The 56,759-nt window shown below is 44.6% G+C and overlaps 4 protein-coding genes across 5 annotated transcripts in view; 2 read left to right on the top strand and 2 right to left on the bottom strand.

Moving 5' to 3' along the window:
* Nucleotides 1-1,949, top strand: part of SETD8 (SET domain containing (lysine methyltransferase) 8) — a 14,642-nt gene extending 12,693 nt beyond the window's left edge. The window contains exon 6 of one of the 2 annotated variants that reach the window (XM_008591398.1): nucleotides 72-1,949. In XM_008591398.1, the coding sequence (XP_008589620.1) occupies nucleotides 72-282 (211 nt within the window). In that variant the 3' untranslated portion in view covers nucleotides 283-1,949. The remainder of the gene's footprint in view (nucleotides 1-71) is intronic. The other variant, XM_008591408.1, reaches the window with a different exon arrangement.
* Nucleotides 1,950-6,139: 4,190 nt separating this feature from the next.
* RILPL2 (Rab interacting lysosomal protein-like 2) lies at nucleotides 6,140-27,331 on the bottom strand. The gene is made up of 4 exons (XM_008591389.1): nucleotides 26,815-27,331; nucleotides 19,538-19,689; nucleotides 15,330-15,443; nucleotides 6,140-6,576 (listed from the first exon to the last, which is right to left on the bottom strand). Exons 1-4 carry the CDS (start codon nucleotides 27,151-27,153, stop codon nucleotides 6,546-6,548), a joined length of 636 nt encoding a protein of 211 aa, XP_008589611.1. The 5' UTR covers nucleotides 27,154-27,331; the 3' UTR covers nucleotides 6,140-6,545.
* Nucleotides 27,332-40,172: 12,841 nt separating this feature from the next.
* On the top strand, nucleotides 40,173-45,748 carry SNRNP35 (small nuclear ribonucleoprotein 35kDa (U11/U12)). Its single transcript, XM_008591379.1, has 2 exons — nucleotides 40,173-40,280; nucleotides 44,894-45,748. Exon 2 carries the CDS (start codon nucleotides 44,897-44,899, stop codon nucleotides 45,629-45,631), a length of 735 nt encoding a protein of 244 aa, XP_008589601.1. The 5' UTR covers nucleotides 40,173-40,280; nucleotides 44,894-44,896; the 3' UTR covers nucleotides 45,632-45,748.
* Nucleotides 45,749-48,785: 3,037 nt separating this feature from the next.
* The window catches only part of RILPL1 (Rab interacting lysosomal protein-like 1), a 48,988-nt gene continuing 41,014 nt past the window's right edge, over nucleotides 48,786-56,759 (bottom strand). The window contains exon 7 of the mRNA XM_008591370.1: nucleotides 48,786-49,631. Within this exon, the coding sequence (XP_008589592.1) occupies nucleotides 49,487-49,631 (145 nt within the window). The 3' untranslated portion in view covers nucleotides 48,786-49,486. The remainder of the gene's footprint in view (nucleotides 49,632-56,759) is intronic.

The raw sequence follows: 56,759 nt of genomic DNA, 5'->3' as shown, positions 1-56,759 counted from the left end.
TTTAAAAAAAAAAAAAAAAAAAAAAAAGAATGTCTTTCAATTAAATCCTCCGTTGCCCTCCCTCCCCCCAGCGTGGATGCAACTAGAGAGACGAACCGCCTTGGGAGACTGATCAATCACAGCAAATGTGGGAACTGCCAAACCAAACTTCACGACATCGATGGCGTACCTCACCTCATCCTCATCGCCTCCCGAGACATCGAGGCCGGGGAGGAGCTCTTGTATGACTATGGGGACCGCAGCAAGGCCTCCATTGAAGCCTACCCATGGCTGAAGCATTAACCGGCTGGCCTGCCGCCCTCCCCACCCCACCTTCCCTTCTGCAAAGGACAAAGTGCCCTCAAAGGGAATTGATTTTTTTTTTTTTTTTTTTTTTTTACACACTTAATCTTAGCGGATTACTTCAGATGTTTTTAAAAAGTATATTAAGATGCCTTTTCACTGTAGTATTTAAATATCTGTTACAGGTTTCCAAGGTGGACTTGAACAGATGGCCTTATATTACCAAAACTTTTATATTCTAGTTGTTTTTGTACCTTTTTTGCATACAAGTCGAACGTTTGTGCTTCCGTGCATGCAGTCAAAGACTCAGCACAGGTTTTAGAGGAAAGAATCAAACATGAACTAGGAAGCCGGGCGGGTCTCCTGCCTCTAGTTGAACAGCCAGGACTTTCCCCCACACCTGCCGTCTGCCTGAGGGCAGGAGGGTGTGGGAAGACGCTGCCTCCCAGCGGCCTGGACGGGATGTTTCCAAGCTCTTGTTCTCCCAACGTCTCGACAGGCGCACATTGAAGTGTATGACTATTTTTTAAACAAGGTTTCGCAGTAAGCTAGTCTTCCCCTCTGCTTTCTCGAAAGCTTACTGACCCCATGGCCCGTGAGCACGGGCCGGGCGTAGATTTACTCTTCCACGGGCTGCCGCTTTTTTGGGCACCTCGAAGCATCAGGGCCGGTAATCAAACTAGTCGTGGGCAGGGAAAAGCATTGCTTCCCTTCCCCTGCCAGGGCAGGGTTTCCTGAAACTGGGTTAATTCTTTATAGAAATGTGAACACTGAATTTATTTTAAAAAAAAAAATAATAAAAATCCAAAAAACAAAAAAAATAATAAAAAAAAAAAACCACAGAAAACAACTTACATGTATATAGGTCTTGAAGTGAGTGAAGTGGCTGCGTTTTTTTTTTTTTTTGTAGAAGAGATTTGAGATGGTACTCTATTCTAATCAAAAATAAAGTTTTGTAGTGGGACCAGAAATTACTTACCCGATACCCCTCATCCCATCCCCCATACCTCAATTCTGCTGGGTTGAAAGTTCCAGACCTGCCAGTCAGGGCCTTCTTATCAGACCACCTGGTGTCCTTCCTGTGAAGATGCAGCCATGAACTGAAGCGTGAGCCTGCAAGCCCAGGACCCCCCCACCCCAGTCACTGCCACCAGTCTCAAAGAAGGGCCCCCAGGTGTGCAGAGGAGCGGGCAGGGCCCAGTGGCCTAGGGATCAAGGATAAGGCTAAAGTTTTCAACTTGACCATAATGGCAGAAGAAATAGGTGGCTTCCTCCTCCCTCCCTAAGGAGGACCAATTCCTACCCACTGCTCACCTGCAGGGGGCCAGGGCTCAGGAGCCATGAACTGGGGTCTCCTGCGTACCCTAGTCCCAGGTAAATGTGAATGGAGACAGGTATGAGAGCCTATCCTTGTCCTTGATTCTCCCACCCCCGGCCTCGCGACGGTGCTACCTAAGAAAGTCTTCCCCTCACCCCACGCTAGCCTGGTCAGTGGTCAGTGAATTCGAGGAGGATCCGACAGGAGTGTATAAATGTGAGATCAAATGTCTTGGTTGTACCTGTTTGTGGTTTAGCTTTGTATTTAAACAAAAAAGGAAATAAACTTGAAAATTATTTGTCATCATAAAAATGAAACAAGAAAAATTAAAATATTTATTGCCAGGCAAGGCCACCTGCGTTGTCTTTGTTTTATAAGGCAGAGGTAGGAAAAGGGGGTTGATTTTCTGTTGTATTTTACAAAAGAGTCACATGCCAGCATGAGTCTAAGCTGTGGTGAATGTCCTCCTGGGGAGCCAGAAAGTCTTGTTGATATGATTGTGGGCATGTTCCCAAGAACTCCAAGTTCCTCAGTTTCCTCATCTGTATGAGGGGGGTCAGGGTGCTTGCGAAGATGAAAAGTTAATGTACATTGAATCTTAGAACAATGACTAGCACACAGTAAGTGTGGTAAATTTTAGCTGCTATATTGTCACTGCTTCTGTTTGTAATTTACTAGATGTGATTCTCAGGTAGGCATCTCAGAATCATCAAATGTGCCTCTCATGTTGACAGTCCCTCCTATCAACTCGGATGTCTGTCTCCACCATACGCCCCACTGCCCACTCTTGATAGGCTATTAGTTGCCTTAGTCCCAGTATTTAGGCACTTGAGGCAAATTGGGGCTGTGGGTAGAGCCCTTGGTTGAGATGCAAGAGATCCAGTTCCAGTATCAGCTTTAAGCAATTATGAGCTGCGTGACCTTGGGCAAATCACTTGCCCTCTCTGAAACTTGTCCATCAGATAGGAGTGGTCTCTGCCCACCTGCCTTGGGGCGTCCTGAGGATTCAGTCATCCTATATTACTATATCCTTACTTTGGAGGGGACAATGTGGCCTGGTTGCCACGTGCACAGGCCCTGGAACAGGACCTCTGGTTCCAGTCCACTCAGCTGTATAAACTTGGGCAGGTACCCAAACTTCCTATGGGTCAGTTTCCTCCTCTATCGTGGACACAATAAGAGTTCTCGTTTGAGATGATTGGGTGGGTTTAATGAGTTGATACATAAGAAGCACTTGGACTAGTGCCTTGCATATAGATAATCCTCAATAATCAATATTAGGATTAAAAATGTGGGTGGTTTTGGCCATTCACTGTGTACAAGTGCTCAGGACTGATAGCTAATAAGTACCTCCACATTCTGATATCTAGTTGCTGTATTCATTTGTTCATTTTATTTTTATTTTTTTTTTGTGACCGGTAAGGGGATCGCAACCCTTGGCTTGGTGTCGCCCGCACTGTGCTCAGCCAGTGAGCACACCAGCCATCCCTACATAGGATCCGAACCCGCGGTGGGAGCGCCACCGCACACCCAGCACCGCACTCTCCCGAGTATGCCACGGGGCCGGCCCCATTTTATTTTTTATTAAATGTTTTAAAGGATGACCAGTAAGGGGATCTTTTTTTTTTTTTTTTCGTCTTTTTTACTGACCGGTAACGGGATCGCAACCCTCGGTGTCGCGCCCGTACCGGGGACCGGCAACAGGATCGCAACCCTCGGTGTTGCACCCGCACCGTGCTCAGCCAGTGAGCGGGAACCAGTCTCCACATGGGATCCGAACCCTCAGCGGGAGCACTGCCACACTCCCAAGCTGCGCATTCTCCAGTGTGCCACGGGGCCGGCCCGGAATAACTACATATACTTTAAATACAACAATGCATGTCAGAAGAAAATGGAATATTAATGTTAACACACAAAGAAAAGAATATTCTAAACAAACATATATATTTAAATTCTATCTTTGTAAAATATTATTAAGGTCCAATTTGTGGTATTTTAATAAAAAGAAAAAACTAAAATGTTAGACAAAAATAATATGTATGTCAGGTGAAAGGTGATTTAAGTTGGTCTTGTTTTCTAGAAAAAATTCCTGTTTTCCAAAACGTTTTTATTTTGTTTTTTACCCTTGTTATCCTCATTTGTTCATTTTAAAAATATTATTGCTACAAGCAATCACTCCTTGTGCCTTGTGACACCTGGCTTGAAAACCAGCCTGTAAGCCTGTTCCTTCCGGTGCTGGGAGTGTGGGAGTGACCACAGTTGTTATCTGTGATCACGCCAGGCCCATGTCTAGGAGAGATGCTTGCAGGACTTACTTTCCAGAACAGCCACACCCCAGCATTGGATTTTACCAAGAGTTGCTCTTCAAACATTTCTTGCTGTAACTTTGTTGGGTTTCTCCCAGGGTACTGGAGCCACCAGGGCTGTCTTAACTTGGCATTTCTTTCTGAGCAGGTTCTCTCGGCCTATCTATCCCCATGAGGGAGGAGGCAGGTGAACATTTATACAGGGTGACCCCCAAGTCTGGAAGTGCAAGTGATACACCTAAATGGCTTATTGATAGCAGTACACAATAATCTTACGTCTGCTTCTAGACTTTATGGCCATCCTGCACCCTGGAGACAGGGAAATCAAGGCAAGAATGGTTTAGGTTTAGAGAGTCAGCTGTCATAGTTGGGGCTCTGGGATGTAAGGCTGCTGCCCCGGAGGACTGATCACAGGGTGGATTTCAAACACCAGTACCAGGAGCTGACCCTGCTCTGTAGCCCCTCCCCATGCTGGAGCTCTAACTTGTGATCTCCCTGCCCCTTCGTACTGATTCCGCATGTGGCTCTGAAGTCAGGATGCATGGATTTGTTTCCCAAGTTGGCTGTCACTTCCAAGGTGCAGAAATCCCTTTCTCTTCTTCCCTGCTGTTAAGAGGAGAGTGCCTAGTCAGGGTTGCAGCATTATACAGGGTTATAGGAATCTAGAACCCCTGATCTAATGACCCTATCAGGATGGCTTTCTGGGAGGCAGCGTGGTTAAAACCTGTGTTGTAGAGTTTGTACCTGGGTTCAGGTTCAAGTCCTGCTTTTACCATTTTCTGGGTGGGGACAAATCCCTTCACCCCACTATGCTTTAACTTCCGTGGGCGTACCACAAGAACAATAATAATACTGTCTCATAGGGGTATGGTGAGACAGTATGGGCAGGGTACTGAAAATAGTGCTGGGCAAGGCATGCAGTTGTGGGAGTTAACATTATTAGTGCTTCTCAGAGATTCTGGGCACATAGAGCTTCACAGCTAAGAACCCAGACCTTAGAATCAGGCTTGCATTTCCCTCCTGGGCAGCCACTTCCTAGCTACATGACCACGTGTAAGGTACTTTAACAGAGTCTCAGTTTCCAAATCTGTAAACAGGGGGATCAGTACCAGTCCCCACCTCTGAGAGTTGTTATGAGGGACAAATGAGATAATCCATGGAGCAGGTGAAACATGTTCAGTAAGCCAGTGTCATTTACTAAGGAGACAGGCTCCCGGAATGTGTTTGGCAGGCTCATTACTTCCCTTGCAAAGTGCAGCCACCCACTCTCTATGTACTGTATCTCATTGATTCCTAAATGCACATTTTTTTCACATCTTAATATCTCTGAAATCAGGATGCCCCTTAAAATCAATAGTGTGTTAAAATTATCATTCGCAGCATTTTGTTTTCTTTAGCAACACAAAATAATGGTGCATCACTTAGATTCAATTAAATATATATACGTGTCATCTACACATGCATACACATACACTCCACATGTACCATATTAACTCTAAGAGACCACTCTGAAACAGCTATAGAAAGTATAAAAGTCATTTTACTTTAATACAAAAATCACATTAAGAAAGTCATGTTTGCTAACTCGTATATTCACTAAATAACAGTGAAATCACCACTGGAATGTCAATACCATATGTACTAGTCCGTTTCTGTTGCTTATTACAAAATACCTGGAACTGGGTAATTTAGAAAGAAAACAAAATTTATTGCTTACAGTTTCTGAGGCTAGGAAGTCCGAAGTCCAAAGTCCATCTGATAGTGGCAACAGTGACCCAGGTGTCTCACATTGCAAGATGGTGGAAGCAGAGAGAGCAGAGAACAGAGACAGACTCTTCTCTCTTTTTTTAATGCCCTCAGAACCACACCCCTGGCCACCATTTTTAAGCCATTCACTATGGCATGGTCCTACAATCCAATCACCTCTTCAAAGCCTCACTTTTCAATTACCATAATAAGATTTCCCACCTCTTAACAGTCACAGCAGGGGCCAAGTTTATTTTCTTTTTTTTTTTTTTTTTTAAAGATGACCGGTAAGGGGATCTTAACCCTTGACTTGATGTTGTCAGCACCACGCTCAGCCAGTGAGCAAACCGGCCATCCCTATATGGGATCCGAACCCGGGGCCTTGGTGTTATCAGCACCGCACTCTCCCGAGCGAGCCACGGGCCGGCCCATGGGGCCAAGTTTCTAATACATTAAACTTGGGGGACAATTCAAGCTTCAGTGAGTTTTGGGGGGACATAATTCAATCTACTACACTGTATTTTCCCACTTTCTTTTCTCTCTTCTCCTACATGTCAAAGACCAGTATCGTCTGTGGGACCAGATCAGTAGAACACAGGTCTGTAGGCTGGAGACCCCTGGGAGCAGGAGGTGCTCCCTGCCACACATTCCTTCTGCTTTCTTGATTTCTTTGTGCTGAGTCACCTGCCCTGGCCAAACCTTCCAGCGTGTCCAGTTCTGCCGCCAGGGAGAAAGTGATCCTTAGAGAACCTTATCTTCCTCCTTGGGCTGCTTTGAGGATAAAACAAATGAGCAAGCAAAGTGTGTAGGTATGGCACAGAGATGGTTTTGGAAGGCATCTTGGTGTGTTGGCTTCATGAGTCACAGCCGTTCTCTCCATTGTGGCCTTCGATCTAGGTCTGCTTCCCTGATCGGAACGAGAATCTGAGTGGAGAGAGAGGGGTCAGAGCATGCAGAGGGAAAAAGCAAGGGGTGCCAAAACCCTGCAAAATCTGTAAGCAGCTCTTGTGGGCTGCTGACTCCAAAATTTATTCAGGGCCCATTATGGGACAATAACTGTTCTAGGTGCTTTCCATCTTTCAGCTCATTTCGTACTCATAACAAGTCTACGGTACATAGAATCAATCTCCCCATTTTATAGATGAGCCAACTGAGGTCTTGTGAGGTTAAGTAACAGGTCCAAGGTCATGCAGTAGGCTGTGCAACCAGGAGGTGGGCCCAGAGCCATGCTCTTAATGATTGTGCTATACCAACAGAGGGTGTCTGACACCTTTTTTTTTTTTTTTTTTTTAAAGATGACCGGTAAGGGGATCTTAACTCTTGACTTGGTGTTGTCAGCACCACGCTCTCCGGGGGGGGGGGGCCGGCCATCCCTATATAGCGATCCGAACCTGTGGCCTTGGTGTTATCAGCACCGCACTTTCCCAAGTGGGCCACAGCAACCAGGAGGTGGGCCCAGAGCCATGCTCTTAATGATTGTGCTATACCAGCAGAGGGTGTCTGACACCTTTTTTTTTTTTTTTTTAAAGATGACCGGTAAGGGGATCTTAACTCTTGACTTGGTGTTGTCAGCACCACGCTCTCCGGGGGGGGGGGGCCGGCCATCCCTATATAGCGATCCGAACCTGTGGCCTTGGTGTTATCAGCACCGCACTTTCCCAAGTGGGCCACAGCAACCAGGAGGTGGGCCCAGAGCCATGCTCTTAATGATTGTGCTATACCAGCAGAGGGTGTCTGACACCTTTTTTTTTTTTTTTTTTTTTTTTTTTTTAACTTTAAGAGGTTTATTATGGAGGAAGAGATGACTTCTCAATGTTACCTACAATTATAAAACAGATCTTTGCAATGAATAAGGATCAACACATGAGGTATTGGGCAAAACAGATAAAACATATAAAGGTATCCCCTGAGACATGAACACCAAACTTTCCATTGTCTTCCCCCTCATCAGCAGACTTTTGGAAAGGAAGAACAGTGCCTGCGGTTGGTCATGAAGCACAATCTCAATACTGTCTCCAATCATGAGAAAGATGGAAAGACGGCAGGTGGGCTGAACAATCAGCAATGTAGACATGAGCTCTTACTTATCAGAGACAACTCCTGGGCAGCCCTAGTAACTTGTCCCAGGAATGGCGGGGGTGAGCCCCAGACTAGTGTTTGGATACAGGCATTCAGGCTGTGCTCAGCCATCCTCCCCCGAACCTGCACACATATCCCCTGCCCCCAGGAAATGACATCACCCCCCAGCTAATCATTCACGCCAGAGACCTAGGAGTTGTCCTTTTTTTTTTTTTAAAAAAAAAAAAAGATGACTGGTAAGGGGATCTTTACCCTTGACTTGGTATTGTCAGCACCGCGCTCTCCCAAGTGAGATAACCGGCCATACCTATATAGGGATCCGAACCCATGGCCTTGGTGTTATCAGCACCACACTCTCCCAAGTGAGCCATGGGCCGGCCCCAGGAGTTGTCCTTAACTCCTCCCTCCACCTGCCTTATTTTAGTCATCACACCCAAATATGTTCCTGATCCCACCACTTATCTCCTCCACTGCCATCCCCTAGTACAAGCCACCACAATGAGTACAACAGCCTCTCTGTCAGCCCCTACAATCCACCCAGCAACCAGCATGACCATGTCACAAAGCAGAGCTGACTAAGTCATTCCTTAGCTTAAACCCTTCCATGGTTCCCCACTGTCCTCACAATAAAGACAAAAATCCTTCTTAGCATGATCTACTTCTCCAGAAGTTGTTCATTCATTCATTCATTCATTCATTCATTCATTCATTCATCCATCCATCCATCCATTCATTCATTCTATTAGCTCAGTAAGCTTATCTGACCATGAAAGTGTGTATCCTTGCTCATTAAATGTGTCCTCAGGCTGGCTCATGCCCAGAACAAAAATTTTGTTTTTGCCCTATCAGGCTCAAACTCCAATTAAGTGACCCAAGGAAATCCCCTAGAAACCAGTAGTTTATGCCTTCTAGAAGCCTTATTTACACTGAGGTACTCAGCCAGTGAAAGTCCTAATGAACACCTTCAGATTTGACACCTGGTGTAGGGTGCTTTTTCATTATCTTACCCCGGAAGACCCTTCCTTGGGGGAGAACCCGCCCCCCCCACTGGGCCTGCTTAGTCCCTGTCCCCCCAGTCCTTCTCCACAAAGCAGCCAGGGTGGGCTTTTTAATTTTTTTTGGTGACTTGACCTAGTTGTTAAAAGGCTGCACTCTAACCAGCTGAGCTAACTGGCCTGCTCTAGAGTGGGCTTTTTATATGTAAATATAGTCATGTTACTCCCCAGCTTAAAACCCTCCAATATCTTTCCAATGCACTTAGAATGAAACCCAAAATCCTCACCAGATCTATGTGGCCTTGGGTGACCTGGCTCCTCACACATCTCCATCCTTACCTCCATTCTCTTCATGGTTCCGGCCACCAAGATCTTCTGTTCCAGAAGCTATCTCCAGCCTCAGGCCTCTACACCTACTGTTCCACCTGCCAAGAATGCTCTTCCTTCAGGTCTTTATTGTCCTTCAGGGCTCACCTTGAATGTCAGCTCCTCTAAGAAGCCTTTCAGGACTCCCCAGATCTACAGTCACCCCCTGTCACGCTATCTTAGCATCCTATTTAATGCTCTTCAGAGTACTTATGGCTATCTGAAATTGTCCTGTTAATTTACTTCTTTATCTGTTCACTTCTACCTCTCCCTACTAGACCATAAGCTTCATGAGGGCAGGGACTTTCTCTTGTTCACTGCTATACCCCTAGAACCTAGAACAATGCCTGGCACATGGTAGGCCCTCAATAAATATTTGTTGAATGAATGAATAAATGAATTTGGTTTCAGATGGTCTTGTCTGACAAAGCAGTTTTCATGCAGCCATTCCAGAAAGTCTGGTACTACTTCACTAAATTAAGTACGTGCATGCTCTACGGGCTGTTTGCCCCTCCGGATCCATCTCTTCCTTCTCTACTCTGCTCTCAGCTCCCAGAGGGAGGCCTCCTCGGACTATATCCACAAGCTCCCTCGTCCTCTGGCTTCTGGTTGGGCTCAGCCAATGGGAAGGCATCAGCAGGAGATGGGAAGGCAGGAGCAGGGGTATTTCTTCCCTGGCACCCTCCCTGCCAGGCCTTGTTCTAGCAGTCTCTGTGTTCCTCTGCTGGAAGGCCACACTCCTGTCTGACTTCCCCTCTTCAGTTAACAGTTCCCTCACTTCACACCTTCAAGCCTAAAGACAAGTAAAATCTCTCCTTTGTTGCCAGCCCCTGGGCACTCATCCATCCCCTGCTGAGTTCCCTTAACCCTGCTCACACATCTGTAAAATGTCCCCCCCTTTTGAGTGTGCCATTTGTTTCTTGCCAGTCCCTAGGCTGACATAGCCTAGGACCCAGCAGTTGCACTCCTGGGTATATATCCCTGGGAAAGTCACATGCAGGTCCATGAGAAGCCAGGACAAGCAGGAAGACATTCACAGCAACATCACTGACAGGGGGAGATTGCTGAAGGCACCAGGGAGCCCATCACGGAGTTAGAAGCAACAAGCAGGTGTCTACACTGCTGTATAGATGGACATTAAAAATAGTGCTTAACATCCATCAACAGGTAAACAAAATGTGGTCTGTTCATACAGTGGAATTAAAAAAGAAGGAACTTCTGAAGAAAAAAAAGGAGAGAAAAAAATGAAAACAAAAGAAAAAAACGAAGATGAAAAAGAAAAAAGAAAAAAAAACCATACAAAAAAAAAAGATATTAATTTTTAAACAAAGAAAAGAAAAAAGAAGGAAATTATTATTTTTTTTTTGTCTTTTTCCATGTCCGGCAACGGATTGCAACCCTCAGTGTCGCCCCCATACCGGACCGGGGACCGGCAATGGGATCGCAACCCTCGGTGTTGCTCCCGCGCCTCGCTCAGCCAGTGAGCGGGAACCGGTCCGTATGTGGGATCCGAACCCTCGGGCGGGAGCGCCGCCGCGCTTCCCAAGCAGTGCACTATCCAGTGCGCCACCGGGCCAGCCCAAAAAGAAGGAAATTCTGATCCACACTACAACACGGATGAACCTTGAGGACATTATGCTAAGTGAAATAAGCCAGACACAAAAGGACAAATACGGTATGACTGCACTTATATGAAGTCCCTAGAAGAGATAAATTCATAGAGACAGAAAGTAGAATAGAGGTTACCAGGGGCTGGGGGAAAGAAAAATGGGGAGTTAGTGTTTAATGGGTACAGAGTTTTGGTTTTACGGATGAGGAGTCCTAGAGATGGGTGGTGGTGATGTTTGCAACAACGCTGTGAAGATACCTAATGCCACTGACTAGTGCACTTAAAAATGGTTAAAATGGTAAATTTTATGTTATGTATATTATACCACGATTTAAAACAAAAACAAAAATCATTCAAACTCAGTTCTCAAAGCCTAAGTATTCTCACCATGTATCAGTTAAGTCTGTGGTGTCCAGTATGGTGGCCAATAGCTGCACGTGGCTTTTGAGCCCTTGAAACATGGCTGGTGTTACTGAAATGTGCTTTCAGTGCAAAATATACACCAAATTTTATTTTTTTATTTTATTTACTTATTTATTTTTTGTCCTTTTTGAGACCGGCCGCACCGCGCTCAGCCAGTGAGCGCTGTGAGCGCACCGGTCATCCCTATATAGGATCCAAACCTGTGGCAGGAGCGCTGCTGTGCTCCCAAGCGCCGCACTCTCCCGAGTGCGCCACGGGCTCGGCCCAACACCAAATTTTAAAGGTTAACTAAAAAAAAAAAGTAAAATATCTCATTAATAATGTTTTATAGTAATCACATGTTTAAACAATATTTTAAAAAGAAAAAATTTTAAAAAAAGAAAAAACAAAAATATTTTGAATATGTTGGGTTAATAAAATATATTATTAAAAAATTTGGGCTGGCCCGTGGCTCACTTGGTAGAGTGCGGTGCTGGTAACACCAAGGCGGCGGGTTCGGATCCTATATAGGGATGGCCGGTTTGCTCACTGGCTGAGCGTGGTGCTGACAACACCAAGCCAAGGGTTGAGATCCCCTTACCGGTCATCTTTAAAAAAAAAAAAAAAATTTAAAAGCAAACGCAGCTACTTAATGAAAAAAAGGAAAGTGTTTAGTGAAAAAAACTGCTAGGAAACAGGATGAGGTGTTAAACAAAATATCAGTTATATATTGAAAATACATCCACCATATCCAGGCCAGCAACAGAGCCAGCCGAAAGCCTGGGATCCTGAGATGGGCTGGGCATCCCCTCCCCCACCCGCAACCAGATCCTAGAATGTATTTATTAACCACGTGTGTTTTTCAGGGGGTGTGTGACTTATCTGCTCATGTCCTTAACCAAATTTCTGCTTAGATTTTTCTAATTCATTTTTTTTCCCCTTTTTTTTGTCTTTTTTCGTGTCCGGCAACGGATCGCAACCCTCAGTGTTGCGCCCGTACCGGACCGGGACCGGCAATGGGATCGCAACCCTTGGTGTTGCACCCGCACCTCGCCCAGCTAGTGAGCGGGAACCGGTCTGTATGTGGGATCCGAACCCTCGGCAGGAGCGCCGCCGCGCTCCCAAGCGGCGCACTGTAGCAGTGCACCACCGGGCTGGCCCTCTAATTCATTTTTAAGGGTTCTTTTTGCAATAAGGATGTTAATCTTCGTGTGTTTGAAAAAAAAAAAAAAAAGTAGAGAGTAGAATATTGGTTACCAGAAGCTGGGAGGGTGGGGGTGAGAGAAAGACTAGGGGTGGACTTACGGGTACAAAACTATGCTGTCTACCCTTAGTGAATCATTGTGCAGGATATGCATGTATTGAAACAATATACTGTACCCTACAAAAATAAATATAAATAAAATTGAATTTAAGAAAATAAAAGAAAATACATCCACACCAAACAATACACAATTATTAGAAAGCATTCAAATAAAAAGACACATTAATAAACATCTTAGAATGGCTTGGGGGGAGGGGAGCTGGGAAGTAGAATGAGAATGGGGGATGGGGATAAGAAGGGAATAAATAATAGCCAAGAAGAAAGGGGTTTCTCACTAACAATGAACAATGTGGACCATAAGCCAGGGATTATGAACTCAGTGCTGTTCCTGAGTTGAAAAAGGAAAAAGGCTGGTTGGCTCAGTTGGTTAGAGCAACAGCTGGTGCTGAGAACACCAAGGTACAGGGTTTGATCCCTGCAGTGGCCAGCAAAAAAAAAAGAAAAAGAATTTTTCTCTTCTCTCTTGAAACAAAGACATCTTAAATCTACCCCGGAGGGTAACCCAGAATCTCTGAACCCTCAAAAATATTTCCCTGTGAAATGGGCGCCAACAAAGTCCTTGTAAAACAAATCATTGCTATATCCCCAGTGCCCAGCACGACACCTGGCACACAATCTATACTCAGTGAGAGTTTGTTGACTGACTCATGACCAAATGAGTGAAAGAAAACAAGGTCCTCTCAGCCATGGATAAGCAGCCTTCCCTCAGGAAGCACTAAGGTAGCAAGAGCGGAGGTGGTAGCCTGGTGGCCCTGGACCCAACACAGCCTGCAGTGGTGGTTCATTTGGATTGCACAGTATTTTTGTTTTTAACTTAAATTATCCACCGGCATTTAAAAATCAGATTCTGTTGGGCCGGCCCGGTGGCGCACTGGAGGGTGCGCCGCTTGGGAAGTGCGGCGGCGCTCCCGCCAAGGGTTCGGATCCCATGTGGAGACTGGTTCCCGCTCACTGGCTGAGCGCGGTGCGGGCGCAACACAGAGGGTTGCGATCCCGTTGCCGGTCCCTGGTACGGGCGCGACACCGAGGGTTGCGATCCCGTTACCGGTCAGTAAAAAAGACAAAAAGGAAAAAAAAAAAATCAGATTCTGTGAACAAACCCGGTTTCTTGGTTTCTCTCAAGAATCAGAAGCTCTGGCAGCATGATACCCCTGGGCCACTCAGAGCTGAGGGGCAAATAGCCTCCTGCCCCTCTCCACACCTCCTCACACATCTACATGAAGTGGCATTTGAGATTGAGATCCCTGATCTGCACTGTTTCTTAGTTTCCATTCAGGAGACCAGGTGCTGGTCAACTGTTACCAGGGCAGACATTCTCGAAGCAACCAAGGCAAGCAGGCTGTTTGCTTAAAGGCTGCCTCTAATTGTACTGACTCCTGGTGACTGAGAAGGCAGATACTGAAGTGTGGCTCAAGGGTCTCCCACATCAGAATTGCCCAAGGAACATGCAAAAAATCAAGATTTCTGGGCCTCATCCTGGAACCACTGACTTGATTCCTGAGAATCTGAATGTTACACAGGTGCCCCACACGCAGGTGAGGATGCAGCATCTGAAGAAGTGACAGATCAGCAATGGTGCATAGACTAAGGGAAGTATTCAAAGGAAACCACAACGGGGTCACTTGAGAGGAGTGGACCTACACAGGACAGGGAGAGGTCCTCAAGTACTTCCCACAGGCAGGCTGAAATTGCTCTTTCCTCTGATTCTTTCTGGTTAGCAAGGAGATTTGGACTACTGATTCCATTTCCTGGGCATCACCATGTGCAGCCGGAAACATTCTGGAAAGGGGTTTGCCTTGCTGTGGGTTCCGTGTAGCACAAGATTAAGGGCATATACACTTAGGAGTCAGGTAGATGTGGCTTCATGTCCCAATTCCACCCCCACTGACCAGCTGCATAGCCTTAGCAAGTTATTGATCTTCTCTGACTCAGTTTACCCATCTGTAAAATGGGGCTCCTGAGTAGATGTTTCACTGAGCTCAGCATCTGGCGTACTGATTTTTATTTTTATTTATTTATTTATTTATTTATTTTTGTCTTTTTTATTTTTATTTATTTATTTTTTTAAAGATGACAGGTAAGGGGATCTTAACCCTTGACTTGGTGTTGTCAGCACCACGCTCAGCCAGTGAGCGAACCGGCCATCCCTATGTGGGATCCAAACCCGGGGCCTTGGTGTTATTAGCACCGCACTCTACCGAGTGAGCCACGGGCCGGCCCTATTTTTGTCTTTTTTTGTCTTTTTTCATGTCCGGCAACGGATCGCAACCCTCAGTGTCACGTGCGCACCGGACCGGGACCAGCAACGGGATCGCAACCCTCGGCGCCGCGCCCGCACCTCGCTCAGCCAGTGAGCGGGAACCGGTCTGCATGTGGGATCCGAACCCTCGGCGGGAGCGCCGCCGCACCCCCAAGTGGGGCACTGCAGCAGTGCGCCACCGGGTCGGCCCATGGCGTACTGATTTTTAGACGTTTGGTTTTCTTGATTGGTTTCAAAGTTGGAGGTAAGAGAGGTGATGAATTATCCCCCTTAACTCCAATAATTATTGTTACTGTTTTCATATTGTTGTAATAACTTCACTATTTACCATCTGTGTGACCTTGGGCAAATTACTTTACCTTGGTATCTATTTCTCCATCTGTGAAATGGGGATAATAACAGTTCTACTTCACAGGGTCATTCTGATGATTCAAGAAATTAATATATGTCAAGTGCTTAGGCTACTACCTGTTAGAGGTCATTATTATAATACACTGTCATTGGGTTTTCATATCAGCTGAAGCGTCCACACCAGAAGAGAGGAGGGCCTTCCTGTCCCGGGCAGCCTGCCAGCCTCCTCTCACCCCCCACTACTTCCCTTAGCAATTATTTAGTGGCAATGGGGGCAGCAAGGTGACTTACAGCTTCCTTATGATTGTCTTCTCTTCTTTGTTACTGCTGGCAGGGCTGGTCCTGGTAACCAGAGGATTTTTTTCTCTTCTCCTTCCTGGGCCTTCTCTTGGTGGAATCAGGCCACTGGGGTAAAGGGGGCAAATAAACGGGTTGTTTCATTGCAGACCTCTTACTGTGCAGCTCTAAAAGTGAAGGGTCTTAATAATTATTAGTATATTAATAATATTATGGCTGAAAGGACTAGAGTCAGAGATCGTTATTCAAATAATGAGAATTTCCCTCCATCCTTCTAATGTTGATGCCTTCTAATTCTTTTTATCTAATTACATTGGCTAGTACTTCAAACTTCTTCACTTTCTAGGAATATGACCACATTTATATTCTCTAACGTAAGCTTTAGTTTCCTAACTTGTAAAATGAGGATAATGATATTACCTACCTCCTAGGACTGGGGGATTAAATGAGAAGATAGGGGCTGGCTGGTTAGTTCAGCTGGTTAGAGCACAGTGTTGTCATACTGAGGTTGAGGGTTCAGATCCCCTACTGGCTAGCCTCCCCCCCCCAAAAATGATTCATATGTTGATATGTGATGGTATTTGGTGATGGGCCCTTTGGAAGATAATTAGGTTTAGATGAGGTCATGAGGGTGGGGCCCTCATGATGGGATTAGTGTCCTATGTGAAGAGACACTATCGAGCTTGCTTCACATAGGTGAAGGCAGTTGTCTACCAGGAAGGTAGGCTTCATCGGAAACTGACCATGCTGGCACCTTGATCTTGGAGTTCCAATCTCTAGAACTGTGAGAAAATAAGTTTCTGTTGTGGAAGCCATGAAGTTTGTGGTATTTTGTTATGGCAGCCCAAGAAGCTGACTAAGACACCCTTTTCAGTGTGAGTGTCAGAGGGTAGGATTTGCCCTTTTCTCTCCTTCTTCACAAAAGCATTTGGCAGGGCCGGCCCGTGGCTCACTCGGGAGAGTGCGGTGCTGATAACACCAAGGCCATGGGTCCGGGTCCCTACATAGGGATGGCCGGTTGGCTCACTTGGGAGAGTGTGGTGCTGACATCACCAAATCAAGGGTTAAGATCCCCTTAAAAAAAAAAAGTTAAAAGTAGTGTCCTATGTGAAGAGACACTATCGAGCTTGCTTCACATAGGTGAAGGCAGTTGTCTACCAGGAAGGTAGGCTTCATCGGAAACTGACCATGCTGGCACCTTGATCTTGGAGTTCCAATCTCTAGAACTGTGAGAAAATAAGTTTCTGTTGTGGAAGCCATGAAGTTTGTGGTATTTTGTTATGGCAGCCCAAGAAGCTGACTAAGACACCCTTTTCAGTGTGAGTGTCAGAGGGTAGGATTTGCCCTTTTCTCTCCTTCTTCACAAAAGCATTTGGCAGGGCCGGCCCGTGGCTCACTCGGGAGAGTGCGGTGCTGATAACACCAAGGCCATGGGTTCGGATCCCACATAGGGATGGCCGGATTGCTCACTGGCTGAGCGTGGTGCTGACAACACCAAGTCAAGGGTTAAGATCCCCTTACCGGTCATCTTTTTTAAAAAAAAAAAAAAAAAAAAGAAAGCATTTGGCAAAGAGTGGGCTCTTATTATTTAATATGTGTGTGTGTATATACTTATATATACATATATTTTTCTTTTGGTGCCTGGCAAGTATGGGGATATTTATATTCTTTTTATATATATTTGTTATTATAATAATGATATTATTTAACAAGAAGGATCATCTAAAAATCCCCCTTTCCCCTTATCTATTATTACATGAATAAAACTTAGTAACCTAAAACAATAATGATTTATGATCTCTCACAATGGCTCTAGTTCTGATGGTTGGCCGTGTAGTTGGTTCTCCTGATGGGCTAGTCTAGGGTTCTCACTCAGCTGCCTTCAGATGGTGGATCGGCTGAGGGCTGGGCACAGCTGGGGCTGTCATCAGGGATACCTCTGTTCTCCTTCACGTGATCTCTCCATGTGACTACCTTGAGCTTCCTTACTGCATGGTGGTCTCAAGGCAGCATTCCAGGATCACAAAAATGGAAGCTGCAAGGTCTCTTAAAGCCCTAACCTAGGAAGCCAAGCAGCATCACTTCCACCTCGTCAAAACAAGTCACAGGGGCAGCCCAGATTCAAAGAGAGGGAAAACAGGCTCCACCTCTTGATGAGAGGAGCGGCAAAGTCTCCTTGCAAAAGGCATGTAGGATGGGAAATACTGTTGTGGCCACCTTTGGAAGCAACCTACCACATCTCCCTGTAATTACAGATTATTATCAGCATATTATCAACATGAGTTTGGACCTCCAAATGGAGGCAGTTGCTAAGAGAACACTTCAGTTGGCATGCTGGTTTCTCCAGAATAGGTAACACTAGAGACTAAGCAGAATCCTGCTTCTATTGGCCTGTGCCAGAGGGAAAGTGCACATCTCTTGTTCTCTGGGAATTAAACACTGGAAATAAAGTGTGTTGTTTTGCTCACTAATAAGTTGCTCATGGCATCAGCAGTTAAGTAGTTCCTCTTTTTAACTACCTATGTCTAAACTACTTATTAAATGAAATGAAGATAGGTCGTTCCATTAACATAGTCCCAACCTCAGCAGAAGACAGAAAATTAAATTCCTGTTGGCAGAACTTAGCCCTTTTGGATTTGGTTTCTTACAACACTTCTACTTTACTGCTGCTCTCTTAAAGATGCTCCATTTAAGGAATTCAAAGAATAATATCACTTGGACTTTGTTTTGTTTTTTCACATTTTTTTGATCAGGGCATGTCCTCGATCCAAATTTCCCAGGTCCAAATGTGGCATGCTAATTAAAAGCATAGGCAGTGATGTCAACTGTCTGAGGTCACATCCCACTGTTGCCACCACTAGCCATTGGACTTTAAGCAGGTACCAATGTTTCTGAACCTCAGCTCACCATGACAACACTGTCACCTCCACTCACAGTCTTGCTGTGAGCACTAATTGGAAGGATGCTGGGGATCCACTTAGCAGAGTACCTGGCATATGGTAAGTATCAATAAATATTAGCTGGCACTGTGTTTTTTTTTTTTTTTTTCCTTTTTGTCTTTATTACTGACCGGTAACGGGATTGCAACCCTCGGTGTCGCGCCCGTACCGGGGACCGGCAACGGGATCGCAACCCTCAGTGTTGTGCCCGCACCGCGCTCAGCCAGTGAGCGGGAACCAGTCTCCACATGGGATCCGAACCCTCAGCGGGAGCGCCGCCGCACTCCCAAGCGGCACACTCTCCAGTGCACCACCGGACCGGCCCTGGCACTGTGTTTTTATTCTTTTGGTCTTTCCTTCCTCTACCTACAAGGAAACGTGCTTTGTTTAACTCAGTGTTTACCAGAATTATTCAACCACAGAGCCTCCTTTTCAAGAAATACCTACATAGAGGAAAACATTTTGGGAAATAGTGGCAAAAAGGGAAAGAGCAAAGTCCGCTCATGATATGGCAACAGTTTCCTTCCTCTCTTGTCATACAATCCATTCTCTACATAGTACCACTGTGATCTTTTTTAACTTTTAATTTTTATATAATTTCAAAGTTACAGAAAAATTGCAAGATTAGTACAAAGACTTACTATATACCCTTTACCCAGATCTGCCAATTTTTTTTTTTTTTTTTTTTTTTGGCAGCTGGCCAGAACAGACATGGAACCCTGAATCTTGATGTTATCAGCACCGTGCTGTAACAAACTGAGCTAACTGGCCAGCCCCTATATTGCTCCATTTTTGCCCTACCAAATCTTTACATGGTTGCCTCCTTCTTGCCATTAACCTAAAAGGGGTCTTCTCTGACCACCCAATCTAAAACAGGCTCCCGGGCCGGCCCATGGCTCACTCGGGAGAGTGCGGTGCTGATAACACCAAGGCCACGGGTTAAATAAAACAGGCTCCCTATCCACCTCCCACTTCACAGTCTGTCAGGTCATGCTTTTTGATATTCTTTACTTGCCACCATTATCCTGAATGGTGGTTTTGGGCTTCCTCATTGATAGCCTGTTTCAACCACTAGACTAGCATGGACTTTCTCCTCGTCTGTTTTGATCACTGCTGTAATCTCCAGTGCCTGGAACAGCATCTGGCACATAGTAGGTCTTCAATGAAGTGGCTGGAACATAAGAACAAGTACGCCACATAGCAAGGAATCCCAGGCAGGGTCCAGCTCTGCAGAATGGGAGCTCCCAAGGCAGCAGAGCCCACCTCTTATAGCACTGTAGCTCTTCCTGCACCAGCAACAACTGCGACTTGAGTTTGTTGCGTTCCTGCAGCACGTCCCTCAGCTCCTGCAGAGTGAAGCGGGGTCGGTTGGGATCGGTCAGATCAACCACAATTTTGTCAGGTCCCAGGTTCACCTGTAAGAAAAGATGCCACTTATATGGTTTCCCTTATGAGGATGGACTGTCTATCCCAGAAAGGATAGTTCTCTTGTTGTGTGGCTCTCTGGGACCCTGTGAGCTGAGGTGTTGCCTGTTGGAAATGCATGGTTAATGGTAAAGAAGCAAAAAGTCTAAATACCACTCTCCAGGAAAAAAAGAACTAGGGCTCCTTGGAGAATGGCCTCTCCCAGGGCTGGAGCAGAGAAAGTATAAACTGAGCCAGGAACATTTTGTTGTGTAAGTGATGGAGACAGATCAAAATGACACAGTTTGAAGGAACTCCTGCTAGCCAAACTGAGAACAATTTCAGTATCAAGGATCTTCCCAGTTGGGTCAGCTGGTTAGAGCACAGTGTTATAACACCAAGGTCAAGGGTTCAGACTTTAGCAGCCAGCCACCAAAAAAAGAGGGCAATTGAGAAGGTTAGCTCTCTCTTGCTCTCAAGCTGTCCTTGCCATGTGATAAGCTAGTCACCACAGGGCTCTGTGTAGAGTTCTCACCAAGAAGAAGGCCCTCAACAGATGTGTTCCCTGGACCTTGGACTTCCCAGCCTCCAAACTGTAAGAAATAAATTTCATTTCTTTATAAATTACCCAGTTTAAGGTATTCTGTTATAAGCAACAGAAATGAATACAACCACTTTAACCAAGTGATCAAACTTATCACCAATAATGACAAACATACCATGTGCCTCCTGATAGGGTGCATTGAGAGGGGCACAATGTCACTTCAGTGGTGTTCTTGCCAAACATATATGATTTCAATCTATCATGAGGAAACATCAGAACAAATTCAGACTGAAGGACATTTTGCAACTGATGTTTAATCTTCAGAAATGTCAGGTCACAAAAGATAAGGAAAATCTGAGGAATTATTCCAGATTAATGGAGATTAAAGAGACAAGACAACCAAAGGCATCATGTGACCCTGAATTGGATCCCGCATCAGAAAAGACATCTATAAAGGACATTATTGCTGGATTTTGAATATAGATGGTATATTAGATCTTAATATTCTGCATTTGATCATTTCTTGTGGTTACATAATAGTATGAGGGCACTTCAAAAAGTTCGTGGAAAAATAGAATTAAAAGATAATACAAATCTTTCCATGAACTTTTTCAAGTACCTTCCTATGTCTTAGGAGAAACACACTAAATTATTTAGTGGTAAGGGATCATAATACCTGCAACTAACTCTCAAAGGGTCGAGCAAAAAAATATGAGTGAATAATATATAGACACAAATATAGAAGTCTACTTAAATAAACTAAGGCATAACCGCACTCTGGAATATTCTACAGGCATTAAGAAAATGAGGCACACTATCATGAGAAATGCTGTAGAGAGTGACCATGTTTCGCCTGACAAAGAAAAGCACATCTGAAAACATGGTAAAGGCTATGGGGAAACAGGAACTTTCAGTTATGACTGAGAGAGCAGATCTTGTTAACCTCTTTGGACTGCAATTTGGCAATACTTATCAAAATTTCAAATGCACCTTTCCTTTGACCCAGTGAGGATCCATTTCCTATAGATATTGTCCTGTCAGGGGCCAAGTGGCAAATGTCAGGGTTATTCAATGTTGTATACGGGAGGAGGAAATGATTGGAAAAGAAAGATCTTTTGGTAGGACATAGGACACTGGTTAAAGCAGAGATTAACCATTTTTGGTGCCAAGGACCCTTTTGGTAGCCTGGGAAAGCCATGTGGATCCCTTCTCAGAACTATTTTTAGGACCGGCTGGTTAGCTCAGTTGGTTTGTGTGGTGCTGATAACACCAAGGTCCAGGATTTGATCCCTGTACTGGCCTGCTGCCAAAAACAAAACAAATGCTGTGGATTGATTGAATTGTGTCCCCCAAAGTTCATATATTAGAAGCTTAATTCCCACTGTAACTGTTGAGAGTGGGAAATCCTGTTATGGCTATTGAAAGGTGGGGCCTTGAAGAGGTGATTAGATTGTAGGACCATGCCAAAGTGAATGGATTAATAATGGTCATCAGAGGTGTGGTTCTGAGGGCTTTAAAAGGAGAGTATGTGAGAATTTTTCTCTCTGCTCTGCCATTTTCTACCATGTGAGACCCCTGCATTGCTATAAAGCCACCACTAAAGAAGACCTTCACTAGATGTGTTCTCTGGACCTTGGACTTCGGACTTCCCAGCCTCTGAAATTGTAAGCAATAAATTTCATTTTCTTACAAATCATCTAGTTCCAGGCATTTTGTTATAAGCAACAGAAACAGACTAATACAACAAAGAATAGTTTTAAAATTTCTAAAATAAAATATGTAGAACTACAAGAACATTAACTAAGCTGGCATACAACTACCAAAACATTTTTAAAGCAAATTTGTGATTAATATAGATGCTTCTTTATTAGATGACACAATCTAGCCACAAGTTTAAGAAAATATTGAACAAAAACAAAGTTTTCCGATATGTACTACACTACACTGTAATGTGAAGACATACGTGATTTATATTGGTGATACTCATGGGTATTGCTCCTGTTACTGGGGTTAGTTGTCTACACCCATAATTGAAGTAAATGATAAATTTCGTTTGGAGATTGGCAAAAATTAAAATGTAATTTTTTTCTCATGCAAGTTCGTGGACTTCTTGAATTAGATTCATAGTCCCCTAGGTGAATCCATGAACACCAGGTTAAGAACCCTCAGACTAACAATTGACAATACCGTACAATGGAATTTTTCAAAAGCCATTAATAAATAAGGAAGCTCATTATATTCTGGTCTAGTACAACTTTCAAGCTATGTTAAGTGAAAATAAGCAAGAGATAGAACAGTATATATGTTATAATACCTTTTGTGTAAAAAAATGTAAAAAATATAGTCATATTTCAATGTGTTTGCATAATGTATCTCTGGAAGGATACACAAGACATCGATCATTTAAATTTTTTCCACGTTGGGGAATTTGGTGGCTGGGGTGGAGAATGATGGGGAGGGAGATTTTTTAAGGCAAATACTTTCATACTTTTTGAATTTTGTTTTGTTTTTTGTTTTTTTGATTTTTTGGGGGGTGCTGCTGGCCAGTACAGGGATCAAACCTGAACCTCAGTGTTATCAGTACTATACTCTAACCAACTGATGTGACCGGTCAGGCCCCTTTTGAATTTTGAACTTAATTTTTTTTTTTTTTTAAAAGATGACCAGTAAGGGGATCTTAACCCTTGACTTGGTGTTGTCAGCACCGCACTCTCCCGAGTGAGCCACAGGCCCGGCCCTGAACTTAATTTTTTAAAAAAGAAAGAAAGAAGCCACCTCATATCCATTAGGATGGCTACTGTCAAAAGAACAGAAAATATGGGCTAGTCTGTTGGCTCAGTTGGTTACACCACAGTGTAATAACACCAAAGTCAAGGGTTCAGATCCCTGTACTGGCCAGCCACCAAAAAAAAAAAGAAAAGAAAAAAGAGAACCAAAAATAAGTGTTGGCAAGGATGTGGAGAAATTGGAACCCTTGTGCACCTCATGGGAATGTAAAATGGTGCAGTCACTATGGAAAACATTATGGTAGTTCCTCTAAGAAATTGAAAATAGGATTACCATATGACTCAACAATTCCACTACTGGGTATATACCCAAAGGCATTGAAAGCAGGGACTTGAAGAGATATTTGTACAACCACGTTCATAGCATTATTATTCACCATAGCCAAGGGATGGAAACAACCCAAGTGTCCACTGATAGATGAATGAATAAACAAAATATGGTATATACATGCAGGGAAATATTGTTCAGCCATTTAAAAGGAAGGAAATTCTGACACATGCAACAACCTTGTACTGATGAACTTTGAGGACATCATGCTAGGTAAAAGAAACCAGTCACATAAGGACAAATATTATATGATTCCATTTATATGAAATACTTAGAATAGGTAAATTCAAAGAGACAGAAAGTAGAAAAGTAGTTACCAGGCACTGAGGGGAGGAGAACTGGCAAGCTATTTAATGGGTACAGAGTTTCAGTTCTGAAAGATGAAGAGTTCTGGAATTGGATGGTGGTGAAGGTAGCACAACATGAATGTGCTTAATGCAGCTGAACTGTATAATTAAAGATGGTTAAGATGGTAAGATTTTTTTTTGTCTTTTTTCGTGACCGGCAACGGATCGCAACCCTCAGTGTCGCGCCCGTACCCTTCTCAGAACTATTTTTAGGACCGGCTGGTTAGCTCAGTTGGTTTGTGTGGTGCTGATAACACCAAGGTCCAGGATTTGATCCCTGTACTGGCCTGCTGCCAAAAACAAAACAAATGCTGTGGATTGATTGAATTGTGTCCCCCAAAGTTCATATATTAGAAGCTTAATTCCCACTGTAACTGTTGAGAGTGGGAAATCCTGTTATGGCTATTGAAAGGTGGGGCCTTGAAGAGGTGATTAGATTGTAGGACCATGCCAAAGTGAATGGATTAATAATGGTCATCAGAGGTGTGGTTCTGAGGGCTTTAAAAGGAGAGTATGTGAGAATTTTTCTCTCTGCTCTGCCATTTTCTACCATGTGAGCAGGCCGGCCCTAAGATGGTAAGTTTTAAGTTACGTGTATTTTACTACAATTAAAAATAATTTAAAATAATCAAAAAGAAAGAAAAAAGGACAAGGCATATTTTAATAAACTGTCTAATGGCACTAAACATTTTTTTCTCTTAATTCATGCCCTTTACTCCAACTCAGTTCTTAAGACTGTGGTTTGGGAAGCAAATGTGCCATCTCATCTGCTTCCTGATGAAATTTGTCCAACTTTGCCCCATATGGGAAATCACCCAGCCCCTGTTCAAACCACACTGTCCCACGTCCTAATGGGGCTTCCTCCTTATCCTTGTGCCTGGAGATCTAGACAAAAATAGCACAGAATGTGGCTGGGCAACTTTGGGCAAGTCATTGAACTTTTCTTGAATCTCAAAAGTGGGCTACTCGGGCCGGCCCGTGGTTCACTTGGTAGAGTGCGGTGCTAATAACACCAAGGCCCCGGGTTCGGATCCCACATAGGGATGGCCGGTTCGCTCACTGGCTGAGCGTGGTGCTGACACCACCAAGTCAAGGGTTAAGATCCCCTTACCGGTCATCTTTTAAAAAAAAAAATAAAAAAAAAAGTGGGCTACTAATCATGATACTCAACCATCTCACATGATGGATACTAAAATAGAACCTTATCTACAAATACAGGTGTCACCGGGACTTAGGAATTGTGAAATAAAACTTATCAAGGAGGCTACTAGAAATCTTCACGCTTCCCTGTGAATTTCAGGGACACTGTTCTTGGTCTTTTTTTGTTTGTTTGCTTCTGTTGCTCTTTCATGGCATGCTTCTTGGTTTGTAATCTTGTGTTCTGCTTCTAGAGGTATGTGTGTCTTACTTCTCCCACCAGATGTGAGCTCTGTAAGGGCGGGGACCTTGTCTAATTTCCCTCCATAGCCCCAGAGCCTGGCGTACAGCAGTCTCTCATCAGATGTTTGTACAACAAAGAAGGTCAAATGTCTATATTTTATTTATTTTTGTTCGTTTTGTGTTTTTGTGGAGGCCAGCCAGTATGGGGATCTGAACCCGTGACCTTGGTGTTCTAAGGATGCGCTCTAACCAGTTGAACTAATTGGCCAGCCCAAATGTCTGTACTTTAGTATAAAGTTAAGTAATTAAGACTAGTATCTCTGAGTTCGAATCCTAACGCCGCCTCTTACTTGCTGTAAGTCCTTAGGCAAATTAATCGTTCTGTGCCTCAGCTTCTCTAAAAGGGGTATAATAATAGTGTGAGATTAAATGAGATAGTCTGCTTAGAGCAGGTTTTTTTTTTTTTTAAACTGTAGCTGGAGATCTACTAGTAAATCATGAAATTAATTTGGTGAGTCACAACAAGAATTTTAAAACTGGTAGGAAAAAAAAAAAAAGAATTTAAAAACTGGGCTGGCCAGTTAACTCAGTCAGTCACAGCATGGGCTAATAACGCCAAGGTCCAGGGTTGGATCCCCGTACCCGGCCAGCTGTCCCCTGCACCCACCAAAAATGAAAAACTCATAAAAATTGAATAGGAAAGAGACTATGACTTTGCATCATGTTTAGCAAGGGCAAGTTAGAGTAAATTGTTTTTTGAAACTTTTGTTACATCAGTACTGGATAGTGATATAAAATGTAATTTTGTAAAACTGAGGTATAACATATATACAGTAAAATGCACTAATCTTGAGTTTATAGCTTGATTTTTAACGTGTGTGTGTGTGTGTGTGTGTGTGTGTGTGTGTATACCGATATAACCACACACTGATGAAGACGTGGAACATTTCTAGCTCTTTATCAATTTCCCTTCTGCTTCCTCCCCCATTCTGCTTTCTATAATTAATGATTATTTCCCCCAATCTTGAATATTATATAAATATACAGTAGATTCTCTTTTGTGCCTGGCTGCTCTCAATGTAATGTGTGAGATTCAGCCATACTGTTGTGTGTACCTGTACTCCGTTCTTTTTCATTGCTGTGTAGTATTCCATTATAGGAATACAGCACAATTTTAAAACTCTATATTCTGTTGCATTTGGATTGTTTCCAGTTTGGCACAATTATGACTAAAGCTGCTCTGAATCTTCTTGTATGTCTTTTTGTGGTCATATGCACTAATTTCTCTTTAGTTAAAATGTGCCTCTTACTCTAGGTCAAAGGTTAGCCCAGTGCGGTGTCTGGACCAGCAGCATCAGCATCACACAGGGAACGTGTTAGAAATGCAGATTCTCAGGTCTCGCGTCAGACCTACTGAGTCAGAAACTCTGAGTCTGGGACCTGGCGATCTGTGTTTTAAGGAACACTCGGTTGATTCCAATGAGTGCTAAAGCTGGACCAGCACTGCCCTTGGTCAGGGTCACAGATGAGGGAAGCCGCTGATTTATGAACTTACTAGGGCCGGGCACCTATTAGGTGCTCAGTAAATGTGAACTATCACAATGTTTCTAATCTGGGCATTGGATATTTGCAGTGAATTGTTTTGAGGAGCTTCATGTTCAAGAGAGGAAAGGGGTTCCCTGTGGGTGGGCGCCGTCCCGCGCATCCCAGGCGGCCGCGGGCCGGCCGAGCCCTGCCCTCCCCACACTCACCTCCCCGCCGGCCGGCGGTGCCTGTCTCCGCAGCCCCTCCACCTCCTGCCGCAGGTTGTCCCTCTCCATCCGCAGCGCCTCCGCCGTCAGGCTGCCCTCGTTCACCAGCGCCTCCAGCATCTCCAGGACGCGGACGATTTTGAACTGCAGCTGTGTCACCCGGGGGTCGCTGCCCAGGGCCATCAGCTCGCGGCCCATTACGTAGGAGATGTCATACACGTCCTCGGTGGTCAGCTGGAAGGGGCTCTTGCCCAGAACCCCCTCGGGCCCTTCCTCCTCCGCCTCTCCGTCCTCTTCTTCCTCCTCCTCTTCCTCCTCTCGCAAAGGGGGCTCCTCCATGGCCGCCCAGATCCCCGCAGCCCCCGGAGCTGCTTTTTCGGAGTCTTCAGGGTTCAACTTCCTCCCGGCACCGAAAACTTTCCGCTGGGCAGAGAACCTGCCCGCCCAACCAGCGCGGAGCCCCGGAGTGACCCGGGCTGGGGGAGAAAAGAGCCGCACCGGGCGACTCTCAGGCCCGGACGCCGGGCGCACCGTCCCCGCTGACCACCGTGCAGCACAGCGGGCTCCGGGATGTGGTTTGGGGGCACGAAGGAACAACGGAAAGGGAGGGCAGCCGAGAAGAGGAAGGGAGAGGTTCAAAGGTGACGGCGATCGCTCCCCGCCTGAGAGCAGTCGCAAACCCGGGGAGGAGGAGCCGCCCTGGGCTCCGCCCTTGGTGACAGTGGCTGGAGAAGCCGCGTTTCCGTGGAGACGGGGGCGGAGTTTCCACAGCGTGATCAGAGAAAGAGTGTAGAAAGGACACAACTTCTTCCTTTCCACGCTGAGGCTTTCCGGCCATAGAATTTGCATCGTACGTGATGGAAAATCTGAGTCTTTATTTGAGGGTGCTTTCTGGAGCCTGCAGCAAAACAGAAAACAGCTGTTGTTTGCAGCGCGACAGAGTCCGGAGGCCTGGGGTTCCGCAGAGTTCCCAGGCCGATTGTCACCAGGACCTGAGGCATCTGACTTCGCTCTGACAAAATAGAAACTCCCAGCCCTACTCACTTTGCAGATTCCTCGGCTCTTCTACGTAACCAGTGTTGTAACCTCGTTAAGTTACTTAGCTCTTCCCAGCCTCAGTTTCCATCTCTGTAAAATGTGGGCAATAATAAGACCTGCGTGGTAAGTTGCAGGGAGGAATATATGAGATCATGGGGTAATGCATGTGACAAATCAACCATGTAGGAAACCCTTAAATAAATGTTAGCTGCGACCCTCCATTCTTTCCTTCCTCAAGCATTATGGAGGAAATGCTTGTGTGCGAGACACTTTGCTACATGTATGGGAATAGGTGTAGTAATAAGACAAAAATCACTGTCTGCTTTGAAAACTAGAAACCATTCTACACATACACTGATAATATTAGTATGACTGATAATATTAGCAGTGTGGGTTACAAAACTTGAGTTATTTTAGGTTTGATTAGTGGTTTGTAATATTCTTAGGTAGAAAGCTCAGCAACCGAGCTTGTCTTTGTGGTAGATGTACCCAATTTTCTCCACACTGAGATTCTAGAATTACAATGGAGAATGTACAAGGATTAAACAAACAATAAGCAACACAAATAAACAAAACACACTATTTTCAGAGAGGACAATGTTCTAATAATCAAATAGAACATCCTGGACAAAGGCTCAGTATTTCATAAATCATAGAAGGGACAACATTAAGTGATTAAATACTGAGATAAAATATTAGGCTTCCTATAAATAAAATATGGTATATTCATACAATGGAATATTATTCAGCCATAAAGGAATGGAGAAACAGAATAGAGGGCTCATAGATTAAACTCTTGCATATGTAGTCAAATAATCTCTTTTTTTCTTTTTTTTTTTGGTGGCTGGCTGATACGGGGATCCAAATAAATAATTTTCCATATGGGTTCCAAGATCATTCAATGGTGTATTAGTCCATTTGTGTTGCTTATAACATAATACCTGGAACTGGGTGATTTATAAAGAAAATGAAATTTATTGCTCACAGTTTCTGAGGCTGGGAAATCCAAACTCCATCTGGTGGTGGTGACAGTGACTCAGGGGTCTCACATTGCAAGATGGTGGAAGCAAAGAGAGCACAGAGAGAAAGACAGACACTCCTCTTTTTTTTTTTTTAAAGATGACCGGTAAGGGGATCTTAACCCTTGACTTGGTGTTGTCAGCACCACGCTCAGCCAGGGAGCGAACCGGCCATCCCTATATAGGAACCGAACCCGCAGCCTTAGTGTTATCAGCACCGCACTCTCCCGAGTGAGCCACGGGCCGGCCCAGACACTCCTCTTTTAAAGCCCTCAGAAACAAACCCCTGACCACCATTTTTAATCCATTCACCGCTGTACAGTCCTACAATCCAATCACCTCTTCAAGGCTCCACCTTCCAAATTCTATTATGGTAACATAATAGAATTTCCCACCCCCTTAACAGTCACAGTGGGGGCTAAGTTTCTAATACATAAAACTTGGGGGCCACAGTTCAAGCTTCATTGAGTTTTGGGGGGACATAATTCAATCCACTGCAAATGGAGGACAGTCTTTTCAACAAACAACGTTGGGAAAACTAGATATCCACATACAAGAGAATGAAGTTGGACCCTTACCTTATATCAAGTAGAAATTAACTTAAAATGGGTCAAAGACCTAAATGTAAGATCTAAACTATAAAATTCTTACAAGAAAACATACGGGAAAAGCTCATGACATTGAATTTGGCAATGATTTCTGGAATATGACACTGTAGTGGATTGAATTCTGTCCCCCCAAAACTCATTGAAGCTTGAATTATGTCCCCCAAGTTTTATGTATTAGAAATTTAGCCTTCACTGTGACTGTTAAGGGGGTAGGATATCCTATTATGATAATTGAAAGGTGGAGCCTTGAAGAGGTGACTGGATTGTAGAACCATGCAGTAGTGAATGGGTTAAAAATGGTGGTCAGGTGCATGGTTCTGAGGGCTTTAAAAGAAGAGGAGAGTCTGTCTCTCTCTCTGTGCTCTCTTTGCTTCCACCATCTTGTAACGTAAGACCCCTGGGTCACTGTCACCACCACCAGATGGACTTTGGACTTCCCAGCCTCAGAAACTGCAAGCAATAAATTTCATTTTTCTTTATAAATCACCCAGTCCCATGTATTTTGTTATAAGCAATGCAAATGGACTAGTACAGACAACAAAAGCATAGGCAACAAAAGAAAAAAATATATAAATTGGACAATATCAAAATTTAAAACTGCATCAAAGCACACGATCAACATAATGAGAAAGCAACCTACAGAACAGGAGAAAATATTTGCAAATCATGTCTGATATGAGGTTAATATCCAGAATATGTAAAAACTTCTATTAACACAACAACAAAAACAATTAAAAGATGGGCAAAGGACTTGAATAGACATTTCTCAGAAAAAGATATACAGGGCCGAGCCCGTGGCGCACTCGGGAGAGTGCGGTGCTGGGAGCGCAGCAGTGCTCCCGCCGTGGGTTTGGATCCTATATAGGGATGACCGGTGCACTCACAGCACTCACTGGCTGAGCGTGGTGCAGCCGGTCTCAAAAAGGACAAAAAAAAAAAAAAAAAAGAAAGAAAGAAAGAAAAAGATATACAAATAACCAACAACCATATGAAAAATGCTCAGTATCACTAATCACTAGGGAAATGCTAATCAAAACCACAGTGAGATATCACCTGCTATATTAGGATGACTATTGTCAAAAAACCAAAATAGTAAGTGTTGGCGAGGATGTGGAGAAAATGTAACCCTTGTGCACTGCTGGTGGGAATGTAAAATGGTGTAGCTGCTGTGGAAAACAGTATGGAGTTTCCTCAAAGTATTAAAAATAGAATTAATATATGATCCAGCAATACTACTTCTGGGTGTATACCCAAAAGAATTAAAAATAGGATCTCAAAGAGATATCTGTGCACCCATGTTCATAGTGGCACTATTCACAAGGGCCAGAAGGTGAAAGCAACCCAAATGTTCATCTCATCAACAGATGAATCCACACAAAAATTGTGGCATATTCATACAATGGAATAATATTCAACCTTATAAATGAAGGAAATTCTGACCACAACATGGACGAATCTTGAGGACGTTATGCTGAGTGAAATAAACCAGTCACAAAAGGACAAGCACTGTACGATTCCACTTATAGGAGGTCACTACAGTCATCAAATTCATAGAGACAGAAAGCAGAATGGTGAGTGCCAGGGGCTGGGGGGATGGAGAATGGGTACAGAGTTTCAGTTTTGCAAGATGAAAAAATTCTGAAGATTGCTTGCATAGCAATGTCAATATTCTTATCACTATTGACTGTACACTTAAAATGGTTAAGATGGTAAATTTTATGTTACGTGTATTTTACCAAAGAAATTTTTAAAAAGTGCATGAGGAGTGCTAGCCAGCTGCCAGAGGGCAAAGAAAAAAAAAAAGGAATTCTCTGGGGTGATGAAAATGTTTTATATCTTAATCTTGGTGGAGGTCACATGAATATATACATAATTAGGTAAATTTTATCTCAATAAAGTGCTGGAATAAAAAAAGGAAGGAAGTGCTGATGAACTTTGAAAACATAATGCTAAGTGAAAGAAGCCAGACACAAAAGGCCACATATTGTACGATTGTATTTATAGGAAATGTCCAGTATAAGGAAATCCAGAGACAAAGAGTAGATTGGTCCCTAGTCTAAACTCATTTGAAGGCTGGGCAAAATGGGGTACAGGTTTTCTTTCCTAATAGGTACAGGGTTTTTTTCTGGGGTGATGAAAATGTTCCAAAATTAGATTGTAGCGATGGTTGCACAACTCTATGAATAAACTAAAAACCACTGAATTGTACTTTTTTTTTTTTACTTGCAGGATCAACGAGGTATGAATTGTACATTTTATTTATTTATTTATTTATATATTTTTAAAAAGATGACCGGTAAGGGGATCTTAACCCTTGGCTTGGTGTTGTCAGCACCACGCTCAGCCAGTGAGCAAACCGGCCATCCCTATATGGGATCCGAACCCGTGGCCTTGGTGTTATCAGCACCACACTCTCCCGAGTGAGCTACGGGCCGGCCTGAACTGTACATTTTAAATGGGTTAATTTTATGATATGTAGATGATGCCGCAATGCTGTTAAATGGAAGTAGTCTTCCCAGAGCAACGCCATCAGAAAGAATGAAATGTAAGTGCCTTTCTTCTTTTAATCTTCACTATCCTCTCCCACCCCTGCTGGCATGAATCTCTTTTGCATCATTGTCCTTGTCAAAAGTCCCTTCTGCCCTGAAATTACCCCAGAAATTCACCCTTTAAGGTGTCAATGTGTTTATTCCTCTGTGCTTTATACCCTTTTATTATATAGTAAAGCCTAGTCAATCATGCCTTTAAACTGTCAAAATGTCTTCCATTGAGCAGCTATGCTTTTGATATAAAAACCAAAGATTCTTTGGTTTATTTATTAATAATTAATTGACTGAGCATCTATTATGTTCAAAGGCTATGGCATTGTACAGGCCTGTGGAGTTAAGCAGTCTTTGACTGGAACCTAATGATTGCTGCTTGCTGGTTCACGAGCTTGATCAAGTTCCATGCTCTCCGAACTCCTGTTTGCTCACTGTAAAATGGGAAAAATAAAAGTATCTGTTCCCCAAGACTGAGGTGAGGATTGGATGATATATAATGCATGAAAACTGCCTATCTAACACATTGTAAGCATCAATGGATGTTGGTTACTATTAAGAAGTGTTGGGCTGGCCCATTAGCTCAGTTGGTTAGGGTGCAGTGTTATAACACCAAGGCTGAGGGTTCAGATCCCAGTACCAGCCAGCTGCCCAAAATAAAGAAAAAAAAATTTAAAACAAACTTAGCACTTAGATTTCTCATACATTTGACAATCTATTGGCAGGTGATCATGGCCCTTCTCTCCCTGTTGGGAAATTATGAAAACAATTATGAGTTACAGCAGAGGTTCTTAAAGTATGGTCCTGGAACCAGAGGCAGAGGCATCATCTGGAAACTTTTTAGAAATGCAAATTCTTGACCCATTGAATCAGAAACTCTGGGGGTGGGACCCAGCAATCTGTGTTTCACAAGCCCTCTAGGTAATTCTGATGCAAGCTCAAGTTTGAAAACCAGTGAGTGTTCAAGAGGGTGGGTTTTAGAGCCAGACCACAAGTGTTGAAATCTCGGCTCTGCCACTTGCAAGCCGTGTGATGTTAGGCAAGCAAATTATACCCCACTTTGGGGCTCAGTTTTTTCCAGCTGTAAAATGGGTATAAAGATAGAATGTATTTCATAAGATTGTTATGAAGTGTTTTTGACAGTGTCTGGCACATAGTAAGTGCACAACAAAATCAGCTATTATTATTATAAACTACTTCTATCGCCAAAATAAAGCCTTTAAATAGTTCCAATGACACATCATTATAAGAAGTTTTAAAAATGAACTTTTGGGCCGGCCCGTGGCTCACTCGGGAGAGTGTGGTGCTGATAACACCAAGGCCCCGGGTTCGGATCCCACATAGGGATGGCTGGTTCGCTCCCTGGCTGAGCGTGGTGCTGACAACACCAAGTCAAGGGTTAAGATCCCCTTACCGGTCATCTTTAAAAAAAAAAATAATAAAATAAAATAAAAATAAAAATGAACTTTTAAAAAATTAATATTAGGGGCCACCAGCCTGTGGCTCACTTGGGAGAGTGCGGTGCTGATAACACCAAGGCCACAGGTTCGGATCCCATATAGGGATGGCCGGTTTGCTCGCTGGGTGAGCATGGTGCTGACAACATCAAGTCAAGGGTTAAGATCCCGTTACCGGTCATCATTTAGAAAAAAAAAAAAAAATTAATATTATGTTTTTACATTCTATGATGTTGTTGCAGAGCATTTGGGAGTGAGGGTGAGAGGGGAGAGGGGAAGGAAATGGGGTGGAAGAAGGTGGAAGGAGGAGGGGTGGGATTGAGGCCTGTGGCACCCCTCTTGTTCCCACAGGGGAGACCTGGGGCGGTGGGTTTCCAGCAGTGGCTTGGTCATTGCTGGGCTGGGTTCAGATGTCAGGGGTGTGGCAAAAGCCCTCACCTCCCACCACCCCAGCTCAGGAACCCAGGGCCCTTTTTGCTACGGCTTGGTGGTCATCACTGGGCTCGTTGTGTATATCTGAGGGGCATGGCTGAGGCCCTTGGCCTCCCACTGGCCCACCTCGGTAAAAATAAGTTCAAAAACACTACTCCCCAGAGATTTAAGATAGGCATGCAGCAGTATGCAGCTGCGTTTTTTACCCCCTGCTTTTGAGTAGAAACCAAAAAATAATTGAAAAATGCAGCATGAAATAACAAGGTCAGGCCTTACTCCTGGCTAAACAAAGGAAAAAGCAAAAACAAAAAAAAAAAACAAAAATGGAAAACAAGAGCACGTGGCTGGATTCACACTTAATAATGGGACTGCAAATGTTTGGGGACTAATGTCCACAAGTAGGAAATTTCCATTGGCAAATATCTGGTGGTCCTATTTGGTACATGAAGAAATGTAATTGTAGGGTCTTCTGAATGTATGTGGTACACTCAGTGTGACTTTCTTCCTGTTCCCTTGCATTATTTCCTGGTCTTGTTACCCTTAAATCATACATGAATACAGAAGGGATTTTAGGGATTTCCCAGTCTGATTAAAATACTTGCAATCCTGGGTCAGTGATTTCATCTTTAGGAGTTTAATGTCATAAGGAAAAGAATCTAGTTGCAAGAAGGGTAGGGCCGGGGCCGGCCCGGTGGCGCACTGCTACAGTGCGCTGCTTGGGAGCGCGGCGGCGCTCCCGCTGAGGGTTCGGATCCCACATACAGACCGGCCGCTCACTGGCTGAGTGAGGTGCGGGCGCAACATGAGGGTTGCGATCCCGTTGCCAGTCCCAGTCCGGTTCGGGCGCAACACTGAGGGTTGCGATCCCTTGCCGGACATGAAAAAAGACAAAAAAAAAAAAAGAAGGGTAGGGCCCAGGGTACTTGTTTTGAGTCTGTGTTTGCGTAAGAAAATACTTTGTTTTTTAAACTTCTGTAATATGTTTTTTAAGGGTGGTGGGTGGGAGGAGCCTTAAAGGAGATTATGGTGAAGGGACTAAAGTTCTCCACCCTCCCTCCAAGTTGGCCTCACCCCACCACTGGAATGCAACAACACCCTCCTTACAGAGTTGTTGAGAATGAAGTGAACTTAGCCCAGGGCCTGGCAGGTAATGCTAAGTGTTTGCTTTGCGATTATATTCATGTGGAACTTCTATAGAAATATCTGAGGGCCAGCCCTGGCTCACTTAGGAGAGTGTGGAGCTGACAACACCTAGTCAAGGGTTAAGATCCCCTTACCGGTCATCTCTTAAAAAAATAAATAAATAAAAGATTTTAAAAGGACACAGTTTTTTTCTAGGCAAGCTTTTCTCTGAGTTCTCTCTTTTCCCATGGGTTATTTGATATTTTGAACCTTGGTCATGAGGCAAGATGACATTATTTACACAAATGTAAAGAGTTGCTTTCCAGTCAGACTGAAGCTGCAAACTGGCAAACTTGCCCTTACTATCCAGACCCTGGGAACCCAAGGAAGTCATCAATAAAGCTATGCTGATTCCACCCCTCCAGCAGGACCATGAGACAACAGCAAGGACGGGAGCAGAAGCCAGATGGAGCCTTGGCGAGTCCTTGCACCTGGCTCCTTGCATACAGCCCCCACAGGGGGCTCATGTCCCCCTCCCTCCTGCTTTTCATTTTCCACGTTCCATTCCCTCAACCCCTTCTGAAAAAAACCCCTCAGTAAATCTGTGTCTTTGAGATGGCTTTAGTCTGGCCATTCTCCTTCAGGTTTACTGGAGAGATGGCTTTGTTGGAACGAACAGGATTGAAGCCATGTTGAGACCTAAAACCACCTGGGCTGCAAGGGGTGGGGGGTGGGATTTTTAAAAGGACAGTTTTTTTTTTCTCTCCACTCTTTCTTCCCATCCCCTGACTTTCTTATCTTGCTTGCTAAATAGGAGAAAAGGCTGAGAAGCTAATTAGGACTTTGCAAAGCTAACGGTTCTTTCTTTAAGACTTGTAGAGTTTTGAGAAGTGATAAGGCCAAATGACTGGAACCTGACCGTGGGCACCAGCCAAGTCAACCAGAGCTCTGCGAAGCAAAACTACACAAAAGACTGCAGAAGAGTTGATTCTAGTCTGCAGCAATTCAAAATCTTGCAGGGTCCTGACATAACAACAAAGATGAGAACAGAAACCAGAAGAGGCCTTGGAGAGACGTTGTATCTAACTCACAGACATGGACTCCTTGCTGCTTATGTCTCCTTCCCTCCTACTTTTCATTTCTCACTTTCCATTCCCTCATCCTCCTCTTTAAAAACACCTCAGGAGGGCCGGCCCATGGCTCACTCACTCGGGAGAATGTGGTGCTGATAACACCAAGGCCACGGGTTCGGATCCCATATATGGATGGCCAGTTTGCTCACTGGCTGAGCGTGGTGCTGACAACACCAAGTCAAGGGTTAAGATCCCCTTACCGGTCATCTTTTAAAATAAATAAATAAATAAAATAAAACCCCCTCAGGAAACCCGAGTCTTTGAGATGGCTTTAGCTTGCCCATTGTCCTTCGGATTTCCTGGAGAGATGGGTTAGCCTCACATCTCTCCTCAGGTCACTGGTATTCCTGAATAAAAGCTGACTTCCATCTTCACCAACATTTGACTTTTTTTTTTTTTTTCCTTTTTGTCTTTTTTTGTGACCGGCAACGGATCGCAACCCTCGGTGTTGCGCCCGCACCTCGCTCAGCCAGTGAGCGGCAGGTCTGTATGTGGGATCCGAACCCTCCGCGGGAGCGCCGCCACGTAGCAGTGCGCCACCGGGCCGGCCCCCACCAACATTTGACTTTTGATTGGTTTGCTTTTGTCTGGAGGCAGGCAGCCAGACCTGTGTGTTCTATATCAATTTTGGGGAGCCTCAGCCAGGAGCTGAGTATGCTGTGTAACAGGTTAGCCTCACATCTCTCCTCAGGTCACCGGTATTCCTGAATAAAAGCTGACTTCCATTTAGCATATTGCTACCACGCTTTGAAATGTAGCTAGTCTCTTTTTTTTTTTTTAAAGATGACCGGTAAGGGGATCTTAACCCTTGACTTGGTGTTGTCAGCACCACGCTCAGCCAGTGAGCAAACTGGCCATCCCTATATGGGATCCTAACCCGGGGCCTTGGTGTTATCAGCACCACACTCTCCTGAGTGAGCCACGGGCCGGCCCGTAGCTAGTCTTAATTGAAATAAGCTGTAAGTATAAAATACATATCAGATTTCTTTCTTTCCTTCTTTCTTTTTTTTTTTAAAGATGATCAGTAAGGGGATCCTAACCCTTGACTTGGTGTTGTCAGCACCACACTCTCCCAAGTGAGCCAACCAGCCATCCCTTGGTGTTATCAGCACCACACTCTCCCAAGTGAGCCATGGGCTGGGCCGGCCCTCATATCAGATTTCTGACTTAGTGCCAAAAAGAGAATGTAAACTATCTCATTAATAGTGTTTCTACTGATTACACATTGAGAAGATGTTTTGGATATATTGAATTAAATAAAATATACTGTTGAAATTAGCTTTATCTGCTAATTTTTACTTTTTTAATGAGGCTACTATAAAATTGAAAATGACACACGTGGTTCATGCTCCACTTCTGTGGAACAGCACTGTCCTACACCAGTGATGTCTGACAGAATTCTACAGCAATGGAAATGTTCTGTATCTACACTGTCCACTGTGGTAGCCACTAGCCTCATGGGGCTATTGAGCACTGGAAATGTGGCTGGTGCAACTGAGAAACTGAGTTTTTAATTTTATTTAATTAAAGTTGAAATTTATACAGCCACGTGTGACTAAGTCTATCATATTGTATTCCAGCAGTGTGTTCCTGACATCCATGTATGCAGATACTCTTGCACACACATATATTTACATCTTTTATTGAGGTATAACATCTTTATACTTTTTGTTTTGTTTTGGTTTTGGCAGGGGCTAGTATGGGGATCCGAACCCTTGACCTTGGTGTTACAAGGTGGTGCTCTAACCAACTGAGCTACCCAGCCCACTTTTTTTCGGCAGCTGGCTGGTACAGGGAACAGAACCCTTGACCTTGGTATTGTAACATTCATCTTTATACTTTAAAGTGCACAAATCTTAAGTGTAAACTTGATGATTTTCCTATAAATATGTAACTATGTAACCACTGTCAAGATCAAGAAATAAAACATTTCCAGTACCCCAGAAAGCTCCCAATGCCCTTTCCTAATTAATTTCTTCCTCCTGAGAGACACCCCTTGCTGTGTGTTAAGTATATCCCCCAAAAGTTCATGTATTGGAAATTTAATCTCCATTGTGACAGTGTTAAGAGGGTAGGAAATCCTATTATGATAATTGAAAGGGGCCTTTTAAGAGGTGACCAGATTGTGAGTAATGTGTGAATGGATTAATCCACTGATAGTTTAATGGGTGGTCATATGTGTGATTCTGATGGCTTTACAAGGAGAGGGAGTGAGAAGCTTAGCTCTCCCTTGCTCAGCCCATTCTCACCATGTGATACCCTGTGTTGCTGTAGAGAGAGACCAGCAAAAAATAAATAAATAAAATAAAATAAAGCCCTCACCTGATGTGTTCTCTGGACTTTGAACATCCCAGCCTCTGAAACTGTAAGAAATAAATGTTATTTCTTTTTAAATTACCCAGTTTCAGGTATTCTGTTATAAGCCACAGAAATGGATCAACACACCCCTATTCTGACCTTTATCACAAGAGATTAGTTTTGCCTATTCTTGCACTTCATATAAATGGAAACACAGTAAACTCTTTTGAGTCAAGCTTCTTTGCTCATCGTATCTGGGAGAGATTCAACCTCATCGTTGAGGGTAGCAGTAATTTATTTTTTTATTTCAAAACACGCATATATTTTGAATATTTAATTTTGTTTTTGTTTTTGTTTAAAGATGACCGGTAAGAGGATCTTTACCCTTGACTTGGTGTTGTCAGCACCACGCTCACCCAGTGAGCCAACCAGCCATCCCTATATAGGGGATCCAAACCTGTGGCCTTGGTGCCATCAGCACCACACTCTCCGAGTGAGCCACGGGTGGGCCCTAAAAATAAGATTACCTTCTAAAAATAAGATTATAATCAAAATGAACTCAGTCACCTGCAGAAATCACACACTGGTAATGGATTAATCAGAAAATAGGTGGCTGAGGAATTTTACAACACACATCAGCAAATTTAAGAAAGCAGGGCTGTATCAACGAATTTTAAGTTGTAACACAATCAAGTCCTAATCTAATCGAATACGTTGACCTATCAAAAACGAAACATAGGGCCGGCACGGTGGCGCACTGCTACAGTGCGCTGCTTGAGAGTGCGGTGGTGCTCCCGCAGAGGGTTCGGATCCCACATACAGACCGGTTCCCGCTCACTGGCTGAGCGAGGTGTGGGGGCAACACCGAGGGTTGCGATTCCGTTGCCGGTCCCGGTCCGGTACGGGCACAACACTGAGGGTTGCGATCTGTTGCCGGACACGAAAAAAGACAAAAAGGAAAAAAAAAAAAACGAAACATAACCAGAATGTATAGATCTCTCCATTCTACAAAATTTATGTATCACACAGTTCTCTGCTCTCCCTCTCTCCCTGTTATAGATGTGGCCTTTTTAACCGTGATTCTAGTGGCGTGGGTCTTCCAGTACGCTTGAAGAATCACTTCGGCACTTGCAAAAAAATTCAAATTTCCAGAGATTTCGAGTTCATAGATTAGCGGCTGGGCCCAGGGAATGACATTTAACAAGCTCCTACAAGATTCTAAGGATAATGGCTCACAGGCCACTTTGAAAAAAATGTTTTGCTTGAATGAAAACAAATTTATTAAGTCTAGGGGTTAGGAAAACTCTGGGATTATGTACGAAATTTCATGTGAATCCACATACTCATTTTCCGAGGAAGAAATCATATAATTAGATTCTGAGTCTAAGCTGCTCCCAGAGAACTAAGTGCACATTGGGTAGTCTTTAAACTCACTTGTTCAATTTAGCAATTTCTGTCTTCGTGTAAAAAATGAGAAAAAATGGGCTGGCCCTTGGCTCAGTTGGGAGAGTGTGGTGTTGACAACACCGAGTCAAGGGTTAAGATCCCCTTACCGGTCATCTTTTATAAAAAAAAAAAAAAAAAAGAAAAAAAGAAAGAAAAGAAAAGAAAAAAATGAAAGCCCATTTTTCTCGGAAGGGGTACGTCCTCTATGATCAACGCATGTAATTAAATTGCTTAAAGCAAAAGGGAAACCTGCGTCTGTGGCGAATCTGCTGTTTCCGATGTAAAGGTCCGGTCGAGGCCGGCGCGAGCGAGCTTCGGTCGCTTGGAACCGGCTGCCAGTCTCCGTGGGAAAGGGAGCCCGAACTTTCTTGAGGTGAGTGGAAGCGGCTCGGAGGGAGTAGTGCCTACGCCGTGGGGGAGGAAGAGGGGAAGCGGCCTCGACGCGTGTCCGCTCTTGTGCGGGCCGCCATGTTAAAGCCTGGCAAAAGGGGAGACTTTTTGGTGTAGTGCTGCGGGAGCCAGGGACCAGAGCTGGGTTGGAAAGACGACTCCTCCCTCTGTGTGTCCACGCAGCAGGTGAGGGGTTTGGGGGAGCCAGCCTCGAGGGCTGGCCGGATTGGGAGGGCTTTGGGGAGTACAGCATAGGCTTTTCCACCGAGAATTACGCCTTTGCCTTCACGGCGCCACTGCGCATGCCCGGTGGGCTCTGCGGGTCCCGCCTTCAGTTCTGTTTCGCTCTTGGGTGGGAAGCTCAGGAAGCTTTAGTTCCAAAGACCCAGTAAGGAGAGACTTAAAAAAATAAATAAATAAAAGCTTTATTTGTGTAACAACTTATAATTATGAAGCAGTTTCTTAGACACCACGTTATCTAATCTTCACAAAAACCTAGTGAAATGGCAGTTAGCTACATTTTACAGATAAGAATCCCCAAGTTAAAATTTAAATGACAACATAGGACTAGGTCTTAAATCTGGGTGTCTGAGTTCCAATCCTGTGCTCTTTTTCACTTTCCCACACTTTTGTCTTTAATGCACTCACCTCCATCCCCACCATTACTTAAATCTCATCCCCCGTTTATGAAAAAATGAGAATGTAAAAATCCGAAGAGATCGTTGTGGTAAATCTCAACATAATGCTGCAACGGAAGAAATATATACACCTAGAGGATTAATGAGGGTGAAGCCTGCTGTTCTCTCTGCAGTTAGCACTGATAGAAGCATGCAGATGAGCGATGACAAAATGCATGCTTATCCCTTTGTAATTCTCTTCGATTTTAATTTGAAGAAGTGTTAAAGCTTGGAACAGGACCTTTGACTATGTACAGTAATGTCAGTTTTATTTGGAGAATCTCTGACTTTTTTCTGTTGAACAGGAAGGGATTCTCACAGGGGTGGGGTCTGGTCTCAGCCTCAAACCTAGAATCCTGGTGTTTTTTTCTCATCCCTCTTTCCAAAGCCTTGTATTTTATGAAAGGCATCTGAGGAAATGATTAAGAACTCAAGCCCTGTAGTTGACACAGCCCGTGGTACTAACTCCCCTACTGGGCTACTTCTTAGCTTTGTGATTTGGGGCAAAAGATAACCTTTTTATGTCTGACCTTCCTGACATGGCAACAACAGTAGTACCTACATCCAGGTATTGTTGAGAGGTGAGAGGAGTTAAGAGCTTAGCACAGTGACGGAGGTGTAAGTAAGATTAGATGCCAAGAATTTTAGGCCCAGTAGAATGGGATCACGATAGAGAATACCAGAGCAGGGAGAGACTGAAATAACATAATGCTATCTCTTCCTTTTTTTCACGTGGAGAAATTCAGCTATGAGAGAGAAAAGACACAAAGTGAGTTAGAGCCAGAGCCCAGACCAGGACTGAAATTGTCTCACTTTTGTCCGGTGTTCCTTCTGTTGCTTCAGCGGTTTATCATCTTTTTGCTGATAAGGATACCAGAGATTTTAAAAAAAAAAAAGACACCAGAGAGGCATCTTCTCCAAAGTTTTTTTTTTTTTGTCTTTTTTCGTGACCGGTAACGGGATCAGAACCCTCAGTGTCGCGCCTGTACCGCGACCGGCAACGGGATCGCAACCCTTGGTGTCGCGCCTGCACCGCGCTCAACCAGTGAGCGGACTGGTCTGTATATGGGATCCAAACCCTCGGCGGGAGCGCCGCCGCACTCCCAGGCACCGCACTCTACCGAGTGCACCACCGGGCCAGCCCCAAAGTTGTTTGTTAATGATGACAGGCATACATTGCCCTCCTTTTACAATTTGGTGGTAGACAGTGTAATGTTGTTCTGCCTCTCAGTTCTCAACGAAGGAGTCCTTGTTGTCTGATTTGGACAGAAACAAGTTCTGTGAATTTTGACTGGAGTTGGTTCAGTTCCCCAGCATTTATCAGGAAGTGCCCTAGGATCTGGAGACACCAGACTGAAGAGTGTTTACTGTGCATTGGGCAAAACATGATCAGTATTACAGAAGAGGTACAATGAGCTGTGGGAGAGATGAATATGCTTCATGGGGGAGGGCTTTGAAGCTGGACTTCGAAGGACCAGTAGAATTTCCACAAGTGGAGATGTGGGAGGTGGAAAGGAAGAGAATATTTCCAGCAGAGGAAGTTGCACTGGGAAAGACATGGGACTCGGGAGTTGGGGCATATTCAAGGAGCAATCCTGGGTAGTTTACGAATTGGTTTTGTGATGGGATATGGTGAAAGGCTACGTGTGAGCGTCAGAGTTCTTGAGTGCAGTGCCCTTGACTTTGACTTTTATTCTGTAGGTGTTTGGCTTTTTTACTGGGGGAAAAAAATCTACAGTGCATCCCATAAGTAATCACTCCCCCATCATAACTCATCAACTGAAGAACAAAAGCAAAAAGATCCTTGAGGAAAATTTGAGTAAGAGAGGAAAAGTTATAGGTGCCATTTTGATAAATGTTATGGAAAGATGCTGTTGAAAATGAGAATTACCATACATATTTCACAGAGCCCTGGTTTTTAAGTAACATATTTCAGCATTGTCTCCAAAGTCTTACAGAGTTGGTCACATAATCATTAGTCGAGTCTGAAATGTTGGCACTCACCTTACTATTCCAGCAAAGGTTCACATCAATTAATTATCATGTATCAGAAGGAATGACAACTGCAGTGTGCTTGCTGGGTGAAAATTACCATTGCGGTAAATTCCCATGCTCCAAGGTATAAATGGATTATCACCTAAAGAGTTGAGAAGAAGGGCCGGCCCGTGGCTCACTTGGGAGAGTGTGGTGCTGATAACACCAAGGCCACGGGTTCGGATCCCATATATGGATGGCCAGTTTGCTCACTGGCTGAGCGTGGTGCTGACAACACCAAGTCAAGGGTAAAGATCCCCTTACCGGTCATCTTTAAAAAAAAAAAAAAAAGAATTGAGAAGAAATCCCATATTCCTTTTGAACTAAAGAACCTGCTGCTGGGTCACTGTGGTCTTAGCTTTGCTATCTATTTACTGCAAAATGCTATATTCAAATTACCATTTTCCCTTGTAGTTTTGTTTTTTTTATAAGTCCTTATCTTTTAGTGATGTATGCAGGAAAATTTACAGATAAGTGATGTAATATCTAGAATTTGTTTCAGAATAATCCATCGGTGGATTATTCTGGCCACTTGTGTGCTGGTTCTAGCTGGAGCCAGGTAAGGAATTCATGGAGCATTATATATTCTCCACGTTGGTATATATTTGAAATTCTTAGTAGTAATGAGTTTTTATTTATTTATTTATGTTTTTGGTGGCTGGTTGGTACAGGGATTGGAACCCTTGACCTTGTTGTTACAAGGCTGTGCTTGAACCAACGGAGCAACCAGCCAGCCCCAGTAAAGAGTTTTTTTTTTTTGTCCTTTTTGTGACCGGTAAGGGGATTGCAAGCCTTGGCGTGGTGTCACCCACAACGCGCTCAGCCAGTGAGTGCACCGGCCATCCCTATATAGGATCCGAACCCGCGGCGGGAGCGCTGCTGCGCTCCCAGCACCGCACTCTCCCAAGTGCGCCACGGACTTGGCCCTCCTTCATTTTTAAAGGATAGTTTTGCTGGATATAGAATTCTTGGCTGGCAGTCTTTCTAGCACTTTGAATATACCATTCCACTGTACCATTCCACTGTCTTCTGGCCTTCAGGGTTTCTGATGAAAAGTCAGCTGTTTATCTTATTAATGATCCTTCATACATGAAGAGTCACTTCTCTCTTGCTGCTTTGAAGATACTCTCTTTGTCTTTGCCTCTCACCAGTTTGATTATGTAATGTGTCTAGGTGTGGATCTTTTTGAGTGTACTCTACTTGGGGTTTGTTGATGTCTTTGGGTATGTAGATGAATGTTTTTCATCAAATTTGGAAGGTTTGGGACATTATTTCTTTCAAATATTCTTTCGCCGGCCCCTAAAGAGTTTTTTAAATGCTGTTTTCCACAGCAGTTCCTAGGCTACCATTCCTAGGACCATTTTAAAGTCTCTGAAAGGTGAGCCTGGATGTCAATCCATGTTGCCATGTTATAATGTAGTTGCTAATCCAGATGATACACCTGTGGGTGAAACGCAAGCACGCTGCCCTCTGCTTCCTGAGAGGGAGCTGGGAGGAGTGGGGAAGGGCCTCTCTGGAGCCTGCCTGGCTTTGATACTGTCTCCCCCGCTTACAAGCTGGGAGGCCTTCGCCTCTGTGAGTGTCCATGTCCTTTCCTGTCTTCAAGAAGGGGGAATAAGGGCCAGCCCGTGGCTCACTTGGGAGAGTGTGGTGCTGATAACACCAAGGCCACGGATTCAGATCCCAAGTAGGGATGGCCGGTTAGCTCACTTGGGAGAGCGTGGTGCTGACAACACCAAGTCAAGGGTTAAGATCCCCTTACCGGTCATTAAAAAAAGAAAAAAAAAAAAGGGAATAATAGCGTCCATTTCATGGGGTTTTCCTAAGGTTTAAATGGGCAGCTCAGAGCCGATTTTACATACACACTTGCTGTTATCATTCTTAGAACATGAATGATTGGATGCCCATCGCCAAGGAGTATGACCCGCTCAAAGCTGGCAGCATCGATGGCACTGATGAAGAGCCACACGATCGGGCAGTCTGGAGGGCAATGCTGGCACGATACATCCCCAACAAAGGTGTCACAGGAGACCCCCTCCTCACCCTGTTTGTGGCAAGACTAAACTTGCAGACCAAAGAGGACAAATTAAAGGAAGTGTTTTCCCGCTATGGTGACATCCGGCGGCTTCGCCTGGTGAGGGACTTGGTCACGGGCTTTTCAAAAGGCTACGCCTTCATAGAGTACAAAGAAGAGCGTGCTCTGATCAAAGCCTACCGAGATGCAGATGGCCTCGTTATTGACCAACATGAGGTATTTGTGGACTACGAACTGGAAAGGACTCTCAAAGGGTGGATCCCTCGACGACTTGGAGGTGGTCTGGGGGGGAAAAAGGAATCTGGGCAGCTGAGATTTGGGGGACGCGATCGGCCTTTTCGAAAACCTATTAATCTGCCAGTTGTTAAAAATGATGTCTATAGAGAGGGGAAAAGGGAAAGGAGGGAGCGATCTCGATCCCGAGAAAGGCATTGGGACTCTAGAACAAGGGATCGAGATCACGGCCGGGAGAAGAGATGGCAAGAAAGAGAGCCAACCAGGGTGTGGCCCGAAAATGACTGGGAAAGAGAGAGGGACTTCAGGGATGACAGGATCAAGGGGAGGGAGAAGAGGGATAGAAGCAAGTGAGGCCCAACAACTACAGACCCTCAAATACAGATTCAGCTTTAAGTGAAAGCATAGCGTAATTGTCTTTATACTCAGTGTAAGACTAACGAATGGTTGAATAAAACTTACTGATGATAATGGGGTCTGGAATCGCTTTCTTTCCATTCTGGAGCCTAGGTTCAAGCTGATGTTATGAATGATCATCTTCATCAAATAGTTCTAAACACATTTTTTTTTTTTGCTTATTTTTTAGTTTACATTTTAAGGATATGTTATTTAGTAGGATTGAGAAACAGTTTTGTAGTTATTGGCATCTGTACAGATTATTCGTAAGGAGCCATGATTCTTATTTAATTTGGCAATGGAGAATTTGTTTTGATTTTCTCCCATCTAGTTGAAATGATTGTTTTGAGTGCATGGCAAACAGACGTGATGATCTAAAATTATTCTCACTAATGTGTGACTCCTGGGAACCCTAATCTGGTCAGAATAACTTGTCTTTTCCATCTTCATATCTATAACCCAAGGGGTTAGTGATTTGAAATAAAAATTGGATAGAAAAGCAAATCCAAGGGGAATGTTCAGAGACTTAATACTAGAAGCCAGTCTGAACATCTGGGTCAGCAACCAGCTACTTTTGAACAAATGTAACTCCACTCTTGCACAAAACGCTTTTTTTTTTTCTTTTTCTTTTTCTGGCTGACATTTAAAATTAAAAACCAAAGTTGCAGGGCTGTGATCTATGGTAGTCTCCCAGCCCTTTGAAAAGATAAAGCTCAACAGAAGAGGGGATGAAATTAAAATGAAAAATAAGGAGTGGTCAAAATCAATGAAAGAATTGTAGCTTATTCTGACGGACTGGATTGATTTTTCTTTTCCCTCTTAACAATCCATCCTCTGGTTTGCTAGAAAGCTGGATCTATTGACCTTAACTCAGGACTTTGAATAAGTTCCATACCTTGCACATGATTTTCAACAAAGTGACATTTAACATTTTTATCAATACCTGTATCTTTGAAAGTTCAGGTTTTTAAAATTCAAGATGTTTCATGCAAAATAAATGATTTAGTACCAAAACTCACATTCATTACTAGGTTTTTGCAGCAGTATGAATCTCACAATGTGACATAGGAAACTGGACCAACCTGCTGTGTCTTAAAGTGGCTGCTGCTGCTGCTGCTATTAGAAGATTAGAGAAATATGCTCTTTCCTTTGAAAATTTTACTATCTCCCGTCTCAGAAATCAAGCTTGCAGGGAGAACACCTTTCTGATTTCATTCCCATTTCATTTACAAAGTGCTCCCTATTTTTTTTTTTTTTTTGGCAGCTGGCCAGTATGCAAGTGCTCCCTACTATGGCACCAGAAGTGTGTCATGGGCCAGAGTTGGTCAGTTCTTTAGCTAAACAAGACTGCCCAGCAGGAAAACATGTGTTAAGAGATGCCACCAGGAGAAAAAGTATATCCAGTTGCAGTGTTCACATAGTTGTCAACTCTGAGCATCGGAACATGGATGGATTTAAAAAATGCATGCTCAGACCCTATCCCTGTACATTTGGGCTTAGTGTTGTATGGGCCCTGGTAAAGGGGAGATGGTCAGTTAGCTTACTTGCTTAGAGCACAGTGTTGGTAACACCAAAGTCAAGGGTTGGGATCCCTGTACCAGCCAGCCTCCAAAAAGAAAAAGAAAAGGTACAACTCCAATGGCAGGGACTTCAGTAGTAGCCATCAACATAAGAAGACGGGCTGGCCCGGTGGCGCACTGGATAGTGCGCCGCTTGGGAACGCCACTGGCGCCCGAGGGTTCGGATCCCACATACAGACCGGTTCCCGCTCACTGGCTGAGCGAGGCGCGGGAGCAACGCCGAGGGTTGCAATCCCGTTGCCGGTCCCCAGTCCGGTACGGGGGCAACACTGAGGGTTGCAATCCGTTGCCGGACACGGAAAAAGACAAAAGACAAAAAAAAAAAAAAAAAACATAAGACATATATGAGGGTACTTCAGAAAGTTCGTGGAAAAATGGAATTGAAAGATAATACAAATATTTCCATGAACTTTTTGAAGACCTCTTGTAGGTACCCTTTCACCTAGCAATTCTGTTTCTAGTTTATTCTGCACATGTGCGGAGGTGTGCGGCACTGTTTTTTTTGAGTAAAGGGTTAGAAGGAAGCTACCTGTCTATCAGCGTGGCCTAGATAAACATTAATAAATTATACATCTATATAAATAATATATGATAGACCAGGGTTCCTCAGCCTCAACACTGTTGATATTTGAGGATGGGTAAGTCTTGGTTGTAGGAGGTGTCTAGGCATTTTAGGATGTTTAGCAGCAGCCTTGGTCTTTACCCAGTAGATAACAGTAACCTCCCTCCCCCTCCAGTTGTGACAACCAAAAATGTCTCCAGACACTACTGGCTAGCCTGTTTTTTTTGTTGTTGTTTTTAACATAATTGCATGTATAAACTTTCAGGAAAGACACCCAAGAAACTGGGAACACTGGTTACCTGTTGCAAGGGCAACTGAGGGTGGCTGGGGGTGGGAGAGGAATTCCTCAGTACTCATGCTTCTATACTTCTTTTTTTTTAGTCAAGTGCAGTAGGTTTCTATGCTCTTGAAGAATAAATTCTAATAATTCTAATGGCCAGGCAGGTTTGACTGAAGCAGCAACATTATCCTGTCTGATCATTTTTCCCAGCATTCTGGAAAGAGTCTATTGTAGATTCTGCAAATCCACCTGATGGTTTCTTAGCAAATCTTAGTAGAATGTGTGGAATGTGGCCCCATCCATCAGCTGTACTTGAGTGCTGTTACAAAGTGCTGACTCTCTCAATTGTGAGCACCCAGCCCTGCTCCCTAGGTGCTCCGGGGGTAGAAAGAAAGGCAGTGTTGTGTGGCAAGTCCCCAACTCACCAGTTACAGACAGGGCACCTGGCTCTCCGTCTGCTGCTGCAGGTCTGTGACTCAGCCAGACACGTGGTCCCTGAGACACCTTCCTACCCACCGCCCTCACTCTGCTAAGTCTCTCCCACTCGCCATCCCACATCCCCAAGGCTCTCATGCCCCATTCCCAATCTGCTTGGGGACATTTGTCTTCTTTGCAGGGCACTAAGTATTTGACATGGTGAATGCTAAAAGGAAACAAGATGACAGGAAAAAATGAAATGCACACCAGAAATGTTGCAACATCTCATCATTAGCCACTTTGTTTGGTTAGTACTGCATAACTCACAGCAGATTCCAAGGCACACTGCCTTGAACATTGCTACATGCTCTAGGCATTATCAAGAACAAGGCAATAGAGATACCGTGGGCTCTTACAAAGTTGTCTCCAACCTGCACGGGAGGGCTGTCATCTGTATTTTCTGTTGCTTTGTGTTTGAGTTGGGCCAGCTCATCCTGTGACTGTCCTGTCAATGCATCCTAAACAATATACTACCACCATGATAATTTCATTGATGTAACTAATAAAAAGCTATCCCTTTCGTGCCTCCCACAGAAGTATGACAAACATGGTAATAAAACCTCTACACATAGGATTTTATACAAAGCAAGTCAAACGGCAATGATAGCGGCAAGAAGCTTGTGTTATTGAATGCAAAAGTCTGGCCTCAGTTCATGGGATTATTAAATATATATATCCTAAGGGATCAGAGTTATCTATTATAAACGGTGATAGCCCTGGGTATAAATATACATTTCTTTAGAGTTTGGCTTCAGTTTTTCGAGGTCCATCCTCAAAGCAGACAGTTTGTTTGAGGGGGCCGTTTTGAGGGTGCATCTGCATCAAGAGGCATGAGGCAGTGACCCCTGGGCTGCAGGTTTGGTTGCAGGTGCTGGCTGTAGATGGTTCATAGCCAAGGGCAGAGACAGCCAAGGTCACAGGTGCTGCAGGGCTTCTTGTCCTTGCTCTGTGTAACCATCGTCGCGGTGGGTGTTTGCCCACTGGCCAAAGGACTCATGGACGTGCACGTTTCTCTGGGTGTTGGCTAGGCGCTTTTTATCTCGGGAGAAGAAGCTAAACCTTTTGGAAGGGAAAGAAAAGAGAGAAATGAGAGCAGACCCTTGGCTGTGCACTTTGTGTGTTTTGCAATGCTAGAGACATACAGCAGCAAAGGTAGAAGGGAGTGAATAATTCCAGGTGTGAAAGAAAAAGTTGGGTGGAAAAAAAAGAAAAGAGAAAGTTGGGGGTTCGGGTCAAAGTTATTCTAAGAAAGCAGCAGGGGATTCTGCGTGTCATTAGTTGCAGTACCCTGGAGGTCACACAGTGTGGGCAAGGCGTGCATGCGTGTGATGTGTGAGGTACCTCTCCTGCCTCAGCCAGTGCCGAGGAGCCTTCCCATTAGTGGAGGATATAAAAAGCTACTGGAAACAGATCATGGGTTTCTTTAATTATCCTAATGTTGCCGAGAAAGGAATACTTGAAAGCTGTGTGGAATGTAAGATGATTCTGATGTAAACAGATGAATATTTCTCATTTAAATAGCTATGTATTTATTTAACGTCAATCAGGAAACTTTATAAGTAGCACATCATCAAAGCCCAGATTTCATGGATACTGCTGCTGAGGATGAGGCTAAAGTAGGTATTTAAGAAAAATGAGACAACTAAAAAATATATTAAGTAAATCACAGTACACACAGTTCTCTGATTAGATAAACACTGTGAATATAGTATGTGAATTGAATTTGAAAAACATCAATTTGTTTTTTGTTTTGGTGGCTGGTCGGGGCAGGGATCCAAACCCTTGACGTTGGTGTTATAACACCGTGCTCTAACGAAGTGAGCAAACCGCCAGCCCCTGGGAAACATCAATTTGGACTTTCAAAGATGGATTTAATCGTGAAAGCTTTTAGAATTTATCACTGTAGCTAGCTACAGAGCAACAGCTTATGTAGGGCAAGAGGTTTTTTGGTTTTTTTTGATAGCTGGCCAGTATGGGGATCCAAACCCTTGACCTTGGTGTGATCAGAACCATGGTCTAACAGAGTGAGCTAACCAGCCAGTCCCTAAAGGTCTTTCTAAAGCAGCTGTGACTTGCATATTGATTACAGTGAACCATAAAACGTCAGATGCCTAAAAGGTAAAGGCAACGACACAAACAAAAAGCTTATAAAGTGGTCCATTTAAAACAAGGTCTGGGGGACTGGCCGGTTAGCTCAGCTGGTTAGAACACAGTGTTGTAACACCAAGGTCGGGGGTTCGCATCCCCATACCGGCCAGCTGCCAAAATAACTAACTAAATAAATAAAGATGGAGGTGGAAGAAAAAAAAGGTCTGGGGCTGGCTGGTTAGCTTAGTTGGTTCGAGTTTGGAAAACACTAAAGGTTAAGGGTTTGGATCCCTGTACTGGCCAGCCACAAAAAAACCCCAAACAAAATACAAACAAAAAAACCGTATGCTTCAAGAGCATGGTAATGAACTAGGGCCCTGGCCAGTAAACCTGAGTTGGCCCACCTTGAGGATCTCCCAAAAGCTCTTTCCACGCTGCCAACTGTCCTTTGATGCTACCAGGCTCTAATAAGATTGCTTCTATTGTCACCAAATTCTTACTCTTGAATTTTGGTTTCTGAACTTGGTAAGAGACATAATATAATAACTATGTTAATGTTTCCTGGGAGGCAAGAATAGGAATGAAGCCACCAAGAAATCAAAGCTTCAGATAAACACTTTTTGGTTCTCTGTGTTCACCTATTAGCTTCTTTCAGTGTTGTAGCCTGTGGAGTTTAGTTTTAATCACATCTGAGTAAAAATGATTTTCCTCTTCTGTGGTTAGGATCCAACAGTCACCTTCCACCAGGAATAAAGTGTTCTTTCATCATAAAGCCAGAGGAAGCCAAGTTTATCTGGCTAAATTCTCCTGGCAATGAAGGTCTCTTTTCTCTACAACATGTATGTGGGGAAAGAAGGCACAATTTTCATACTGGCATCTGTGAGCTCTTTCCATAGGGTGATCGGGGCAATTAGCTGGCAAAAATACAGCAGCAACACATCACTGTTACGCTTCACATCTACCTGACTCAAGTAAGCAGGAAAGCCATCAAGCACCTCCAACAGGGAGAGGATCAAAACATTGGTCCCCTTCTCTGCTTTTCTTTTTTTAACAAGATCAAAGGGCTGAGTGACATTGGCTTGGCAAAACAACGCAATTTAGAAAGCTATGGCGTGAAGATGGAAAACACAGTGTTAGTGTCACTCGGGGATCGCAGTGGGCGTTGATTACTGACCCGTCATTTAAAGGACCTTCTTTACTGGATCATGGGCAAGGTGGTTTTAGAACGGAAACAAAAGAGACAAAAAGAATTATAGGTGACAGAGCCGAGAATTCTGAGGCTTCACATGTGCAGATAGAGTGCAGTGGGCAGCATGTTGAAATCACACTCAACACCCACTCCAACTGGGAACACGCAGGTGATGGCCATGCAACTAAAGTGGCCAGAGAAGACAGGCCAGTCCCAGCAGTAGCTGCAGCAGACATTCCAAAGGCACAGCTCAAACAAAATCAAAAACACACAGTGCCTACAAGGGAAACAAGTCTTCGGACAGGCTGCAGTGTGGGGTCATCTATTATCAGTCCAGCTGCTACCATGGGCATTATGGCTGTAAAGATCCTGGTCAGAAAGTACAGATAGACACAGAGAAGATAAAAACAGCAGAGGAATGAAAAAGAAACACTCCACAGACAGACCAGCTGAAGGGTTTGCTTATGGTATATATTATGGGTTGGGCTGTATCCCCTGTCAAATTCATATGCTGAAGTCCTAACCCCAGTACCTTAGAGTGTGGCCTAATTTAGAAACAGGGTCTTTACAGATATAACTAGTTAGGAAGAGGTTATACTGGAGTAGAGGAGGCCCTAATCCAATATGACTGGTGTCCTTATAAATGGGGAAATTTGGACACAGACATGCATACAGGGAGAACGCCACGTGTGGCATTCTTGGTGGCAGAGATTGGGGTGATGCTTCTATAGACCAAGGAATGCACACCACAGAAGCAAAGACAGAGGCCCGGGACTCTCCCTCACAGCCTCAGAAGGAACTGACCCTGCCGACCTTGATCTCACACTTCTGGCCTCCAGAGCTGTAAGACAACACATTACTGTTGTTTAAGCCCCCCAGTCTGTGGTACTTTGTTACAGCAGCCCTAGAAAACTAATACAGTATGTGACAGCCATGAGTGGAGAGAATGACCCTCAAGGGCTGAAAAGGCAGGCCTGGGTGTGGGGAGGGAAGGAGTCAAAATGTGCTCTGGGAGTCCTGGTGACACCTTGTTAGGGGGCCTTCTGGGATGTATCCTCCAACTGCCAAAACTGCAGGCTCCATGCCCCTAGGGCAGCCTTGTGTGAACCAGGAAGGAAACTGAGGCAGACAGAGTAGGCCAGGACAAGGACTAGAAAGAGAGCCTGCATGATCTTGAAAGATGTTTCCTCACCACTCTGAATAGGTCAGAGCCAACAGTAAATGCTCATCTGTACCTTGCTAGGCAGGGGAAATGAAGATGACACTCCAACTGAGCCACCAGGGCTTATTTTGAAAATCTATTCTTCTTTTTTAAAGGTTGGCTGGGAAAAGATATAAAATAATTGTCTCAAATGAGGTTGGGGGATTCTCTGTGTGTTTGGATCACCTTTGATGCACTTCACAGAGTAGCTGGGAGGTGGCACATTTGCAGAGCCACATGGATGGTTTCTCATGGTGACACTGAGAAGAAGGGAGACCTTTTGCTAAATGAGTGCGCCCCATCTCCAGAGGCCAGGCTACTGGGCACAGTTAGCTTTCCAGGGGCTCCGAGTCACACTGTTTTGCACCCAACTTTGCCAGGACACCAAACAGGGCACTGCCAAAGACACAGTCATTGCATGGGAGGCCCCAGATACCAGGTCATTGTGTGGGAGACGGCCCCAGATACCAGGTAGACGTTTTGCCTGGAGAGCTGTTTGCTCACCAGGAAATGCTGGACTTTACCTGGGGCTGCACCGGGGGCCAGACCCAGGAGCTCTGGGACACTGGAGTGTGTCTTGCTGGGCTCACTAAACGGACAGTCCCTCCCCTCGCTGCTCCAGGTGCTGCCCTGCAGAAGCCGCCCCCTCTAGAGGGACAGCCATTTCCATGAAAAGACTGGCTTGTTTTGACCAAAAGTTTAGGTCTTGGATACAGTGTAGCTGGTTTTAATTCCCCCCTCTCCACCGAGTATTTCTGGAAGACTCCAACTAAATGAGGTTCTAACAATGGCGTTACAGGCAGTACAATGGGCGGCTGTGAAGAAGCTATTTCTGGGCCAACGCAAAGAGGGGTGGTGGGTAGGAGGACAGGGACAGAATGCTCTGTTGTTGCTACCATTTGACACCAGGTGGTCGCCCACTCCAAAGCCAACCTTTCCGGTCTGTAGGGCCAGTTCTGATCTATCCCCCCCGCCAGCTCTCCGTCCCACCCACTGCCTGCCCTCCTGTCTCCCCATCAGCCCCGGCCCCTGCCCCGCAGAAAACAGCTGTGGGTGCATCTGTGCGATTGAGACTGAGAGACGGGGACCACACCAGGGGGCGCTGCTGCCCAGTAGCCACTGGGGACGGGGCTGAAGTCACTCCAATGTTCCCTGGTGACCCTCCCAGGCAGTGCCAACCCCTCCTCTCTGGCCAGCAGCTGCCCAGTCACAAGCTATTCTTGGAACATTTTCTGGGCATGCTGTTTGGACTGGAAGCAGGAATTTCTGGTTCCCTTGTTGAGTTCAGCCCAGAAAAGTGGAGTTTGCTGTCTCTGACTTGTGGCGCATTCAAGAGATAAAGGACCTGGGCACTCGGCCCACAGCTGGGGACTCGGGGAGTGGACTGAGGAAAAGGGGGCCTGGGGTGGAGGGCAGACAAAAGGCACAGGTTCAAATCCTGGCTTTGAGCCTTCCCAGCAGTATGATCTAAATTAAGTCAGTGGGGGGCCGGCCCGTGGCTCACTCGGGAGAGTGTGGTGCTGATAGCGCCAAGGCCATGGGTTTGGATCCTATGTAGGGATGTATGTAGGGATGGCTGGTTGGCTCACTGGCTGAGTGTGGTGCTGACAGCGCCAGGTCGGGGGTTGAGATCCCCTTGCCAGTCATCTTTTTAATAAATAAATAAATAAATAAATTAGTTAATTAAATCGGTGGGCTTCTCTGGGCCTCAGTTTCCTCATTTGAGAAATGGTGATAATTTTCCCAGCTCTGGGTCTCTGACAGGGTGGAAGATACCTTAGTTGAAGTGCTCTTAGCTGGCGAAGCCCCTTCAGACCTTCTTGGTGGTTATTACTTAATTGCTGGAGGGATAAGGGGGTGGGGAAGGACTGGTTCAGGGACATGAGGCTGAGCTGGAGAGCTGCCACTAGCTGCGCCAAACAGACTGCATGATGAATATCCCCCAAAAACGAGGGTAGGAGAGACCAGACCAATCCAGTTGGGTGCAAGAGGAGTGAAGGGGGGAAAGGGAGACAGGCTGTGAGCCATCTTAGGAACTGCCACCCCCCAACCCAGCCCCAGGGCAGATGTATCCCTGCCCAGGCTCCTCCCAACCTCCTCCCAGGCCGCACTGATGCAGCTCCCAGTAGGCAGTCGAGGTGGACAAAGGCCATCAGTGTCCTCTCTGTGCTGGTTAAAAGCCTTTTGTGTCAGTTTGCTCTGCCAATGATCCTCTAGAAGGCAGGGGCTGCAATGCGACTGGCCACCTGCACCCTGTGGATGGGAGGTTCTGGTCTCACTCTTTCTGTCTCTGCTCTGTCTCTTCTCTCTGTCTCTGTTTATCTCTCTTGTGCTCCCCAATTCTGGCTGCTTCCCCTGCCAGACTCAGAGCTCCAGGTCTTGCTGAGCAACCAGAGGCCAAGCGAAAGGGGAGAAGGGCTCTGAAAATGGGTCCTTTCTGAAACAATCTGGAGAAGGGCAGACACTACAGCCTATCCAAGTGTGGGTAGAAGAACTAGTGGAAAGATTTGCTTTCTAATTCTGATTACATTCCTCTGGACTTTACCCAATATGAGATTTGTGAAAGCTAACTCTTTTTTTTTTTTAAAGCTAACTCTTAATTACCTGTTTAGAGGAAGGGGGCTGAAGAAGAAAATCTAAAAGTCAGAAAAACCCAGCTTTGGAAGGAATTCTTAGAATTATGTATGATCATGGGTGCTGGAAGCTCTATAAATGCAGCACACTTGAAGTGAAGATGCTAGAAAGGTCTGATTTTTAAAGACCTGAGATTGAATGGCTGAAGGCTGCAGAACTCTGGTCTCTTGGTCTCCCCCTCCCTCAGCCCAGGCAGGGACTGTTTGGGCTCATGAAGCTTCTGGCAACTTCTCTAGAGCTAAAACCAAAAACTCCACATTTCTGGACTGAACTCGGCGAGGAAACCAGAAACTCCCACTGCCAGTCCAAACAGTGTGCCCAGAAGGTGTTCCAAGAATATCTTGTGACTGGGCAGCTGCTGGCTGGAGAGAAGTGGTTGGCACTGCCTGGTAAGGAGCCACTGAAGCACATGAGATCGATTCTGCTCATCCTTGAGTAGAACTGGGGCTGGCAGGTGGATCGGAGTTTAAGCACTACCCGTCTCATTTTGTATCCGGCACTGAACGAGAAACCCTAACCCAGGATAAGAGTTTTCCCGGGTATTAAGTACTGCACAGAATCAAGACCAAAGAGCGTCTTCACCCTCAAGATGAGGCTACAGGGGACACCTGTCTTTCTGTTTGTCTAGCACTCTGACCTCACCTGGGGACTGGTCCTTCCCCTAACTTCTGTCTACGTGAACTGGATGGAGTTTCAGGGGTTTGAAGGAGACGCAGACCTGGACAACGGATGTGATTCGTTTAGGGATGGTCATGTGACCCAGTCAGAGCCAATGGTACTTGATTCTGTGGCTTTTGTGGAACTCTTGGGAATACAGAATCTGAAATGGAGTTTCAGACAGAAGAAAACAGAAATCTTGGGCCGACCCCGTGGTGCACTTGGGAGAGTGTGGCGCTGGGAGCGCAGCGACACTCCCGCTGTGGGTTCGGTTCCTATATAGGAATGGCGGGTGCGCTCACTGGCTGAGCGTGGCGTGGACGACACCAAGCCAAGGGTTGCAATCCCCTTACCGGTCACAAAAAAGACAAAAAAAAAAAAAAAAAAAAAAAAAAAAAAAAAAAAAAAAAAAAAAAAA

This window comes from Galeopterus variegatus, unplaced genomic scaffold (genome assembly GCF_000696425.1).
Source record: "Galeopterus variegatus unplaced genomic scaffold, G_variegatus-3.0.2 Scaffold147, whole genome shotgun sequence".
In the NCBI taxonomy this organism is placed as follows: Eukaryota; Metazoa; Chordata; class Mammalia; order Dermoptera; family Cynocephalidae; genus Galeopterus; species Galeopterus variegatus.
The sequence above is the reverse complement of the archived record's forward strand: the minus strand, read 5'-3'. Positions and strand labels throughout refer to the sequence as shown.

Bases quoted from the DNA above. Each gene is read 5' to 3' on its own strand.
- RILPL2 (XM_008591389.1), bottom strand. From the start codon at position 27,153: ATGGAGGAGCCCCCTTTGCGAGAGGAGGAAGAGGAGGAGGAAGAAGAG. The intron at 15,444-19,537 runs GTGGGCTCTGCT...CCTTTACCCCAG, and splicing joins GAGCTACAGTGCTATAAGAG to TGGCCTGATTCCACCAAGAG. The intron at 6,577-15,329 runs GTAAGTCACCTT...CTCTCCACTCAG, and splicing joins AAGACAATCATAAGGAAGCT to ATTCTCGTTCCGATCAGGGA.
- SNRNP35 (XM_008591379.1), top strand. From the start codon at position 44,897: ATGAATGATTGGATGCCCATCGCCAAGGAGTATGACCCGCTCAAAGCT.